The 72089-nt window shown below is 36.4% G+C and overlaps 2 protein-coding genes and 2 pseudogenes across 4 annotated transcripts; 3 read left to right on the top strand and 1 right to left on the bottom strand.

The window, feature by feature from the left end:
- The first annotated feature begins 31075 nt into the window (after positions 1 to 31075).
- On the top strand, positions 31076 to 32945 carry LOC125219878 (transcription factor BHLH3-like). Of its 2 annotated transcripts, none has more exons than XM_048121965.2 (4): positions 31076 to 31244; positions 31325 to 31429; positions 31636 to 31803; positions 32755 to 32945. In XM_048121965.2, exons 1-4 carry the CDS (start codon positions 31167 to 31169, stop codon positions 32845 to 32847), a joined length of 444 nt encoding a protein of 147 aa, XP_047977922.1. In that variant the 5' UTR covers positions 31076 to 31166; the 3' UTR covers positions 32848 to 32945. The 2 variants fall into 2 exon arrangements, with proteins under 2 accessions (XP_047977922.1, XP_047977921.1); XM_048121964.2 differs by having other exon boundaries at positions 31088 to 31244; positions 31633 to 31803.
- Positions 32946 to 36381: 3436 nt separating this feature from the next.
- On the top strand, positions 36382 to 39015 carry LOC148933416 (uncharacterized; annotated as a pseudogene).
- A 3800-nt stretch (positions 39016 to 42815) lies between these two features.
- On the bottom strand, positions 42816 to 43684 carry LOC148933415 (E3 ubiquitin-protein ligase RSL1-like). Its single transcript, XM_089060003.1, has 2 exons — positions 43472 to 43684; positions 42816 to 43274 (listed from the first exon to the last, which is right to left on the bottom strand). The coding sequence occupies exons 1-2, from the start codon at positions 43682 to 43684 to the stop codon at positions 42816 to 42818; spliced, it is 672 nt and encodes a 223-aa protein (XP_088916129.1).
- Positions 43685 to 48005: 4321 nt separating this feature from the next.
- Positions 48006 to 50865, top strand: LOC148933414 (uncharacterized; annotated as a pseudogene). The gene is made up of 2 exons (XR_016130555.1): positions 48006 to 48194; positions 48606 to 50865. The product of XR_016130555.1 is annotated as an uncharacterized LOC148933414 (transcript).
- The last annotated feature ends 21224 nt before the right edge of the window (positions 50866 to 72089 follow it).

Here is a 72089-nt window from a genome sequence, read left to right as displayed (position 1 = left end):
GATGGCTCTGGGTACCCTATACCTATTGAAAATATTGGTCTTCAGAAATTTAGCTACCTCCTTTGATGACTCACAGGTGGGTGTAGCCTTTGCTTCTATCCACTTGGATACATAATCCACTGCAACCAAGATGTACGTGTTCCCATAAGAAGATGGGAAGGGGCCCATAAAGTCCATGCCCCAAACATCGAAAATTTCACAAACTATTATTGGGTTCTGCGGCATTTCATCTCTCCTAGAAATCCCCCCGGTCAGTTGACATCTTTCACAGACTTGACAAAATTCAAAAGAATCCTTGTTCAGAGTTGGCCAATAAAATCCACTATCCAAAACCTTCCTGGCAGTTTTCCTAGGTCCAAAATGACCTCCATAGGCTAAGGCATGGCAGTGGTTTAGGACATCCTTTTGTTCTCACTCTGGAATGCATCGTCGGATTACCTAGTCTGAGCACATCTTCCAGAGGTAGGGATCATCCCAAAAGTAGTATTTGGCTTCGCTCTTCAGCTTCATTCTCTGGGCCCGGGAAATTTCTTGGGAACTTGGCATTTCTCCTGTGACTAAGTAATAAGCCAGGTCAGCGAATCATGGCTCTGCATTTAACGGATGCTTCCCTTTGTCTGTTGTTCCTGGACCTGTTACTGCCAACACTGCTTCCCAGTTAATAGGTCTAGCAGACTTCCATATATAATAAAGATGTTCCTCGAGGAAGGCATCAGGTATAGCTTCGTCTGTATCCCCTTGTAATATTCAGCTTAAATGGTCTGCAACTTTGTTCTCCGTCCCCTTTTTATCCTTTACTTCCCAGTCAAATTCTTGCAATAATAGCACCCACCTAATCAACCTGGGTTTAGACTCTCTCTTGGCCAGGAGATACTTGATGGCTGCGTGATCCGTGTAGACTATCACTCTTGACCCTAGTAAGTACGGTCGAAATTTCTCAAATGAGTACACCACTACCAACATCTCATTTTCTGTGGTATCATAGTTCTTCTGAGCCTGGTTGAGGGTCTTCGAGGCATAGAACATGACATAGCTTTTTCTGTCGATCTTCTGGCCCAGGACCGCTCCTACCGCAAAATCACTTGCATCGCACATTACCTCAAAAGGGTAGTTCCAATCTAGTGCTCTGATTATTGGGGCAGAGACAAGTCTATCCTTCAACAATTGGAAAGCCTTCTTGCAGCCTTCATCAAAATCAAACTCCACATCATTGTGCAAGAGATGCGTAAGTGGCTGGGCAATCTTTGCGAAGTCCTTGATGAATCTTCTATAGAATCCTGCATGACCCAGGAAGCCTCTGACCTCTTTCTGATTTGTGGGGTAAGGCAGTTTCGAGATTACATCCACCTTGGCCCTATCCACTTGAATCCCTCTTTTAGAAACCACATGACCTAGGACTATTCCTTCTGGTACCATGAAATGACATTTCTCGAAGTTTAGGACTATATTCTTCTCCTGACACCTTCTCAACACTAGATCTAAATTGGCCAAGCACGCATCAAAGGAATTTCCATACGCCGTGAAATCATCTATAAAGATTTCAATACACACCTCCAACAAATCTGAGAAGATACTCATCATACAACGTTGGAATGTGTCCGGTGCATTGCATAATCCAAACGAAATTCTTCTATACGTGTAAGTGCCAAACGGATAGGTAAAGGTTGTCTTTTCCTGGTCTTCAGGATCCACACATATCTGGAAGTATCCACTGTATCCGTCTAGGAAGCAAAAGTATTACTTCCCAGCCAATCTCTCCAACATTTGATCAATGAAGGGTAAATGAAAATAGTCCGGTAATCAATGCACATCCTCCATCCAGTCATCAGTCGAGTAGGTACCAACTCATTCTTATCGTTTTCTACCACTTGTATCATTGACTTCTTTGGCACCATGTGAACTGGGCTGACCCATTCGCTGTCTGGAATGGAGTAAATAATACCCAAGGACAACAACTTTAGAACTTCCTTCAAAACTTCTTCCCTCATGTTTGGGTTTAGTTTACACTTTGGATCTCTACGAGCCTTTGCCCCTTCTTCCAGTCGGATGTGATGCATACAAAGGTCGGGGTTGATTCCCACCGGGTCAGAGAGAGTCCATCCTATGGCTTTCTTGTTTCTTCAGATTACTTCCAGTAGATCACTCTCCTGCTCCGCTGTCAAGTGGCTGTTGATTATTACTGGGAATGTTTCATCCTCCCCAAGGTAGGCATACTTTAGGGTTTCGGGCAGTTTCTTCAACTCATTCTTTAGTGTGATGGCTTCGTGGGGCAGGGGATTTTTCTCCAGACCTCTGGTTGCTATTTCACCCAAGTCAGTTCCCTCGTCTAGGCTCCTCACCTGAACAGATCCTGTGGACTCGAATGACAATGGTTGGTGGCAGAATGCCATGATCGCTTCATTGATCTGTTCGTCTGTCAGGTTCCGAGTTAATAGGTTTTCACACCATCCTGCTACCTCCTTGTCAACAGACTGACTCAGCTCCGAATTGTTGAACTGTTCCTACATTAATTCGGTCTCAAGGTACTCCTGGACCAGGGGGTTAATAACATCAACAACATTCAAATTTTCTACATCCAATGGTTTTTTCATGGCTTCATCAATGTTAAAGGTGTATTTCTCCCCATGGTAGTCTAGGCATATAGTACCTTCAAACGCATCAATAATAGTCTTAGCGGTACGTAAGAATGGTCTTCCTAAAAGCACTTCGCTAGACTCAGCAGATTCATTATCACTCATCTTTATTCCATGGAAATCAGCTGGGTACAGGAAATCATGCACTTTTACTATCACATTCTCCAGCACACCCTCGGGTGAAATGCATGTTCTATCGGCTAACTGAATTACTACTTTCGTATCAACCAAACTCACCCATTTCAACTTCTTATATATCGAAAATGGTAACACATTTATCGTGGCTCCTAGATCACACATTGCATGCTCAATTTTTATGTCACCTAAAGAAATGGGCAAAGTGAACATACGTGGGTCTGTGCATTTTGATGGCATCCTCCTTTTCTGTATCACAACCGACACATTCTCTCCAATTACTATCTTTCCGTCGAGCTTGGTTTTTCCCGCTATGAACTCCTTAATGAATTTACTGAATGTAGGCAGTTTCAAAGCTTGTAGGAAGGGTAGGTTGATTTCCAGTTTGCCGAAGATTTCCATGAAGTCCTCAGTGTCATCTTTCTTCTTCTTAGCTTCCACTCGATGAGGAAATGGCTTCATGCGCTTCAACATTCCTGCTGGACCTGGGACGGACGATTCTCCGGCTTCTTTCCTTCCTTCCTCAATAGATCAGCCACACGAGGTAGTGGTTTCTCCAGATCAACCTTTTAAGGCCATCTTCTACCCTGGTGTTCCTTATCTCAACATCCCCTTTATCGGTGGTCAGTTTCCCATCTCCGCGGCTTATCATAGGAGGGGTACTCTCATCTTTTCTCATTACTGGACTCTCATAGCCCCGCCTTGACCTTAGAGTGATCTGACTAATATTTTCCCGGTCAGGTGGTTTTACTGAAGTGGCCAATTGCGAAATTTTCTTGGCTAACATATCCATAGCAGACTTATGGTCTTGTTGTGCATCTTGAATTTTATGTACCACATCATTGTTTGCCTGCTTTGTTTCGATCTACGTTCTAACTCTGTTTCTACTGAAAGTTTTATGCAAATTGTCGGAGAAGATGATGTCGCTGTTAGTTAGTACTTTAGTTCGTTGTTTTTCAGCTTTTCATCCGTACTTTACCTTTTCAGCAAATGGTCCCCACCGTCAGTTTATTTCCCAGGTCTAGGTAATTTAGGGAATAGTTTTCTTATATCTAGTAATTGCCTCGTTTTTTTCTAGTTATATGCATGATTTCTGTTTCTGCCTAGATCTAGCTGTTAGCGTAGCATGATTTGAACTAGACCCCTGATTGTGGCTCGGTCCACTCTCCTGATTTGGGCGATAGTTCCCTTCACCTCCTTGATTGTTGCCGAACTGGATCCCTGACCCTTGATTTCCCTGGTCTGTATGCTGGAAATTCTGATTGTATCCAGCGGCGTTCCTCTGGTGTGGTGGCACATAAGAACTCCCTTGATTACTCTGGTTCATGTTGCTCCAATTGAGCTGATCCCCTTGATTGCGATAACCCCAGTTGTTTGGCCCTTCCTGATTTTTCCCTGACTAGTTCGAATTATGTTGTGGTCCGTCCTGACTGCGGTTAGACAAATTCTGCTGGACCTCTGTTGGACCTGGATACTGTAGTTGGAGCTGTTGGTTTCCATCTGCCCACCTGAAATAGGGGTTGTCTCTCCATGGTGCCTCCTTAATCTTCCACTAATTCCAGCTTGACTCTGATTATTTTGATTCTAATTCCCCACTGCATTCACCTGGGCTTGGAACTCTCCATCGGGCGGTGGAGCATAATAGAGTTGGAGTTGATTTTCCTTTGGACCTGGCGGTTTCTCTTTCTCCTGGGAGGTCGGGGAATTCTTTTTCTCAATTGCACTCAGAAGTGCCTTTTCCAACCGATCTATCCTGTCCCCGACTCCTTCTCCTTTTTGTTCCTTAATTGCATTAGCTGATCCTCTCCTCATGATACGTGGGTGGTCGTATGCCTTCTTTGCATCAATCAGCCTTCCCAAGATCTCACGTGCTTCACTTGCCTTGTTCTTGGTAAAATTCCTCCCGCTCGAGGAATTCATTAAGTCCTTAGACTCAGGATTAACTCCTACATAAAACAAGTAAAAAGTCTCAACCTCCATCATCCTATGATTTGGACAGGCGTCGAGCAGCCCCTTAAACTGAGACCAGTACTGGCTCAAGGACTCATCGTAGTCCTGCTTGCATTCCTGAATCTCCTTCTTTAGGGCATTTGTTTTGTTTGACGGGAAGAAATAGTCCAGTAATTCCAGTTTGAAATACTTCCATGTGTTGATCGAGTCTGGTGGAAGCCTCAACAGCCATGTATTGGCCTCCCCTTTTAAGGCAAATGGGACTGCACGCAGGCGGTAGTCCTCCTCAGTAGCATCGTTGGGCCGCTTTTGGATGCTGCACAGCTTACTAAACTCGTTTAGGAATTCGTAAGTACATTCATTCCTTCCTCCAGAGAATGTAGGTAAAACACCCAGCACATTTGTCTTGATATAAATAGACCTCTGGCGCTGGTTTGAGACTATGGCATGGGTGGGTTCACTATCTAGATGCGCGGTGAGTGAACCGATCTCAAGATCGGGATCCTTCAGGTGTGCCATATCTACGTCTTCCTCCTCCTCTGTTTCGGAGTGCTCTGTTTCTGTAGACGATTTCGGGTCCTCGCCTCCCGATGAATTCCACTCCTTCTCACTTTCTGATTCAAACGGAAATGGATCTACTGTCGTAAACCCTGATCTGGTGGTGACTGTGGATGTTGATTCCTGATGGTGCTGGCAGCGGAAGCGGGCGCATAAATAACAATCACATAATAATCAGATCTATTTAGCAGATTATTTAGACAAAACCTATTCGCGTAATTATCACATGTATCATGCTCATAACTTGAATTAATCATGCTTTAAGAATATTGAAACCTAAAACATGCTTTTCTACGGAGTAGATAAATATCTAATTAATTCTCCAAAGAATTGAAGATGGCTAACTTCTTCTCCACGTGATGCTTTGAGTACTAGACCACAAATCTTCTCTCTGGTTCCCGAACTGTATCCCAATATCAGTGTGGGCTGATCTTACTAGAATACTAGGACTTAAATAAAGAAGACAGAAGAAATCCTTTTTGGAATAGGAGAGGAATTCGAAATTCTCTTCAGCTTAGGGCTGAAAATTTCGAAAATTACAATAATTAAAATTGTGTTATTTCTGTCTCCTTTATTCTCCTATTTATATTAAGTTCTTTTTGGGCCCAGACAGGGATCTATGGAAGGTTTTGGATATGGGCTCATCCAATTTACTTTTTACTAATTAAATTGAACCCACAATTTAATATAAGTTATAATTGGAATATTACGAGCAGTCACTACAGAAGTAATATTAAACTCTCCCCATCCAAATCCGAAATTACAAGTAATCCGGGTTTCCGTTTAACTTTCATTTCCCGTGCTTAAGATTAAAATGTCCATTAATTAATTAATGTCTGCTACTGACGTAATTAATTAACTTCTTATTAATTCCAAGAGTGGACTTAGCATGAAACACTTATTTATTATTCATAGAGTAATCAAACTCCAACTAGCTAGGTTCCGAATAATAAAACCTTGTTTCGCGTTCCTCTTGAGGACATTATCAAACGAGACTCTCCTCGTGCACGATTCAATATAATAGCAATCCTAGCACCGCTAGATATTGATCACCACTACCCAATATATCAGGATAATTGGGTTACGAAAAACCCGCACCATTTGATAAGTCAAAGTAGTGCATAATCAATACCGTATGCTCAATGCTAACCTACATTGATTAAGAAACAAATATTATCAAGACCTCGCCTTTCAGTAGATAGCCCAAGGCAAGTCTTGCTGTTAGATCCGTTCAGTGCTATACCACACCAATGTCATCTTATTTCAGTAAGGCTTAGAAATATGCGGACTGACATTGCAACCTTTCTCGATGGATAGTCAAATTCCATCTAGGTTGTGAAATTCATCTTTTTCTTTGTTTAGAACTGACCGTGTTACCTTAAAGTGGACGACGCCCACAACCGGTCTACTAAAACAAAGACTTAGACTTTGTTAGGTTAACTTATACATTTAAACATACATTAACATCCATTAAATGTAAAACATAACAACATTATGACAAAAAATAATCTGTTTTATTCCTTGGAAAATAAAATAAGAGTTTTACAGTATTCAATCACTCGAAACGTGATTTCTAGTATACAAACTCTAACAATTCCTTGACTTGCCACCTGACTTGAGTGTCCCTCGACCCAGATGGGCTACTCCAGTTTCCAAATCGTGAGCCCTTGCTCATAAACTGTCAGAAAAAGAAACAAATAAAAGAAATTAAAACTATATACACCAAATCTTCAAACACGTAAACAAACTACGCCATTCATCCCCGGTAATGGCGCCATTTGAAGAGTGGTCGAAGAGTAAGCGAGGTGTGTTTGAAATTAAATCTCCTGATCCAGAGAATCCACTAGACACCGGGTCTAAGAACTCAAAGAATCCTTGGGTAACCTGTCGTTGGGCACATAATCACTTCTTTCGCCCTTCATAACCCGCTATAGTGAAAAATATTAGTACAGGGAAGCAGGGATCGAATCTACAGAGACAGATGTGTAAGAAAACATGTTCAAAGACCCTGGAAGCTATTTTTGGCTGCTGCCACGCAATTTTTGGGGTTGAGCTTTAATTTCTAGACTGGGTAAATGAAATATTCTACTCTAACAGCTAGATCTAGGCAGGGACATGCATAATGACTAAAAGTATTTTGAATGACTACTTGACTTGGCAAACGACTTCCTGAGCTAGCCTAGACAGACGAAAAGCAAAACGTGGGGACCATTTCCTAAAACGGCATAGTACGACTGGAAAAGCTGCAAATTAACTAACCTAAGGACTAACTGACAGCGACATCATCTTCTCTAACTTTTATCACGAAACAACCGGTGAAAAACAGAGCAAATAAAAATCGAAACAGGGCAGACGAAATTAAACCGATGGACACAAAGAACGACTAAAACTAACACAGATCCATGACTACTAGACGAGGCAAGCAAGTAAATAGAATTTAAAACATCATAACCATGCAAATGCGAACAGATTTATACGTCGGATGCTTCATCCACTCCGGATCCAAGCCATCCACAACAATCAAACACCATTTCCATCTCCGATCTTCACCAATTCAACTAGATTCAACCGATCAACCACAATCTCCAAGCAATTCAAACTCCAAACTCAAATCAACCAACAATATCCACCAAAGCAAACAAATAAAAAGACAATATCATAACTGGAACCAAAATAGAAATATCCATAGCAAAATGCGAAATATCCAGCGAAACAATAACAAAGCATAGCCGAGCTTCGAACAACAAAGACTCGGGGAAATACGGAATGTAAAGCGAAAAGCAGTAAAGGATTGTATCTTCGCCTCCGCAGAGACGGTGTTACACCACTACCAAATCTGAAACGTGAACTCCCCAGAATGATTCCCCTCAAGTGTGTGTAGAGAAAAATGGAAAAACTAAGCTAAGAGACGAAATGGAAAGAGAGATGATGATCATGTTGATCGCGTGCTCTTATTTATAGTGGATAGAGCTTCTAGACTGTTCCTGTGATTCCCATTTAGCCCTCCAATTGGATGCTCCTCAGTCTAGTTACTCTTCCTTCTTCCGCTCACTTTTCCTGTCAGCTTCTTCTTCTTGGGGCTGGCGATTTCTCTACACACCTGGCTTATAAAACCTTGTTAGACCCAGAAAATCACAAAATTTATCCCTATAACCAATGCATGAAATTAGCCTTATCAAATACTGATAAGGCTAATTTCATGCATCGGTTATGTGGTGAAAAACACTTTATTTTACTGGGTCTAACGCAGTTTTTAAGCCAGGTGTGTGAAGGAAATCGCTAGATCCAGGAAGAGCTGGAGGCAAGGGACAAGCGAAGGAAAGTGAGCAGAGTTGAAGAGAAAAATGGCTGGACGAAGGGAGTCAAAAGCTGAGGGTAACAAAGACTATTCATACCTCGCTGGACCCACTTCCACGCCTATATATAGAGGAGCATGCAGCACACGCCGCAGGGATGATTTTGCTCTCAGCTCACACACTTACACACACTTGGGAAAAATGGGAATTCTGGGGTAGTTAGGGGTTTCATCTTCAGAGAAAGTTAGTGGTAACACCGTCCTCACGGAGGGCGAAGATACAATCAGTTTACATTCAGTTTTTTGCACTTTTATTCCGTCGAACTTCAACATTTTGGAAGTCGATTTGGTTGCTGGCTACTTATCGATTATCTATGCATTTAGTTTATGTCATGATGGTGTTTATCTTGTGTTGATTTATGTTGATTCTGAGTTTTTGTTTGAGGTTTTATTTCGGCAGTTGAATGTTATTCTCTGTTTTGGATGTTTATGTGCTTGATCTGGGAAATAGGTTGTAGATCTGTGTTGTTGTTGTTGATCGGTGGTTGATCAGCGAATCTGTAGCTATTGACATAAATTTGGACGGAGTTTGTTTCGGATGCTTGGATCCGGAGTGGATTTAGGTTCCGAAGTTGGATCTGAACAGGGGAATCAAGTTGTGCATGGATTTCGAACCTTCTGCTCTCTTTTAATTTTACTTCGTCTAGTAGCCTTAGATCTGCTTAGTTTTAATTTTTCTTTGTTTAATTGCTTTAAATTCAGTCTGCTTTGTTTCGATCTACGTTCTAACTCTGTTTCTACTGAAAGTTTTATGCAAATTGTTGGAGAAGTTGATGTCGCTGTTAGTTAGTACTTTAGTTCGTTGTTTTTCAGCTTTTCATCCGTACTTTACCTTTTCAGCAAATGGTCCCCACCGTCAGTTTATTTCCCAGGTCTAGGTAATTTAGGGAATAGTTTTCTTAGATCTAGTAATTGCCTCGTTTTTTTCCATTTATATGCATGATTTCTGTTTCTGCCTAGATCTAGCTGTTAGCGTAGCAGATTTCAACTCCAAGTTTAGTTTAATTTCCTCAACCCAAATTGCGTGGCAGCAGCCAACCCAAAAATAGTCTCGAATCCTTGAACATGTTTAATTGCGCATTCATCTCTGTGGGATCGATCCCTACTTCCCTGTGCTAAATTTAGTATACGTGGTTGAGGGTTTTTGAAGAGGTATTCTGTGTGTCCGACGACCGAGATCTTCCAACGATCCGTGAGTTCCTAGACCCTGTGATCTGGTGGATTCGCTGGACCTAGGAAGCTTGTTATTCCATTCTGTGCACACAGTCTAAACAAAAAAAAAGAGCAGCTTCAAATACACACACCAAAAATGATTTGATGGAATTCTGATTTTTTGAGTGTGTTCCTTGTACATGTGATTCGATTAGTGAGATATTCAAGTTCACATTCCCGTGGAAGAAGATGAAAACCGAACCACATAACCAAGCCTCATTTACAGTTTTGTGCGAGATTAGAGTTTGATTGTTTCGTTTGTGTTCATATCATTTTGATCGGACTGATCGAGCTAAGATTCACATGGAGAATCTACCTAAACAAGATACTCATGCTCACAACAATGCACTCAACAATGCTCTTTTCTGGTTAATCTCTCTAAGTTCAGTTGATTGATTACCTCCAGAAATAGTTGATACACTCACTTATATATGTGCAATCTTCTACTCCTTAAATAACCATATAACAACTCTCACACACAAGTTAGGAACTAGCTGGCTCGATTCCCCAAATAATTGCAGTTAGCATTCTAAAAAGGCATGAGATTAAGGTAATTTATCCTCAATTTAGGGACACTTTTATTTACGTTTGAAATTGTTGTTATTTTAAAAAAAAATTCAATGTAAATAATTGCATTTCTAAATTTTGTGTTCTTTAAAGATATACTTTTTGTAGTGGTATCGGCTTTTTGATTTCGATAATCATGCACCCATTTTTTTTAGTTTCGGCATTTTCATTTCGATCAAACTTTATTTATAATGTCATCGAACTAATTAATATTCGCCCCGTGAACTTGGTGTTAAATCTAATAAGGAAAATTATAATTGAAACCACAACTTTTGATTGACTTAAAAAGTGAATACTTTTAATATTATTCTATATTATAATGGTCGGTTTTGGATGGTTAATAATTAATTGATGAAGATATAATGACGAAAAGTATAAAAATCATAACAAATATAATCAAAATTTTAATTGCTTGAAATAATTAAAAAAATGTTCAAAAGTTATGATTTAACTAAATACTTCTATAAGTTATGGGATTGATCACATAAGTTACGATTTAAATAGCAATTTTCCCAATCTAATACTATGAAACAATTTGTTTTAATGTGAATTTTCTACTGTCCTTAGAGCATCCACAATGGATGCCCTAGTGGAAGCCCTAGTGAGAGCCCTAGTGGTTGCCACGTCAGCATGCCCTATCTTTCTGCAATGGTGGAGCCCTAGTGCATTCCCTATCTCTCTGCAATGGTGGAGCCCTAGTGCATGCCCTATCTCTTATCCCCTTTTCATTTCAATTTTAACCACTAGAGTTGTGTCCGGGTGGAGAGTTTGTATTGATTACCGTGCTTTGAACGCAGCCACTAGGAAAGATCACTTCCCACTCCCTTTTATAGATCAAATGTTAGATAGGTTGGCAGGATATGAGTACTACTGTTTTCTTGATGGGTATTCGGGTTATAATCAGATTTTAATTGCCCCAGAAGATGAACATAAGTATGCATTTGTGTGTCCATACGGAGTTTATGCTTTTAGGAGAATGTCATTTGGTTTATGTAATGCTCCAACTACTTTTCAGAGATGCATGATGGCAATTTTTCATGACATGATTGAGAAAATAATGGAAGTGTTTATGGATTGCGTCGGAAGTGTCAATTGCGTCTGGCGCTGAAACACTGCCATTGGTGGTGGAATTGCGACTGTTGATTTCGGTCGCAGCTGTTTGGGTTTAGGGGAATGGCTGACGAGGGTGGGTCGGAAGTTCAGGTGGCTAATTTGGAGGAGCAGGAGGTTCCAGTTCTGGGTCATGATGGAGATTTGGATTTGAACTCAGTTCAGCGATTGGAACGGATGAAAGCCCCTCACCCCGTTGCGGCACGTGGTCGACCTAGAAAAAAAGCAGTTCCAAAATCGCCATTGATGAGAATGGCGGAGATGAGGAAGGGTGGTCTACGGGGTAGAGCTCTGCGACAGTTGGGGCTCAAAGAGAAGGAGGGTTTCGATTTGAAATCAAGTAAAGGAAAGAAGGGTCGCGCAGGAGGGGGTTTAAATATGGCGATGGAAATTTTGAAATGTAATGATGCTGATGGTAATCCTTTGGAGATTTTGGGCTTGGAGGGGAGTGTGGATGGTATTGAGGGTGGTGATGATGGAGTTGTAGTTGCCTTGGCAGGGGAGGTGGAAGGCAGCCTTGTGAATGTGGAGAGTATTCATGTTGATGAGGTGTTTGATGATTTGTTGCAAAGGGCTGATGGGGAGGAGGATGTTATGATACCAGTGAAGGAGGCTAAGGTGGTTGGTGAGTGTGATGAGGGAACTTTGAGCTTGATTGTAACTGAATCCTTGGTAGATATGTCAGAATTAGATAATGCACTAGATCTTTGTGAGGCACAGCCACTGCAAAACATGGTTTTCTTGCTGCCAAACAAAAGCATGGAAATTAGGGAAAACCCAGAGATGCTGGACACTGGAGAAGGTGGTATTAAATGGGCGAAGTTGCAGGAGGGAAATCTGCAGGATCAGCTGATGGGTGGGATGTTTTCACAGGAGGAATTCCCACCTCTGAACAAAAATACCTCTCAGCAGGCTAAGAGCAAGGAGCTCGGCCCTTCATCTGAACAAAAGGGAAAGGGCAAACAAGGGCAGGGGTGACACAGAATGAGGTGGCCGGTGGAAACAGACAACCTTATTTTATGCAGCATGGCAACGACTCCTCTATGAAACAACAAAACACCAAGGCAAGGGCAGTTAAAAATAAAAATGGGACCGAACAGAAGCAATCTTTTGCAAACATGATTAAGAATGTAGAGAGGGACCCTACATACTTCGAGCCGGAGAAGATCAAGACGATTGGAATAGTAGGAGAAGCTGCAGGACTACCCTCCATCTACTTCTCTAGCTCTAACACATCCTTTCATGCTGAGAAACTGGGTCATGCGGTTGTTGGAAAGTTCTCACACTCCATACCTACGGCTCAACAAATCCAGAAAGCTCTCCAAGGGATGAAACTTGTGGGTGAGTATTCTTGGAGTTATATCAATGCTAAACATATATTGGTACAATGTAAGCTGATTGCAGATTATGCTAAAGTTCTTAATGGACCGAATGGTATGCCAGTTTGGTTCATTGATAGACATCCTATGAGGTTTGATAAGGCTAATTTCATGCATCGGTTATATGGTGAAAAACACTTTATTTTACTGGGTCTAACGCAGTTTTTAAGCCAGGTGTGTGAAGGAAATCGCTAGATCCAGAAAGAGCTGGAGGCAAGGGACTAGCGAAGGAAAGCGAAGGAAAGTGAGCAAAGTTGAAGAGAAAAATGGCTGGACGAAGGGAGTCAATAGCTGAGGGCAACAAAGACTATTCATACCTCGCTGGACCCACTTCCACGCCTATGTATAGAGGAGCATGTAGCACACGCCAGAGAGATGATTTTTTATCTCAGCTCACACATACACACACTTGGGAAAAATGGGAATTCTGGGGTAGTTAGGAGTTCATCTTCGGAGAAAGTTAGTGGTAACACCGTCCTCATGGAGGGCGAAGATACAATCAGTTTTCATTCAGTTTTTGCACTCTTATTCCGTCGAACTTCATCGTTTGGGAAGTCGATTTGGTTGTTTGCTACTACCATTATCTATGCATTTAGTTTATGTCATGATGGTGTTTATCTTATGTTGATTTACGTTGATTCTGTGTTTTTGAGGTTTAATTTCAGAAGTTGAATGTTATTCTCTGTTTTGGATAATTTTGTGCTTGATCTGGGAAATAGGTTGTGGATCTGTGTTGTTGTTGTTGATCGGTGGTTGTTTGGCGATGCTTGGATGGAGTTTGTTTCGGATGCTTGGATCCGGAGTGGATTTAGCATCTGAAGTGTGGATCTGAACAGGGGAAACCGAGTCGTGCATGGATCATGAATTTTCTGCTCTCTTTTCATTTTACTTCGTCTAGTAGTCGCAAATCTGTTTTGTTTTAATTGTTCTTCATTTAATTGCTTTAAATTTAGTCTGTTTCGTTTCGATCTACGTCTTATCTCTGTTTTACTGAAAGTTTTATGCAAATTGTTGGAGAAGATGATGTCGCTGTTAGTTAGTACTTTAGTTTGTTGTTTTTCAGCTTTTCGTCCGTATTTCACCTTTTCAGCAAATGGTCCCCACCGTCAGTTTATTTTCCAGGTCTAGGTAATTTAGGGAATAGTTTCTTAGATCTAGTGATTGTCCTGCTCGTTCCAGTTACACGCATTTTTCCTCTTTTATCTAGATCTAGTTGTTAGCGTAGCAGATTTCAAATCCAAGTTTAGTTTAATTTCCTCAACCCAAAATTGCGTGGCAGCAGCCAACCCGAAAATAGTCCCGAATCCTTGAGCATGTTTAATTACGCATTCATCTCTGTGGGATCGATCCCTACTTCCCTGTGCTAATTTTAGTATACGTGGTTGAGGGTTTTGAAGAGGTATTCTGTGTGTCCGACGACCGAGATCTTCCAACGATCCGTGAGTTCCTAGACCCTGTGATCTAGTAGATTCGCTGGACCTAGGAAGCTTGTTATTCCTTACTGAGTACACAAAAGTTTGAGCTTCAAGGATGTTCAAATGGACTCCGGAATTTGACCCATTCTTTGAATCGCCTATTGCACCTATCTGGTGTAATTTAGTGGGTCTGCCCATACATCTCTTTGAAAAATCGACTTTGTTTGCCATTGGAGGACTTCCAGGTACACCAATACAAGTTGATTATGCTACCTTCTCTAAAAAACGGTTATCCTTTGCTAGGATATGTATTGAAATTGACATCTCTAAAGCTCCTCTAGAGGAAATTGTGATAGATATTCAAGGGAGAGAATTTTATCAAAAAGTCATATGGGATAGAATTCCCCATTATTGTCAAGTTTGTAGACATGTGGGGCATTCGAGGGAGGCTTGTTATGCAAATGGTAATAAGGAGAAGCCGACACGAAGAGATTACAACACCCCTTATGTTAAACGGCAACAAACTGATGTGAAAGCAAGGGAGAACAATGGAAAACAAAAGGAGATGGAGGTCGAGCAGGTAGACATTCAAACTTCAATGGTTATCCCTGTGACTGTCTCTAGTTTGGGAACAGAAGTGATGGCAGGAAAGTTGGAAAATCAGAGGCCTTCACAGGTGACAAAAGGAGGTGTCCCGGGCTCTGATTTGTTTGAGGACGGTTTTAAGACCTTCTAGAGCAAGAGGGGAAGATCTTAGGGGTTCAGGGGAAGGGGACAGGGTAGGGGCTTGGGGAGGTCTTATTCGTTTGACCGGGGCAGAGGAGGGAGAGGTGATCTTCGGGGGGGGGGGGGGGGGGTTTAGCGGGAGCGGGGAGGGAAGAAGTGTGAAAGGTGGTTTCCGGGATGGGTTGGATGATAGGCCGGAGGGCGCCTATAAAGGGATGTTTGATATTCTGGCAACACAGCAGGAGAGGGAGCTGGAGGAGGTTTCTGGGGTTTTAGCGCAGAGCTCCTTCCTTAATCCCATGTTTTTTAATATGCCTAATGGTGATTGTGAGACCGAGGCATATGAAGATGAGAAGGACTGGGAGCCGGATGAGGATCAAGAGGAGTTGGAGAGGCCAGAGCCTGGAAACTTATTAGAAAAGAGGGAGGCTGAAGCAGTTGATAATCGAGCCCAGTTTGATGATAGTATGCACAAGAAGGGGAGGTTTGAGACCTCGGGAGAAATACAACTGCCTTGATGACTTTCAACATGCTAATATGGAATGCTTGTGGTGTAGCTAACAAAAATACACAGAGCACCATTAGATTCTTGATAAAATCTCATAGAATTTCGATCATGGCTTTCATTGAGCCTCTTAAAATACCAAAGCCAGATCTCTTCAGCAGAATGTTTGGTCTTCAGTTCAAAGGAGTAAATGATAATGGGCAAATTTGGCTTTTTGCTGAGAATGGCTTTGAGACGGATGATTGGGACATCTCGGAGCAGGTTCTTCATGCTCGCATATCTTCTGACCTTTTTCCTGTTCCTTTTCACCTTTCAGTTGTGTATGGGAAATGCTGGAGGGAAGAGAGGCTCCCTATGAGGGACAAACTCAGGGATCTTGCTGCTAAGATGGAGGGGCTCCCGTGGCTGGTAGGAGGGGATTTTTATTATCTTCCTCACTGAAGAGGAGAGACAAGGCTCTAACAAAAATAGAACAAGGGAAATGGTGGACTTTGCAAATGCCATAAGTGAATGTCAGCTCCTTGAACTTGATGCAGATGGAGCAAAATTCACTTGGGCCAGAGGAAACATTCTTGAAAGGTTGGATAGAGCGTTGATTGGAGAGGGGTGGCTGAACCTCTTCGCAACAACAAGAGTCACTAATTTGCCTAGGGTGATGTCAGATCATAGACCGTTGTTGATTCAATGTCAGATGCCAGGCCCTCCTATTCGGCCATCTTTTAGATTTCAAAATATGTGGGTGAGACATCCCACATTCTTAAATGAGGTTAAGAGGAGCTGGATGGAGCCCACGGGTGAACAGGGGATGATGAACTTGCAGTTGAAGCTGTGACGTTTGAAAAAATGTCTTAAATGGTAGAACAAAAATGTGTTTGGAGATGTTTTTGAGAAGGTGAAGCAGGCTGATCTTGAAGCCCAGGAAGCGCTCAAAAAGTTTGAACTTGATCAATCCCCTATCTCTAGGATGGAGATGAACAGAACCGCAACAGAACTTGTGCTAAGATTAAGAATGGAGGAAGACTACTGGAAACAAAAAGCAGCTGTTAAATAGACAGTGGAAGGAGAAAGAAACGCTAAATTCTTTCAAGGGTGGGTCAAACAGAAAAGAACAAAATCTAGGATCCATTCTATTGAGGAGGAAGGTCGAATCATAACAGAGGATGAAGAGCTGCGTACCTCGGCTGTAGAGTTCTTCCAAAATTTGCTAACTTCTGACATTGAACAATTACAGGAACCAGACTCGGAGCTCCTGGCTTCCCTGCCTCCAGATGTCAACATGAGTGAGTTAGAAAGTTTACCTATGGAACAGGAAGTTAAAAAGGTAGTTTTTGGAATAAATGCAGATAGCGCGTCGGGGCCGGATGGGTTATCTTCACTCTTCTTTCAAACTTGCTGGGATATTGTTGCTTGGGATGTTACTAATGCGGTGATTGATTTCTTTCAAGGAGCTCAGATGCCAAGAGGCTTGGCGGCAACCATGATCATTTTGATTCCTAAAAAGAAGAATCCTACTATGTGGTAAGATAAGCCGATTAGCTTGTGTAACGTTTCAAATAAAATTATCTCAAAGCTTTTGGCAACAAGAATGGCACCCCTGCTCCCTGCCATCACGGTTCCAAATCAAAGCGGCTTGATTAAAGGCCGGCTCCTAAGTGATAATGTCTTGCTTGCTCAGGAAATGTTCCATGAGCTCTGGAAATGTAACCCTTCACCAAATTTGGCACTTAAGCTAGATATGGCTAAGGCGTACGACCGTGTTCAATGGCCGTTCTTAATAAAAGTGTTGAGAAAGATGGGATTCTCGGAGATGTGAGTGGGGATGATTGAGAGATGTGTAAATCCGTGTTGGTTCTCTATTCTCATTAATGGATCCCCAGCGGGATTCTTCAAATCCTCACGGGGGTTGCGGCAAGGGGATCCTCTATCCCCATCCCTATTTATTCTGGCAGCAGACTATCTCTCCTATCTCTCTAGAACCTTGGATCCTCTCATTTTGGGGAACAAGAAGATGAGGTATTGCACGGCTAGGTATTCAATGGGAGTGTCTCACCTGGCTTATGCAGACGATATTATCATTTTTACCCAAGCTAGGAGGGCTTCCCTCCGGAAACTCAAGAATTGCCTCAAGCATTACATGGAAGTCTCAGGGCAAAAGATTAACGATGGGAAGAGTTTTTTCTACATTGATAAAAAGCATGAGGGGTGGGCAGCGGGAGTCACTTCAGTGGGAGGTTTTTAGCAGGGCAGCCTCCCATATATCTATCTTGGTGTCCCCATTTTCCGCGGAAGGAAGAAAACAAACCTTTTCATGTTTATTCGAGATAAGATCTCGCAAAAGATGTTGTGTTGGAGTCATAGGCACCTCTCTTTTGGGCGTAGGCTCACCCTTGTTAAAAGCATTCTTGAAGCTATTCCGGTTCACATTTTCCAAGTTCTTGAGCCAACAAAGGGAGCTCTTAGAATGTTGGAACAAGTCATGGCTAGGTACTTCTGGGGTTCTTGTAACACAATAAATAAGACTCATTGGATCAAATGGAAGGATGTTTGGAGACCCACCTCAGAAGGTGGCCTTGGCCTTCGATGCATGGCAGATTCAGTTGAAGCCTATAGCTTCAAGCTATGGTGGAGATTCAGGGAGCAAAACTCTTTATGGGCTCAGTATATGTATAAGAAATACTGGTCAATCTCGTCCTCTCTTAAGATCTATAGATCCAATAGATTCAGCCCTATATGGAGGCGAATGTTTAAGGCTGGGATCAAATGTCAAAGCCTCATTAGATGGATGTTAGGAGAGGGGAAGATAAGTTTTTGGGACGATATTTGGCTGAAAGATCAGCCAATTTCTGATTTTTTTCTCCATGACAGGGACTCCTTCTTTTGTAAGAGTGGAAGATTTCTGGACAGATACTAGTTGGAAAGAAGAGGTTATCCTTGATCTGCTGGATGAGTGGGGTGTGTCGAGAGAGGTATGTGGAGAGATCATGGATACACCTGTGAATAGAGGAGCTAAGGATATTGGTAGATGGTCCTTGACCCCACATGGCAATTTTTCTGTTGCCTCGGCTTGGGATTTGATAAGGAACAGAGGAGAGAAAATGGAGGTGTATGAGTTCATCTGGGGTAAGGGCATTAGTCCTACAATATCTGTGTTTCTTTGGAGACTCTTAGCCAATCGTATCCCGGTGGATGCAAAGCTACAATGGAGGGGTGTTTCATTAGCCTCTAAATGCCATTATTGCTCAGAACCGGACATGGAAACTAGACTGCATCTTTTTGTAAATAGCGAGGCAGCAACGGGTGTATGGAATCAGTTTGCAAGATGGTTCCCGCAGGCTCCGAATTTTGATAGGGGAAGATGCAATCTGGAGGGGCGTTTGAGGTGGTGGCAAAGGTACACATAAAGCAATGATAAACATCATCTCTGTATCTTGATCCCTTGCTTGATTTTCTGGTTTTTGTGGACAGAAAGAAATGGGTGTGTTCATTTGGGGAAAAGTTTCAAAGTGGAAAACATTTGTAGAAGAATTGTCATCAATTTGAAGAATCTGGTCATGGCAGGTCACTTAGGACCGGAGCAATGGAGTGAATGTGAACCAAAAGTGGATTTCATGGTAGCACAGTCCGCAAAGAGTAGAAAGAAGAGAGCAGAAAAGGTCCTGTGGAGGCCACCTGACTAGCCTATGATTAAAATTAATACTGATGGATCATTTGAGGGGCGAACAGGGAGAGCCGGGGGGGGGAGGCGTTGTGCGGAATCATCTTGGAGAAACCTTGGAGGCATTCTATACGCCTTTGGTTGTGATTTCTGGATTTGAAGCTGAGATAAAGGCCTTGTTAGAAGGAGTGAAAGTTGCCAAGCGTCACGGACGGCTCAATCTGTGGCTGGAAACAAATGCAAAAGTTGTGAGTTTACTGCTGGAAAAGTGGCAGCTGGGGCCGGCAGAAATAAGACATACCATGGCCAAAATCATTTTGGAGCTTCGAGGGACACAGTGGAGGATATCGTACATTCGAAGGGAAGGAAACAAGGTAGCAGATTACCTAGCTCTTGTAGGGAAAGACAACCAAGCCTTAGAAAGGTTTGAAGGAAACAACATCCCTGCTCGGGCAAGAGCTTTGGCTAGATTGGATCAGCTCGGCATGCCTAGCTTTAGATTTTGAGTGTTTTGTTTGTTTTCCTAGCTTTTCTTGTTGGTTGAGGAAACTGTAATTGGTTGTGTAATACGTCTTCTCCTTGGGCCTACTTTTGGGAATGGTCTTTGTTAAAACTTTGTTTACATGATATATATGGGATGAGGTACCTACTCAACCCTCCACCGTGAAGGTGTTAAATCAAAAAAAAAAAAAAAAAAAAAGGAGATCAATGAAAAAATTATCGGTAAGGATTTCAATTATTCGAGACAATTGATGCAATTTTTATTAGCACTAAAAATACCTGCAAGTATACGGGGTAGATCTAGTATAGCAAAAGGTTCGTCTCATCTTCTTCAACTTAAACGGGAGGCATGGTCATGGTGTCAGTGGTAGGAAACTACGATTTTGGGGACTGACTTTCAAGCAGCGGACCACTGCAAAGTAGTGCAACGACCACTAGTGGCTGCTCTGCATCTGTGTCCGAGGATGTGCTGTGAAGTTCCCGGCGGACCACTGTGAAGATGTGCAGCGGGCCACTGTGGATGATCAACGGTTGGAGAGATATCAGTTGGTTCCTTCTCTTTTTCTTTCATTCCTATTGCAGTGGCCAAAATCCTCATATTGTATTCCAATTCCCCCACTTGTGCGACAAGACTTGCCACTCCTTGCTCTAAAAGGTCGGTGTTTATTTCCAAATGCATCAACCTCTGATTGGTCACCTTCCTATTTTCTAGTATCTCGATGATGCAAATTTCTAACAGTCCCTCCCATTTGGAGCAGGGCTTCCTTCTTTTCTTCTTCAATGATTGATTTTTCTTCGAAACATGGAAGTATCGCCTCATTCATCATCTTGCTAATGTTTTCGAGTCCTTCATTGATCTCTTTGCATTTCTTCTCCATGAACTTCATTGTGTTTTCCATTCTAATTTCTCTCCCTTGTTGTAGACTCTCCTCTCTGTGTCTTTCAAGTTCTTTTAATATGAATTCAAGTCCACGACACTTTTGCTCGGATTTTTCATTGGTAGCGTATTCCCATGTCGGTTGTCTCCAATATTGAAACGCATCCATCGTTGCGCTCCTTGCTCTCCTCAAGTACCTCGAAAAAAAAAATTAAATAATATTACACTGTAAATTAGTATTATTAACCTTTCTACAATATCAGCTTAAAGCAAGAATATTCCCCAGCAACGGCGCCAAAAACTTGATGCACTTTTTATTAGCACTAAAAATACCTGCAAGTATACAAGGTAGATCTAGTATAGCTAAATGGTAGTACCGGGTTGTCGAAACAAGGGGAATAGAATCACAAACTGGCTACCTTCTAGTAAGCTTCTTTTACTATTTGGAGAAAACTTTTTAGAAAACAAGGTCACTAAAAGCTGAAAACAACTAATTGCAACAAATAATAGAGATAAGAATATGAGAGATAAGAGAATTCCAGGGATGCGCGTTCACAGTTATGGTTATACAAGTTCCAACTACAATACCCTAGCACAGTTTATACTTCGATAGAACGAGTCACACTAGTTATGCCCATGCGGTACAAGCGTAGATTACTAACACTAGGGTTGTCAATTCTAGATTCGTAACTCCTAAAAGCTCCTAAGACCCTTGAAGAGTCCTCACTCTCAATTAACAGTTTCGTTTTAAGGGAAGATAATTGTAGTGTCTATTAAGTGAATCTAACTCGCCAAACTCCTCACACGATTATGTAGCAAGTGATATGCTCGGGTTTTTCACTGTTTTAAGGCCATTATTTGGTCTGTTTTTCATGTCAAAATCACTCTACCTGTCCAGTATTTACATATTTTATCTATTTTGGTATTTTGACGTGTTTTGTGAGAAATGTGCATAATTGAGCCAAAAAATGGAGTCAAAACGCAAAGTCTGGAAATCTGGAGTGAGACGGCGACCGGCGACCGCCGCGAAGTTGTACAGCGACTGCTGGCGCCTGGCGGTCAGAGCAATGCAGCGGCCCGCCTCGGAAAATTACACTTGGAAGAGACTCTCGCCCGGCGGTCGAAAGTCATGCGGCGGTCCGCCGCCGAAGGAACAGAGACTCTGGACTCCAACGCGGCGACCGTCGGCCAAGGTGCGGCAGCCCGCCGGAGAAAGGCGACGAATCCGATTAGCCCTAGATCTGCTTCAAGATTTACCATATTTTGAAGATATTTTCCTTTTACAATGAGGATTGGCTTTCCCCAATAAATAAGACATCAAGCTTCATCAAACATAGAGCTTCTTTTTGCAAAATAATTCACAGAGATCAAAAGTTAGAGTACTACAATTGCGCAAGGAGTTGAAGAAGGATTTCAAGAACATCAAGAACGACAAGGATTCAACCTACGGGTTTTATTTGCTTTAGTTTTATGTTCCAATTGTTTTCACTTCAATCTATGTGTTTAGCTTATTCCATTATGTGTAACTAAACTCATAGGATTCTAAGGATGTGTTAGTAACGACTTTGGTTATACAATTCCAGTTTTCTATTTAATATCCATTTTGTTTTTACTTTGTTTCTTCCCTAAGTAATCTTGATGCTGCATGATTGAGTGATACAATCTTGTATGATTTAATATAACTTGCTTCATAACTGTGAGAGAGTTCTAGTGAGTTAGATCCACTTAGTAGACGCTACAGTTAGCTTCCCTTAAAACGGCACTGTTAATTGAGAGTGAGGACTTTTCATGGGTCGTAGGAGCTTTTTGGAGTTACGTGTTAGGATTGACAACCCTAATCTTGTAATCAACGTTTGCATCGCATGAGCATAAGCTAGGTGACTCGTCCTATCAACATAATAACTGTGCTAAGGTATTGTAGTTTGGAATTTGTATAACCATAACTGTGAACACACATCCCTAGAATTTCCTTATCTCTATATTTTATCTCCGTGTTTATTTGCAATCAGTTGTTATTTACTCTTCATTGTTTTTAGTTTTCAAAAAGTTTTCAAAATTCTCTTATTTTTCCAAATAGTAATTGAGTCTCAGTAGAAGATAGACAGTCTGTGTTTGCCTTCCCCGTGTTCGATATCTGGTACTGGCCTTTAGCTATACTATATATACTCTGTATACTTGCAGGTTTATTTAGTGCTAAAAAATAGTGCATCAGCAAGTTATATTAAATCTTCATCGAATGTGTCACTCAAGCATGAAGTATTACGGAAAAACTTAAGGAAGAAACGAAGTAAAAACAAAACGGATATTAAATAGAAAAAGGAATTGTACAACCAAAGTCGTTACTAACACATCCCTAGAATCCTATGAGTTTAGTTACACATGACAGAATAAGCTAAAAACATAGAATGAAGGGAAAACAAAGTGAACATAAGAACTAAAAGCAATAAAACCCAAAGGTAGAATCCTCATAGCCTTAATCTTCGCTTGATTCTGTCTCCAACCTCTTGCACGGTCAAGAACTCTCTCAATTTTATGCTCTAGAATTATGAAGCAAAAGATGATAATAATGATGAGGTTTGAGGGGGTGTATAGGGGAAGAATCGAATCCTATTGGAATAAGGTAAAAGGTGGCTAAATTTGGTAAAATCTAGAGAGAAAATATGTCAAATCGTGCGCCGCATTTTCGCAGCGAGCCGCTACACCTTGGCCAGCAGTTGCTGCTCGTTGTCCGTAGCTTCTGCCCTTTTGGGTAGCGGTCACTGCATGATGATGTAGCGGTCGCTGCAAAATATTCCAATAGCTTCGGGAGCTTCTCGAGCGGTCGCTGCGCACTCCCTAGCGGTCGTTGGGCGTCATCTGATTTGCAACACAACTTTCTCCGGAGTGGACCGCTATATGTGTAGCAGTCGCTAGGCTCCGGCGGTTACTGCGCATGTTGCAGCGGACCGCTGGACGACATGAATGCTCCAAATTTCCAACTTCGACTTTTTCCTCTCTTTTAGGCTCAAATATGCACAATTCTCACAAAACATGTCAAAATACCAAAATCGATAAAATATGCAAAATATGGACATGAATTGCGATTTAGACATTGAAAACAGACCAAATAAAGGCCTTAAAACAGTGCAAAATCCGAGCGTATCAACTCGCCCAAACTTACATTTTTGTTTGTCCTGGAACAAAACAATAAAGACACAAATATAGACGCACAAAATACACAAGGACTAGACGTCGTAATTGCCTCAAAAGATGGAAGAATAGATTAAGCATGTATTAACGCAATCATATCAAGCAAGGCTTATTAGTGCACTTTCATTACTAACTCGTGGAACACCTTGAATTCACACTCACATGTGTCAAACTTCCAAATATGGGAAGTGTTCTTTCTCTCACTCTTAAAGTGTATAGGGTATAAATAATGAGCACTCAAATCGACAGTTTTCGTCAGAAATCGGCGGTTTTCGTCAAACACCGCCAGTTTCCGACGGTTAGGCTCTTTTTCAGGTGGCAGTGATAGGTGGTAGTGTATAAGCCTGAAAACCGGGCAGAAACTGCTGGTTTTCTGCCAGAAACCGACGATTTTCGGTAGACACCGTGGACCCAACCGCCGGTTCAGTCCGAGACCGCCTGTTCAGGCGGTAAATCGGCTGAAATTTGAATTTTGAAAAAAAATTCTTCTTATTTTTTTTTTCCTATAAATACCCCACTTCCCCCATCATTTGTACTCACCACATTCTTGTGTTAAACAAGGATTTCTCTTCTCAATCTCAATTTCTCTATTCTCTATCCTCATTCTCTAATTTGCTCTAGTTGCTTACTATTTTATTGTTGTGATTATGCTCTCTTCTACTTAAGTTGTTATTTAATTACCATTCATACTCTCCAATCTCCATAATCCATATTCTATATTACTTTCACTTTGCAATATGTCTTCTTCTCATGGTGGTGATCGAGGCAAAGGAATTGCCCAAGATCAAAGTACTCGTTCTCAAAGATCCCAACGACCTAGTCATTGAGAAGTTTTGGATGAGGTTTCCCGACAGAGGCTGAACGTTTGCAAGTAAGTTCATATTTTATTTTTAGCATTCATAATTTCACAATATTGAGTTTTATTTTTAGCATTCATAATATTTATAGATTGAAGAAGATCATAAGACTGTCATGCTACTCACTAAAATGCATCAAGGTGGCGGGGGCAGTGGTAGTTACCGCCAACAAGATGATGACGAGAAAGACGTGGCTATATCGTCGGACTCGGACAACAATGATGATGGATCTCGTTCCGTATTCCGTCTAGCACCAGCGAAAATGAGGACATGCCTCCTCCTCCCCCTCCATCCACTAAAAAAACATTGAAATCTGATATTTTTGTTAAACATTACAAGAAGGTCTCGGTGGTAATTCCAAACCCGAACGATCCTCTCTCTCAAGAAGTGACATCGGGGTATCATGCATATTGTAATTATTGTTTGATTGTCTACAAATTTGGGAGTGGTGGGGATATGGCACCTTTCTCGTCATTTGGTGACAAAGCATCCGGTAGAATGTGGCACTGCCACTTCCCAAACCCAACTAAACATCCCTCCCAGTGGCTCAGGTTCGTCTCAATCAGGTACGCCTCTTTTTATATATGATCCTAAAAATATTACTGAAGCTTTAACTAGATGGGTTGCAATGAAGCATTTTCCTTTTAATGTTTATGTTGACAAAAAATATGAGGTTAGTATGCAAAGTGCTTTTAACGTAGTGGTCAAAAAATAAGTCGAATGACCGTTCAACGATCTACCGTTCAATAATGTTTGGAGAAAAAAGTTGAGTTATCATGTTATCTACTCAACTTGGGACACAAAGTGAACATCAGATGTATGGACTAATTGTTTTAATAGACATTCATATATGGGCATTATGATTCATTTTGTGGACAATAATTGGTCTTTGAACAAGAGTTTGATTGGTTAGATAATTTCCCTTACCACACACTGCAGCCGAATTTGCTTCTGTAATTATTCACGTTTTGTATGAATTTCAATTATGCAACAAGATATTTTCTGTTGCTTTTGTTATGCAACTGCTAACACTGCAAGTATTAGTGACTTGATTGCGGCCTATGGTCCGGTTATCAATGGTAAGTATTTTCATCAAAGATGCATATGTCATATTTTGAATTTATGTGTACAAGATGCGCTTGAATTATGGAAAAAACATATTTCTCCTATTAGAACTACAGTTAGATTGATCCATCAAAAGCCGCCTATTGGAAAAGCTTGAAAAAAGTATTGCCATCAGAAGAAGGTAAAGTATACGAATTTTATCATGGGTGTGTCTCATAGATGGAATTCGACATATGATTGTTTGAATTCTATTTGGGGCATAGTATGAGTTTATTTAAATTGTTCAAATGTTTCAAATATGCGATTGTTGAATCATCGGGTGTTTATTATTACACAGTTGATCGTGTTTAGAGCATTGCATGTATATATCACTTGGTTTTAAAACAGCGATGAAAAATGCGGCTTCTTCTTATGAATTGATATGTATTTTATATTATATGATTGACAAATGGCTCAAGTATTTCAGTGAGATTCAAATGGTGTTTCTGAGTGCAAAGGTCTTGGATCCGAAATGGAAATTAGCCGGTACAACCAGGATTTTAGAATTTTATTATAACAATTTGAGTTCTATTGATCTTGGTCCACTTCAAGCATTGCAATCGGATACCAGTGACGAATTCGGAGTAGACCTCTTAGAAACATTTCAAATAAACCTCCCAAACCGGTCAATTGTCCAACAAACCTTCAAGTATAACTTGCGTTTTCTCTACACCGAATATGAAACCAAGTATAACAGTACCCACCAAGTCAGAAGACCTCCTCCCCCTCGAAAACATAGTTTCGCATTTCAAAATGTTTATGATGATCCTGATGCGCAATCCCAATTAGCCAAACTGTACAGCTACAGTACCGACGGGAGGTCGACCTCAGGTATGGTAAGTGAGTTGGATTTATATTTTGATTCACTCTTTTCCTTTAGTGATGAAGGTCCTACTCCCACCTAAAATGACGTCCTCAATTGGTAGGGAACACACGAGAAATATTTTCCCATACTTTCAATGGCCAAGGAGATGTTTTCGGTTCCGACTTCCACTGTCGCCGTCGAGTCCGCTTTCAGTTGTTGATCACGTTTGTTGGATGAATCAAGAAGTAAACTCTCCGCGAGAATATGGAAGTCGTGATGTTACTTGATGATTGGGTCAAAGCTGACGTCAAAGAACAAGAACCTAATTGGGATACTCGTGCGGAGTAAACAGGTGAAGAATTCACCGGGGATAAAGCGTAGGCTAACCGTCAACCGCCGGTCAGGCCAAATAGGTAAGTAAGGTAAGAGAACTACGTGAGCTTTTTCCTTTATTTTTTTTTTTTTCATTTGTTTCAACTTTAAAAATATGCAAATACAATTAAATAATTGTATTTGTATATACTCTAGCCAGTGAAGGAGACGTCTCTATAAAACTAAACCCGAGAAACTTTTGACAATTCTACCATAATTATTGATTGTTAGACTAAACTCAACATTTAAGGTTGAATTGCTAAGGGTGTGTCCTCAATTTAGTTATGTAGAAACATCTCCTTCGCCGACTATGAGTATATACTTATAAATTTATTGTTCAAAACTTTAAGCCTTTTTTTTAAATTTGTAAATAACTTCATTGTAGTCTCGTTGTATTTAAATTTATTGTTTAAGACTTAAGTCTTTAGTGAATTGTAAATTTGTAATTGTTGTAAGTTGTAACTTGTAGAGTTGTAGTCTCATTTAAATACTCCCTCCGTCCCACTTAAAATGAAACATTTAGGAATCGGCACAGGATTTTATGTAGTGTTGTTTTGTGAGTTGATGAGGAGAAAGTAAAGTAAGAGAGATGAAAAAGTAGAGATAGAGTTGTTCCATTTTAGGAAACGTTTCATTTTTAATGGGACAAACAAAAAAGGAAAACGTTTCATTTTTAATGGGACAGAGGGAGTATATATCAATAAAATTGCAATTTTCATCGTGATTGTTTGAATTTTTTACGAAATTTCATAGATAAATAAAGAAGAAAAAGAAAAAAAAAATCAAACCACCGAACCGGCCCGGAACCGTCGATTTTTGCCGAAAACCGGCGGTTTGAACCGGTGCCCGAACCGCCGATTTTTTGAATCGGAACCGCCTAAACCCTTGGTGGACCGGTTCAGGTTCAACATTTTTTTGAACCGTGAACCGCCGGTTCCGAACCGGAACCGTTGTTTTTTTAACCGTGTGCATGCCTAGACATCACAGTTTTGCTGCAAAAAACAGTGTTATGCTTTCAACTGTGCATGGAAAGACATAATAACACCTGTCCCAGTTATTTATGGGGTATTCATATCTCATCTGGGGTGAGGAATGAACAAACTAGGGTTTGTCACGAGATACCTTTCTAATTTAGAATATATTTTTCTCTATCATAATAGATTTAGTAATTAATATTTAGACCGTAACAACATGTGTGCAATATCAGCTAAATATACGCAACATACCACTCGGTATGTATTGTTTCACATGATATTCATTAGTATTTAATGTTTTGCTATATTAAATGGACAATTATAAATTTAAAATCTTATTAAATATTCTAGGTCGTGATAACATTTTTGATGTGGTTAAATTTAAACAAGTGAATCAATAGTGCAAGCATGTTCGACCTTTTGCAACCATTAGCAATACATACCAACTAGAATTGACCATACATAGATATGGTTTTGATGTCCTGAATCCTGATTAATTAATCACAAGATTAATTATAATAGATTGAAAAAGTAGAAAAGAATAAAATAAAATAATTGGAGAAGCTAGAACCCCTATATGAAAATTGGAATTAGGGGAAGAGACAAGTATGGAGCTGGATATGTATTTGTGTGGTGCATTGTTTTGTTGTGATGATTAATGCACACATGTGAGTAGGTGGGTACTTGGTGCTTTGTCTTTGTGGAAAGGTGACAATTTTATTCTCAATTATATTCGAAAATTTATGATACCATAATTAAAATTAAATATATCCATTCACAAGTCTTTTTAGCTCCTTATCACGAAAGAGAGATTAAAAACAAGTTTGCATCGCCGATTTCTGTTTTTGTAACCTTCTTTATGTGCTGTAGTTTACATCAAATATATATAGCTTTTATGATTAGGTTACTCACATACACATGTGAGTTTGTATAACATCGGATCATGTGATCAAATAAAAGGGTACGTATCAGATGTAAGTACTTCCTCCGTCTCAACCAAGTTAACTCAAAATTTTTAGCTACGGAGATTAAGAAATTATGTTGAAAAATATATGAGATGAATAAAGTAGAAAAGATAAAGAGAGGGTAATGTCAATGATGGAATAAAATAAAAGTGATTGGATGTTTTGATTTTTGTCAAAAGAAATAAATGACTCAACTTAGTTGGGACATTTTAAAAAAAAATACGACTCAACTTAGTTGAGAAAGATATAATATATGTTTCTAAGTCCTCCAGATTTAATTAAGTGTGATTTTTTTAATCTGTCGTGTATATTATGAAATTAAAGAATGGAATGTTCTAATCAATTGCGTTCCCCACAACAAAAATCTCGATCACATATTTTACTTTATTGATTTAATTTAATTTTTAGTTGTGGAATTAATTTATTGTGTAGGACTGTTACTCGAGTAGGAATCTCTATGGTTTTTGTATTATTCTTACACATTATTATTCTATTAGAACTGCAATACAGTTGTCAGTGATAATTACATTATTGTCTCTTATAGAAAGTAATCGAATATTAATCTCCGCTTCTTTTCTCCGATATTGTATAAATATAAATGATTGTATTTAACATTATTATTTTAACGCATGTGTTTAAGTTAATTACTATGTCGTGATTTTGAATTAAAAACACATAAAATCAGGGTTGAATTTAATGATATTATTTTAAAATAAGTTTTGGTGGGGTGCAAAATCTGCCCATAATTTAGGAGCATCAGTGGATGTACGATGAGAGACAAAATTTGACTAACTGTTGATGGTAAAATTCAGAAGAAGCACGTGATAAGTTTGAGGAAATTAAGAAACAAACAAATTTATATTTTACCTTAATTAATGTTTGGCCGATTGAACTAATCGGATTTTAAAACATACGTATGTAAGATCGATTACAAAATTAATGTACAAATTAAATACGTGTATAAAAAATATACTCCCTTCCTCCCATAGATATAGGCCCTTTAGGATTGGCACGGGTTTTAACGGGTTTTAACGTGTAATTGATAAAGTAAGAGTGATGGTCAAAAGGTTGTTGAAATTGTGTAATTGTGGTAGGACCATAAATGATAAAGTAAAGAGAAGAAGAAAAAAGGTTACCATAAATGGATATGGACTATTTCTGTGGGATGGACGAAAAAGGAAATATGGTCTATTTCTATGGGATCGGAGGGAGTATATATATAGAGGTATATTTATATTTATGAGAGAGAGTGGTGAAGAAAAGTGAGATTTGGGAGTTTTGAAGATGTAAGTGGAGATTTAGGAAAGAATATATGTTTGAAGTAAAAATATTAGCTGTCACAAATCCAAACGCTTCTCACGGGGGATCTCTCTTTGTCTGCTACCCCTCATCTTCTTGTCACCTCTTTCTCAATCTATTCTCTCTAAATAAAAACTTATTTATATTGTAAAAAATAGAGAACAATTGCAAATTATTTGATCGCGATAGGACCTGCATGCTAAAAATAGTAAAAATGGAATGGTACATTTATTCGCGGGTGGATCAAGACGGTAGAATGGGACATTTAATGAACGATGGATACAAAATTATTTTTAGTTATGTGTTTGGTGACTATGAGATGGTGCAAATTATGTCAATAATTGGAGTATTTAAAGGTAAGTAATATCAGTAATGTAAGCTGATTAATGGAATAGAAAATTTGAGCTTGGCTAGTTGGCAGTCATTATGATTTCTTCAATTGATTCATGCATGTATACTATTAACAATGTGGATGTTTGGCTAACCAATCAATCAGAGTAGTAATTGTTTCCAACTCTATTAGAAATTATAGGGATCAGACACCTTAACTAACTAAGGATTTTTTTTTAATTACGGGATGAGAAATGGTCAATTTCTCAAGTAACAGACCAAGATATAAAGAAATACTACTACACAAGATATAGAAAGATTCGAATCAACACTTATCAGTAAATATACCAAAATAGCAATATATGTTAGTAAAACTTACTTATAGCTTTGATACAAGTAATTATAAATGGAGTGCAAACTTTGTCATAAATAAAGGCTTCCATTTGAATCTAAGTGAAGTTAAAGATGATCTATAGCAAGTGGATGGGCATAAATGAGAATAATATAAATGTACACACAAAATTACATCATAATCTCATGTGGTACTCATATAGGAAAAAAACAAGAAAATCATACATCAATATTGCTTGACTGATCATCTCTCTCTACCCACTTATAATTATTTTCCTCTCTCTTTAAAACTAAACCCCTCTTCATATCCATATCCAGGTATCTTCTTCTCAAGTTTCCTCCATGAGCTCTCGAAACAAAAACAAAGCAGCTCTTTATCACAAATTAGAGAAGCTTCGCTCTGCTTCTAATTCTTCTTCTGTAGGTATCACAAATAAGTACTACTAGTCATTTATTTTATTGCAATTTTTTTTATTAATCACTTTAATAAATGGAAATAGGTAAATCAAGCATCTATAGTGGTGGATGCATCCAGATATATCCAAGAGTTAAAGGAGAGGGTGGAAACACTAAATCAAGATGTCGCGTCTCTACCAAATTCCACGGTAATAAATTTCGAGATATTTCAGAATATGAGTCACAATTCGTTGACCTTTTGTGATTTGAGATTAAATTCGTTGTCTCAATCCCATATTTCGAAAGGTCAACGAATTGAGACCTATATTCTCAATAAATATCAAACTAAATTATTGAACTCTCACGTTTATACACATAATATAACCTTAATAATTTTATTTAAATTTTGCAGCAGGTGAAAGTGGAAACCCTAGAAAAGGGATTCCTAATTAACGTGTTGTCTGATAAAAACTGCCCCGGTTTGCTTGTTTCGATTCTAGAAGCCTTTGAGGAGTTAGGTCTTGAAGTCCTTGATGCTAGGGTTTCTTGTTCCCATCAATTTCGTCTTGAAGCCGTTAGTGAGGTATAACACTGGCACGCACGTCACATGCTAGTATCGTTTCTTGGAGTTATCTAATCTAAAATGACCTAAATTGTATGCGCGCTTTTCATGTTTTGGTTTATCTATCTTCCCTCTATCAAATGACCCCTAAATATATGCAAATAATACTTTATATATCACATCCTCATTTTAGGAAGATTGTTATTGATTTGAATCTCATGTACAAATGTATATGAAGATTGTTAAAACGTACATGATCAAATAATAAAATCACGTGTGCAACCCGCATAAAATTAAATCGGCCTCTTAATTTGCACCACACACTTTTATATAAGTCTGGTTATTGCCCGCTGACAAAAACTGATTTGTCTTAGTCTATATATACTCCTTCCGTCCGTCACTTATACTCTCATTTTTAATCAGCGCGAGTTTTAAGAAATTGTTGACTTTGTGAAGAAAAATGGGAAAATATATTATTGGAATGTGGATTCTACTTTTATATACAAGTTTAATAATAAAATGTGAGTTTAATGATTTAGTTGAATGGTGAGCATACTTACTAAAAATGGAATAAAGTAAATGAGACTTTAAATCACGGACAACCCAAAACGGCAAAAGGGGACTATAAATCACAGACGAATGGAGTATCTTCTTACTAACCGCACTCACACACAGATTCACATCATTCTTAATAAATATGCTGCATGCATATTATACATTTCAATTGGACGAGGAAGCAAAACAGTCATTAATACCCCCTCTGTCCCTTGTTAAGTGATTCATATTCCTTTTTCGGACATCCTAAGCTAAGTGAATCATTACTTTTTTGTTGTTCCCTCTCTTACTTTTTCATCTATCTTACTTATTTTCTTATATTCCGTTGTGAAAAAGAAATGTCTCACTTAATGAGATGTACTTATGATAATGCAATGTACGTATATTTCTTCTAATATTTCATAACTAAATCTGCAGAACGAAGGGCCGTCCGATAGCATAGATGCTCAGGTAGTTAAACGGGCAGTGTTGCAAGCGATTAGGAATTCGAATGATGAACAGCAGGATTAATTAGTTATAAGTTTAATGTAATTTTACTTTTTACTATTAATTGTGTTTCATTTGACTATATGAAAAAAAGAAAGATTCCCATGTTAGTACTTAACAAATGTTCTTGCTGTAAACGAGAAATAAAAATATATATGGAAGAAAATAGAAGTATTGGGCCTGAACTAGAATTGGGCTAATTAGATTAACTAGCTTAGGTTGATACGGAAGCCCAACACTCATTTATATTCTAAATAGCCCATTAAAAAATAGGAAGGCAGTGGGCCACAGTTCTTGCTTGTATGAATTTTGTCTTTGGTTTGTGTTGTTTTGAAGATGTATTGTGCCTCAATTCATGTTTGTCTGCAAATGACGACGATGATATTATATCGACCCTTTTACTCAATTGATTTTTATCAATCTTTTTGAGGTTTGCTTTTTCCTTTTAGTTCCTTACAATATATACTTAGGGATATCATGAGTGCAGTCCATAATCCACGGCCTGATTCGAATAGCCCGTTAAATATAGAAATTTAGGATTGAAAATTTCTAATCTGATAAAATGACAACCCGATTAGCTCACACACATTTAATTAGCCCAGTGGGTTGGGCCTAGATCAAGTATTGTCAATTGTTCAATCTGTTTGACACCTAATTCAATACTCAAACGATTATTTTTATAGTATAAATAACAAAATTAATAATTTTCTTTTTTATTAATAATATTTATTGGGTTTTTATTAATATAATAATAAATAAAATAGAAAAAAATTATTATTCACTATAAGAAATTTTATTTTCTAAAAAATTCTTTAAATTTTCTCAAAATATATTTATGTTTTATTTTTTATTCATACAAAACTTAAATTAGTATTTAACCATATTTGATTTTAACCATATTTCTCAAAATTATCAAAGTTAAATGTTTTATATTCAATAAATATGATTAATTGTCATCATTATGTATTAGATTCATTGCATGTTAATTTTATCGGTAGCAGCCCGATTAGTCAATCTAGCTCGGAACCCAAACCTTTACGGTTAGGATTTAATATTAATAACTCGATAAAAAATTACAATCCGAATGGTAGTATTTTTTATTTGAATTACTCATGGTAGCATTTTGAGCTTTCCATCTTGGCGATCTAATCTGAAATGGATTTGTAAAATGATTCTCTTTCTATGCATGGCTACATATTTTTTGTTTTTTCATTATCTCACACAATGACAATGGATTTGTAAAAATTCTTTTTCTATATATATGAAGTATTAATTATATTTATTAAATATGTCAAGTACCTTCCATTTTTTAAATATTTACATATATTTTGTAATCCTTTGCACTTTGTATTTGCAATATCACTCCAAATTTGGTGATGTAGTATACAAACACACTTACTAGATTTTTTCGAGATATTAAAACATATATCGTCCTCCAAAACTGGATTTTTATGAGTCTCTAAATTAAGCTAAGTGAGTAACTATATAGTACTATTTCTTTCCTCATCACTTGTTATTAATAGATGTACAAAGCTAGTTCTTGAAGATAATTGATACGGCACGAGATTTGATATGGATATTGCAATATTGCCGGATCTGCCAACCTATCTTAATTCTTGATTAGTTAGGATTTGATTAGATTTTAATTATTGATTTACTTTCATAATTAGTTAGGATTTGATTTGATTTGTTTCCAAGTTTATGAATATAAGATTATTTTTTATTATAAATAGTAAACACTTCAGATTGAGAGCAGTTTTTCTTAATCTGGACGGTTATTATAAATGGTGGACCAAAAGGTGTAGTTGCTTATAAATATGCAAACTACACTCAAATTTGCATTTTTAATCAAATCTAATTAAATTTAAATAATTCCCAGAAATTGAAGTTGCAAGGTTTGCTTATATTTTAATTTCAATGAAATATAGTACTGCATTCATGGCAACAATAATCATTTTGTAAAGTTGTCATACTTGGATTTTGCTTGGTTTTAGAGAGTAATCTTGCATGGTTTTGATCGCATTTCGTCTATTATCGGATGTGATTATGATTACTTCTCTATTATTTTGGTATTTGACCATTTTGTTAAGAATGTGTAGAAAAAGGTACAAAATATGTGGATGTGCAGCACCCTTGGTTTGAGACAATATTAACTGGAGATTTTGAAGTCCAATCAGCCCCTAATGCATATCAATCTCTTCGTCTTCGAAAGAGCTTCACGTGGGTATCTTGCACGCCTCAATCAGAGTTCGATAGAAGAAGTTATGGCCGTTATAAGAACACTGCGCGTTCCAGAAAATTTCACGCGGCATGGTGAATTAACCACCCGGCCGGGTACGGTGTTCTGCGCGGAAACAGTCAGAAAGTGGTCAAAAATGACCACCCGACCGGGTGAATTTTGCTCTTTTTAATTCCACCCGGCCGGGTACGCTATTTTGGCGTATTTTTATGCCAAAAACGTGATTTTTTTATGGGGGATTAAAAGGAAGAACGCCTAGGTTTCATAATTCAACATTCCACCGCCTACCACACACTCTACACTTCCCCAATAACACTTTGAAGAGAGATTGGAAGATTGAAGACTACAAATCGAGAGATTGGAGTCTCTAATCCATAGAATCATTCCACAGGAGTATCTATTTGCTTTCTTTTTTTATGTATTTGATTGAACCCATTGTTTTTGGTTTTCATGAAGAACATGAGTAGCTAATTTTATTGTGGAGTTTTGGTGAAGACTACAATGGATGTTTGTGATTAATTCAAGGACTTCTTTCGATTGCTTAGCTCTTGTGATTTCTTTGTTCATTCTTGTGCCTTTTCACTTCAATTGCTTAGCTACCAATTGGGTTTGTGTACCTTTATAGTTGTAATCGAGAGATACCTATCCAGGGTTGATAAAAGAGTGAGCATCACTTTGATAATCTGCACTCGAGAGAGGGGAACCTTAGTGAGGGCTTGGGTCTTTTGTTCTATGGAGTTAATCTAAACATATTAGAAGGAGACTTCAATATTAAGGGTTAATCAACGGGGTGAGTACACTCGCGATGGGGCTCAACCTAGACTAGCGACTTTCCTAGTAATCCTAGAGACATAAAATGGGTAATCGAAGTTGTTGAATCAATCACAATACAATTCCATTGTAGTTCGATCCAAAACTCTCCTCTCCTCTTTGTGGTATCTTTTCACTTGTGTTTAATTCTTCTTGTTACTATTAATTCCTTGTTCGTTGTTATATGCTTATAGTAGTGTTAGAACAAAACCATTGCTCTTTGGATTGTCTAGATAGTAGTCGAAAATTGTTCATGATACTTGAGTTGATACAATCTTGTCTCTGTGGGATACGATACTCTTGCTTACTAATTGCTACACTAGCCTCGTACACTTGCGGGTATTATTTGTGTTAAAATAAGTCGAGTCAAGTTTTTGGTGCCGTTGCCGGGGAAAATTTTGTGTCATTATAGCTTAATATAGTGATAATAATAGAGATTACTAATCTAGATTTTATTTTTATTTTTATTTTTGAGTTCTCTAATCTTTATGTTTGCTTGGGCAGGTTGTATGCACACGCGTTCTAAAGGTCCACCTTTAGAGCCAATCGATCTTGAGATCGAAGCATCCAACAGGAAGAGGAACGCACAGAGGATGTTAAACCAAAGGATTCGGATATCTTCACCCATTCATAGGCGTCTTTCTTCTCCTATTCAGAGAACTCCTTCATCTAGTCCATCTCTATTGCCATCTCCCATACAGTACGGGCAGCAGTCTCCAATTCTGATGGAGAAAAACGAGGAGAATAATCACAATGAGAACAATAATGAGAACAACGAGGAGAATAACAATGAGAACAATAATGTGGAAAATCCCGATCTCGTTGTCCATCAACTTCTTCAGCAAATGGCCAATATGCAAAGGCGTTTGGATGCGCAAAATGTGAGACCAAACCCCGTGCAGAATTTGTTTGCATACAGACGAGTGGCTAACCCACCGATCAACAATAGGGGGATTGCCGCTAACAGCTTTGAATTGAAGCCGGGGTTGATAAACAGGGCAGAAGCACATGCATTTGGTGGAACAGGTTCAGAAGATGCCAACAAGCACTTGACCAAGTTCATACAAATCAGCAACACGGTTAAGGCTAATGGGGTCCCAGATGATCAGATTTGCCTCAGACTATTCCCATTCTCTTTGAAGGACGATGCTAGAGATTGGTACGATAACATGGATCCTAACTCGGTCGCTACTTGGGATGCGATGGTTGAGCTTTTCCTGGATAAATACTACCCACCTAGCGAGGCACTAAAGCGACAAGCAGAAGTCATCTCCTACGCGATGCAGCCTCAGGAGAATATTCAAGAGGCATGGAAGAGATTTAAATATCTGATGAAGAGATGCCCCAACCACGGTTTAAGCCCGGGACAACAAGTCATAAATTTCTACAGAGGAGCCACTCCAGAGGCAGTGCGCGAATTGAATATGAGCGCAGGGGGGTCACTCCTTAGGTTGGGAGAAGAAGAGTCCCTAGAGGTGATTGAAAGGGTAGCTTCCAACGATGATTGATGGAAGAATGAGAGAAGCAAGACCTACAGGGTAGCATCCACGTCGGACATTGACAGGATGGACATGATGTCCAAGCAGCTAAACTTCTTGACAAACAAGCTAGGCTTCATGGGAACAGAGCCAACTGGGCTCGAAATTGAAGATGTGAATTATGTGCATCACGACGGCAACAACATGAATTACAACAACCACCGCCAGAATCAAGGAGGTGGTAACTTCAACAACTTTGGGAACAGGGCACATCCCAACTTGTCCTATTGGAATCCTAACAATTCCCTGCAGCCACCACCGGGATTCCAAGTGTCGAATGGTCAAGTCATTGGGACGAAAAAGAATGAGCTTGGAGATGTCTTGATGGCGTTTATGAAGCAAACAGGAGAGTGTATGGCCAACTCCGATAAGAGGCTGAAACAGGTAGAGATAGAGGTGCAAGACTTAAGCACCCACATGAAGAGTCTTGACAATCAAATGAGTCAGATAACTCAATCTGTGAGTAAATTACATACTCCCGGCCAATTTCCAGGGCAACCAATTGTGAACCCCAAAGATTGTAAGGCGATTCATCTTAGGAGTGGCAGAAACTATGAGGGTCCTTCTATGCCAGAGACCGCAGTTGAAAAGGAAGTCGAAGCTAAGGAAGTGCCAAAAGAAGAGAAAGAAGAAGAGGAGATAGAGGCGGAGTCACCTAATATGTCATCTGAGGTTCAACCCGAGGCAATTGTTCTACCCAAGCCAAAGGAAGTTAAAATTCATTTCCCTCAAGTGGTGCAAAAGAGGAAGTTAGATGAAAAGTTTGCGAAATTTCTTGAGATCTTCAAGAGGGTGCACCTCAACATACCTCTCATTGAGGCTCTCCAACAAATGCCCGACTACCTCAAGTTCTTGAAAGAGATTATGTCCTAGAAGAAGAAGTTGGTTGATTATGAAATCGTGAGCTTGACCGAGAATTGTAGTGCAATCATCCAACAAAAGATGCCGGCAAAGATGAAGGATCCGGGGATCTTCAACATCTCTTGTGTGATCGGGAATGATATGCAAACTAAGGCCTTGTGTGATTTGGGGGCAAGCATAAATCTTATGCCCCTAAGCTTCTTCCGGAAGTTGAAGTTCGGTGTCTTGAAGCCAACTACTATCACTCTTCAAATGGCGGATAAATCCAACAAGTTCCCCAATGGAATCCTAGAGAATGTATTGGTGAGAGTGAATGATTTTATCTTCCTGGTAAACTTTGTAGTTTTGGACATGAAGGAGGATCCAAATGTCCCCCTTATCCTTGGAAGGCCAGTCCTTGCTACGGGGAAGGCTCTAATTGATGTCACTAAGGGAGAACTTACCCTTCGACATGGAAATAAGACGGCCATCCTTTGTATGTTAGATAAGATGAAACGCCAAGAAATGGAAAAATTAATGAGGGTGGAAGCTAAGGCATTGGAGGTTAAAGAATGCAAGGTGGTACAAGAGGCATATGTGAAAGCCAAGGATGATACTAAATTGGCACAAGGTGTATTTATAGAAATTGTTGTTGGGAAAAATGTGAAACATATTTGGTGGAAGAAGCGGTTGAACAAGCTTTATGTGGTTGCACGAGCTAAGACGGTCCCCGATAAAATTGTTAGAGTAAGGTTGGATCGTTGAAACAAAGCTTGCAATGCGTCGAGCCGACGACGATAACCAAAGGCACTATAGGGGAGGTAACCCCTAGTAGGTAACTTTTGATTTGTTTTCGTTTTAGTTTGTCTATTATATAAGTCTCCCTTCTCCACCAACTTTTCAAACTTATTCTTTGCATAGTCTTGAATAAATTTGGGGGGGTGATATGGTGGATAGTGAGCCTTATGAGATAATTTGTTGTTTTTATTTGATTAGTTGTCTTTTGTTGCCTTTTATTTACGTTTTAGGATATTTTTTTTTCTTTGCTTTAGACCTCCGTGAGTTGTTTTGGTTTTGGTTGTTATGGAATTGAATTTGAACTTGTTTGAATTCTAGTTTCTTGGGGTAAAGACTAGTTGTTAATGATAAAAACTTCATCCATCTTTTAAGCTATCATGGTCTTTGACTTAAGAGTTTGAGTAATAGGTGCATAAGTAACGAATTGCGGGTTTGCCTTGATTCATGCTATTACCCGAGTGAGATTTGAGCCAAACATTCATTTCAGTGTAATTTTATCATTTACTTGTTGTTGTTTCTAGAACTTGCTCCCGATCATATTAAGTCTATATACTAAATGTGAGTTTAGGAGATGACGTTAGGCTCTCTTTGTTCCTCCCTTCACAAGTGCTATATTTCTATCCCTAGTTAACCCTCTTAGCCTAAAAAGTTCTCCAATGTTATTGATTTGTTAAGTTCACTCTCAAAAGTGTCAATCTACAAATTTGGAAGCATATATAGGGGGTTGGCGTTGCTTAAAAAAATGGGAGGTATAAGCTAGACGAAGTCTAGAGAAAAAAAATGCATATATAAAAAGAGAGAAAAAGAAAAATAAAAATTTGAGGTATAAGCTAGACGAAGTCTAGAGGAGTTTTTGCTTGGGAATTTCAATAAGAGAGGACCGGATGGGAGGAAGAAGTTCGACAAAGTCTTACTTTTCTGATATTTGTTATGAGAAATGGTCTTTTGTTGGGATTTGTAATATGCGAGTACTTGTGCTTCTCTTACTTTTCAGCCACTTTAGCCAAAATGTTCCCTACCGTCCAAAGAGCCATATTACAACCTTAATAAAGTCCTTTCTGATTTTAGATTCACATTCACATTCTAGTAGAGAGATGTTTGATTTGGAGCAAGCCTATGGTAAACACTACTTGTATTTTGATTTGAGAGTATTATTTCTATACATACACTTTTGAGAGTGAGATACACACACATATCTTGAGAGAAGCATGAATCCAAGGTGATATACAAGTTAGTAGTAACAGTGCACTCGACGGCTTGACTTGATATAATTTGTATTTTGATATGCCCTTGTATTCCATACTCTTTGAAACAGCGATGATGTCGAAATCTCTTTAAATCCAAGTCTTCTTTTAGTTCTTTTTGTTCATTGCTCGAGGACTAGCAATTATATAAGTTTGAGGGAGTTGACATACTTGGATTTTTCTTGGTTTTAGAGAGTAATCTAGCATGGTTTTGATCGCATTTCGTCTATTATCAGATGTGATTATGATTACTTCTCTATTATTTTGGTATTTGACCATTTTGTTAAGAATGTGTAGAAAAAGGTACAAAATATGTGGATGTGCAGCAGCCTTGGTTTGAGACAATATTAACTGGAGATTTTGAAGTCCAATCATTCTCTAATTCATATCAATCTCTTCTTCTTCAAACGAGCTTCGCGTGGGTATCTTGCACGCCTCAATCGGAGTTCGGTAGAAGAAGTTATGGCCGTTATAAGAACACTGCGCGTTCCAGAAAATTTCACGCGGCTGGGTGAATTAACCACCCGTCCGGGTACGGTGTTCTGCGCGGAAACAGTCAGAAAGTGGTCAAAAATGACCACCCGGCCGGGTGAATTTTGCTCTTTTTAATTCCACCCGGCCGGGTACGCTATTTTGGCGTATTTTTATGCCAAAAACGCGATTTTTTATGGAGGATTAAAAGGAAGAACGCCTAGGTTTCATAATTCAACATTCCACCGCCTACCACACACTCTACACTTCCCCAATAACACTTTGAAGAGAGATTGGAAGATTGAAGACTACAAATCGAGAGATTGGAGTCTCTAATCCATAGAATCATTCCACAGGAGTATCTATTTGCTTTCTTTTTTTATGTATTTGATTGAACCCATTGTTTTGGTTTTCATGAAGAACATGAGTAGCTAATTTTATTGTGGAGTTTTGGTGAAGACTACAATGGATGTTTGTGATTAATTCAAGGACTTCTTTCGATTGCTTAGCTCTTGTGATTTCTTTGTTCATTCTTGTGCATTTTCACTTCAATTGCTTAGCTACCAATTGGGTTTGTGTACCTTTATAGTTGTATCGAGAGATACCTATCCAGGGTTGATAAAAGAGTGAGCATCACTTTGATAATCTACACTCGAGAGAGGGGAACCTTAGTGAGGGCTTGGGTCTTTTGTTCTATGGAGTTAATCTAAACATATTAGAAGGAGACTTCAATATTAAGGGTTAATCAACGGGGTGAGTACACTCGCGAGGGGGCTCAACCTAGACTAGCGACTTTCCTAGTAATCCTAGAGACATAAAATGGGTAATCGAAGTTGTTGAATCAATCACAATACAATTCCATTGTAGTTCGATCCAAAACTCTCATCTCCTCTTTGTGGTATCTTTTCACTTGTGTTTAATTCTTCTTGTTACTATTAATTCCTTGTTCGTTGTTATATGCTTATAGTAGTGTTAGAACAAAACCATTGCTCTTTGGATTGTCTAGATAGTAGTCGAAATTTGTTCATGGTACTTGAGTTGATACAATCTTGTCTCTGTGGGATACGATACCCTTGCTTACTAATTGCTACACTAGCCCCGTACACTTGCGGGTATTATTTGTGTTAAAATAAGTTGAGTCAAAAGTAGAATGTGAATATTTTAAAAAATTCAAAATTTCATTTCATCTTGATCACCTAACTCTAGATTGTATTTGGTGGTTTACTTGGAGAAATGAGTTGTTTCGATGCTGAATAAATGTGTGTTCAGTCTTATTTGTATTTTAGGTTGAACTAACTTTTGGTTCATTATTAAAAAAATAACAATAAAATTTAAAAATAGTTAATTTACCAATGTCAATGCTGTCTCACAAATTCAATATATCTCTGTCTCAATCTCTTTCTTCACACTTTGAATATTCGATATTTTGTAAATATACAATATTCTTAATAAATAAATATTTTATTGTAAAAATTAAAATAATATTATCGTAGACGCATGTCGCATTATAATTGCTTTAGATTTATCGCATTGTATTAGGATTTTGTTGTATATCGCTTCAATGTATAATTACGATAGTTATCATTTGTGTAATAAAATTACTCTACATATGAAAAGTTACTTCGAAACAGTCAATTAGTAAAAGCTAACTATATACTTCAATTTTTTGTATAGTGAACTTATTATCCATGAGACAATTTACTTAAAACTGAAAAAATATGAAACAAATCAATAGGGAGTATACATTAATAACAAAGAATCTTCTAAAAACAAAAATAATCGATGGAATTTTAGTTTAGATCTATTCCGACCCACACAATATTAAAGATTGATATAACAGTCATCAATATTATAAATATAATTGTAAATACGATATCCTGATGGATATGTTGACAATCTCGTGAACCACATATATAGCAAAAGTTTGTCCGACATCTGCATATATGAAACATGAAAGAAACACAAAAAAGAAAAATTGCGAGACAAATCAAAAGTCAATTAAAGGCTATAATTAAAGTGGTAATAGTAAGAGTGTAGACAAAAACATAGTAGTTAAAAATACCTGCACGTAATAGATCGACAACCTTGAATGCGTTCTATTGCATGACCACACTTAGGGCATCTTTTCCACTTCATCTCCTCAAGAAAAAGACCAAATTGAACGTCGTTTTCATCCATTACTTGGGATGCCTCACTGCACCTAAACCCAGCGTGCCATGGAGCCCTACACGCGTAGCATACGAGCCTCTTGCAAGCGGGGCAAGCACATTTTGTGGTTGCCATGTCGCAATCATTAATAATCAGCTCAGAGCAGTCCCGATAAGGGCAATAACAGCTTGTGTAAGTTGAAACAATAGATAGGCACAAACAATCAGACCACTTTACAAAGAGCGAAGATGGGATCATCTGCCGACATTCCATGGGAATTAAGATTTTTCCGCAATCCAATTTTGGGCACTTGATGGTACATATGTTGTCATCAATCTTTGATTGGATGTGGCTACCTATGCACTATTCAATCACAAAGTTTGATAGTATTAATTATTAAATCGAAATTGGTCGCTAATATCACCAACTATGTACTAATCAATTTTCAAGAAACGTAGAATATAACAATGAAACAAACCCTAATTATCTAATTTTAGTGTAGGGTATTATAGATTCAAAACTAATAAATAAAAAAAGAAAAAAAAAATCATGCGACCTACCATAAAACAAATATTATGAACACAATTGGCACCGTGGCTGAATTTTTGGCTCAACATTGCTGGTTCTATGCAGATTTCACACGTGAAAGTTTGTTGTATTTCGTCGCTCATGAAGCTTGTATCTTGCCATATTTCTCCGCTCGTATCTTGCCATATTTCGTAGATCATGACGCTTGTATCTTCGCTTGTATCTTGTTGTATTTCGTAGATCATGACGCTTGTATCTTCGCTTGTATCTTGTTGTATTTCGTTGCTCGTGACGCTTCTATCTTCCTTGTATCTTGTTGTATTTCGTCGCAAATTTACAAACTTTAATTAAGACCTAATAACGACTATGTATCTATATCTATAATATATAGTATTATACGTTTTAAAAGAGAATCTCTCCAATTCCAATAAGAATTCGGTTTGTTACCAAACCTGCATTACAAAGTATTATATGTATTAAAATAATTAATTTAGCAAAACCTTTACTAAGGCGTCGAGATATCGATGTATATATCTGGATAAAAGAGTCACATATTTGGAAAAAGAGAAGCATATAACGTAGGATATAGTAAGATAGTTCACAAAATTGTTTTGTGTGTAAGATGTGAAATTACAAAAATATCCTTATTAATAATATACTATGAAAAAACTTTACTTATTATTTTTGGAGTATTAATTAAATCAATAACTAATTTGTTGATTGTTTAAGAATATATTAATTTTATCAAGTAATTAACATAATTATCATTAATTAAATATTACAATGTATTTTTGAATTATTAACTAAATCAGTAATGATATGTGGATTATATATGAATAATTTTATCAATTATTTGGCATAGTTATCATTAATTAAAGATTACATATGTATTTTTTTATTATTAATTACTTTAGTAATTAATTTGTTGATTATTTAAGAATATATAAAAAAATATTTATCAAATTTTAGCATAGTTATCATTGATTAAGGAAATGTATTATGTTAATAATCAAACTGTTCATAGTTCAAGTGAAAATCAATGAAATTTCTAAGATGAAATAAGCAGATGACATACTCATTGAATCCCTACACCAAACTTTTTGAGAAAAAAAAGGAACAGATTATTGTGAACTCCAAATGTTTTGAGCAAGAAAAAGAGTCGCGTTGGTTGGAAAAAGTCCTAATCAAAGATTTCGATTTATTGACTACAATCTAGATATTTATCAAATTAATATTTACACAATTTATTCGCTTTTAAACTTAAAGAATACTCCTGTTATAAAAAAAAACACTGTTCATAAAAATAGACTATTTTTTTAATTTTAGCCCGTCACATTAAAATAAATAATGCTACTTTTGGTAACTTTTCTCTCATTAATGGGACTTGTTACCTTGTTTTATTATTATCCAATTACAATATTCCAATCCCTTTTACATTCCACCTCTCTCGTACTTGTGAATTAAAACTCGTATCATCCCAAAATAAGGGCCAACATCCTATTTTATATACGTGGGCCAAACGGTGCCAAATCACATCTTGTTTTAAAACTCACCCCCAAGTCAATGAATCTAAACAGGTCCTTAAGGTTCAGGGGAAAATTTAGATCTACCTCGTTGGTTTCAATTTGTCAAGAAAAGTCGGGTCAAGTTGGGAAATTCGCACAACCCGTAAAGCTGATGATTTTGTACCGCTTTTAGTAAGGGGGAAATACCAAATATTAACCAAAGTTTGTGGAATATCTGACCAATATATAGGGATGTGATTAATTGCTAACTTTCTTAAGTTGCTAACTCTGCTAACTCATCAACGCAATGTATTAAATATGTCAACACGATGACTGTAATATGTCAACTCATAATTTTGTTGACATTTCAATATATTGTGTTGACATTTTAATGTCATCGTATTGACATTTTCAATACACTGGCAACTTAAAAAGTTAGCAATATAACGTGCCCTAACCATACATACAACCTTCTTTCCTGTGTGACGTCTGCATCCCATATTGAATACACAAGAAATTAAGATGGCGAAACAACTTATAAAACCATATTGAATACACAAGAAATTGAGTTGGCGAAACAACTTATAAAACCTCTCTAGATCTATTGGATCCCTCAAGTATATTTCACATCAAATACAGAAGCAAACATGGAGGGAAAACATTTTAATAAAAACTTCCTAGTGAATTGGGTTTACTAATTATATCGCTCAAAGTATAATCTTTTAGATATATGAGTCATAGTGAATTTTTAGTAATTTTTTTATATGATTTTCATGCATAAAATTTTATTTTATAAAAAAATTATAAATAAAAATTGACTTTCGAGTTTTTTATAAATAACCAAAAACACTTGTCACTCGCATTCCAGTTAGTGTCGTCCCGCTAGCCCACGTTGGTTGTCTCGTCCCACCAGCCTCGACAGTACATGCGTCTCCTGGCTGTCTCGTTTCTATGAGATGGGTCACCAAGCTGGTGTTGTTGATCCACTAATTGGGGCATTAATTTTTTTTTTTTTTTTTTTTGATGATATTACAAAATTTAGATTGCCATTTTATTGCACCACAACATTGGTATAGTCACTGTCAACACAGAGGTAGATTTATTAGCATTTGATAAGGTATAATTGTGTGATTTTTTTTTATGTTTTTATTTTGTTCCAAAAATGGAGTATATAAAAATTTATTTGTTGATTCACTGCTGTCGCCTTGTTCTGGTTTGGTTCGAGTCAAATCAAGACAAGATCGAACTATTTGCTAGTACTTTTTGTTATGATTTTATCCAATAATTATCATAAATTGAAAACAAGACCGAAACTCATTCGTGAAATATAAAAAAAAAAAAAAAAAAAAAATTGCAACATGATAGCATTTACAAAAATTTCATCATATTTCTTAATTATGGGGGTCTTGTTATGTTGAGATTATTTAGCTAAATTGAGAGATGAGATGCAATATGGGCCGCTAATCCACAAGATTAACGAAATGTCAACAAATACCACATTATGTCAACAAAGGGGTATAATTATCTTTTTATTAAATTGTGTTTGAAATCATTTTCTAAAATTCTCTTTAAAACTCTAGCTGCAAAGTCTTCAAATCTTCAACATTCAAATCTTCAAATCTTCAACATTCAAATCTTCAAATCTTCAAATCTTCAACATTCATATCTTCAAATTTTCAAATCTTCAACATTCAAATCTTCAAATCTTCAACATTCTTCAAATCTCTTCAACATTCAAATCTTCAAATCTTTAAATCTTCAACATTCAAATCTTCAAATCTTCAAATCTTCAACATTCAAATCTTCAAATATTCAAATCTTCTACATTCAAATCTTCAAATATTCAACATTCAATAAAATAACACTTATAATTCACATATCATCAATACCGAGAATATCGAATGTCAACAACTCGTATTAAAATGTCAACAACGGACAAATAACACTTATAATTTACATATCAACACCGAGAATATCGAATGTCAACAACTCGTATTAAAATGTCAACAACTAAAAAATAACACTTATAATTCACATATCAATATCGAGAATATCGAATGTCAACAACTCGTATTAAAATGTCAACAACGAACAAATAACACTTATAATTTACATATCAATACCGAGAATATTGAATGTCAACAACTCGTATTAAAATGTCAACAACTAAAAAATAACACTTACATACACTACTAGAAAATTAGCCTAAGACTACACCAAGTTTGTGGCACTTTTTAAAAACCGCCACTACAGATAGTCACTCAATACACCAACCTTTTGCCACACTTATATCCTAAACTAATATCGCATCTCCAAATAAATGCCACGAAGAGATTCATGTAGTGGCACTTGTGCCTATTGTCAATTCCAAATATATTTTCCCTAAAAAATTTCGCCCAACATTTTCTTCAAAAATTTAACCCAACGTTTCCCCCAAATTTTCAATTTTCAAACTTTACAGCTTTTCAATTCATTTTGAACTAAAATTTCCCAAAAAGAATATGCACTTTAGGTTTCACACAGATTTTAATGTAAAATTGGTAAAGTAAGAAAAAAGGTGGAGAGAAAAAATAATTAAAGTATTGTTAGTGGGGAATGAATCTCATCATATTAGAGATAAAAGAGTTTCTAAAATTGAAAAGTGCATATTTTTGTGGAACGGATTAAAAAGTAAAAAGTGCATATTCTTATGAGTCGGAGAGACTATAAGTTTGGCTCTATTCTTATTTATATTTATTACAAAATTCATTTAATATCCACAAATAAAATAGATAAAATGAAAATAAATATACTAGTATATACAATAATAAATAGCCTTTAAATTTTAAATTTAACGCATCTATTTATTTTACTATAACGTGTCAATAAAAGAGATTTGATTTGAAAGATTTATAATAAATCTAAAAATCAATGAAAAAGTCAAATTGAAAAAGTACTGCATTAGAAAATAGTCAAATTGTCAATGCTTACGGCTTTTGTCATTTTAATTAAATATTTGGGCTTCATAGCAAATTGTCAAAATTACATTAAGCCAAAACAGAATCCCTAAACAGACGATAAATTAACAGAATCAGCTCTCTTCATCACTTCCACCGTTCTTATCTTTCTCTCCCCTACTGCTCTAACGTTCTCTTCATCTGCCAATTCTATTTGAGTCGAAAGAATTCAATCTCTCTCTTCTTGTTTCTCTATCTCGGCCGGAGGGCTGTCGTGCCACCACACTACTGTCGTGCTTTGTCTTCCCTCTCAGGTAAACTCATCATCATCTCTCATTCTTAATTAATTTTTGGTTTTATAGCTTTTTTTTGTAAGAATTTCCATAATAATTAATTTTTGTTTCTACCACTTTTTATTGCATACGAGTTTCTCAGTTACAATTAGCTATTGTATAATCAAATAAAGATAATGTGGTTGAATGGTAGATCAAGGCACAATAAAGTTTGGTTTTAGTTTGACATTTTTGTTTAGTTTGATATCGATCAGGAAACTCAATACAGATAACTACTGACAATTTTTTTTCTATTGCATATGACTTGTTTGTGAATTTAGCACAATTAATATTACAAATGTTTATCTCATGTTATTTGACATTTTATATGACTATCCATTCTCTTATTGATTAAGTGACTAAGTTGTCTACATTAATTTATGATTTATATAGGTTTGGTAGAAATTTATTAACATGGATAAAAGTTGGATGACAAAGTCAAGAGTAACGGATGAATATCAAAATGGACTTCAGTACTTCTTAGATTTTGCTTTTCGCAATGCAAGCATAAATGATAAGATAATGTGTCCATGCAAACGCTGCCAAATGGTAATATTTGTGAGTAGAGACAAGGCGTATGAACATTTGACAGTCGATGGATTTATTCCTGGATACACGGATTGGATAGCTCATGGAGAACTTCCTAGTATTCTTGCTTCTAGGCGTGAAAACCAACATGATAATGTAGAGGCTTTAGGCGATGATGATATGCAGGGTTTAGTTCATGACGTCTTTGGAGTTCCAAATGAAGATGGATATACGGACGGTACTAATTCCCAAATGGATTCTGAAATTGCTAATGGACAAGCAAGAGAGTTCTATAGATTGATTGATGATTCACAACAGCCGCTATATGAAGGATGTGCTAAATTCTCAAAACTATCATTCATAATTCGTTTGTTGCATTTAAAGTGTCTTGGGAGATTGAATAATAAGGTATTTGATATGCTATTGGACTTACTAAGAGGTGCTTTTCCTGATGCCATGGTTGGTCTACCGAAGTCCTATTATGAAGCTGATTGATGAAAAAGCTAGGACTAGGTTATGAGAAAATAGATGCTTGTCCAAATGATTGCACTCTATATTGGGGGGTGAATGAAAACAAAACTTCATGTGACACATGCCATAAGCCTAGATGGTGTATTACTGATAAAGATCCCACGGGTGAGAAAAGAAAGGTTGCCCAAAAGGTGTTGTGGTATTTTCCACTCAAACCAAGGTTGCAAAGGTTGTTCATGTCTTCAAAAACGGTATCCCATATGAGATGGCATGCTGAATGGCGTACGAAGGACGGGTATATGAGACATCCCGCCGATTCCCCAGCATGGAGCACATTTGATAGTTTGCATCCTGATTTTTCCGAGGAATCTCGCAATGTTCGATTGGGATTGGCGTCAGATGGAATTAATCCCTTCAAAAATATGAGTGTGTCACACAGCACGTGGCCTGTCATATTGTTTCCATATAACCTTCCTCCATGGATGTGCATGAAAGAGTCTTCTTTTATGTTATCACTATTGATACCCGGTCCATCAGCTCCTGGACAAAATATTGATATTTATTTGCAACCACTTATTGCTGATCTAAAGGATTTGTGGGAAGTAGGAGTTGAAACGTATGACGCATCCAAAAAGCAAAATTTTCAGCTACGCGCTTCATTGTTATGGACAATAAGTGATTTTCCAGGATATGCCTATTTATCTGGATGGAGTACCCAAGGTGAATATGCATGTCCGGTATGTAACAAAGAAACACATTCTATTAGACTGAAACATGGTGGAAAGTATTGTTACATGGGGCATCGAAGATTCCTACCCAAAGAACACGAATTTCGAAAGAATAGACGACTCTTCGATGGCACAGTTGAGTATGGAGAGGCACCGCAACAACTATCTGGCGATATGGTGATGGATGACCTGAAAGACTTTACTATGAAATATGGTAAGCTGGTTAAAGATAATCCAAAGCTTTTCAGTTGGAAAAAAAAGAGTATATTTTTTGAGTTGCCATACTGGAAAGATAATATGGTTCGTCATAATCTTGATGTCATGCATTCTGAAAAAAATGTTTGCGAGAGTATCTGTGGCACATTGTTGGACTTGGATGGTAAATCAAAAGACAATTATAAATCACGCCAAGACTTGGAACAAATGAGAATCAGACCTGAACTTCATCCAATTACTAAGGAGCATGGAAAAGTTTATTTACCCGCTGCAACTTTTACAATGAGCAAGAAGGAGAGAACAATATTTTGTCAGGTTTTGAAAAATCTTAAAGTTCCCGATGGTTACTCCTCAAACATCTCTAGGTGTGTTTGATTAAAACCACCCAAATTGCTAGGATTGAAAAGTCATGACTATCATATTATGATGCAACAACTATTGCCTATAGCATTGCGAAAGACACTCTCTAGGGCAGTACGTTCACCTTTGATTCAGCTTAGTAAATACTTTCGAGAACTCTATTCTAAAGTAATTTGTCCAGCTGATATCATTCGTTTAGAGAAAGATATTGTTGTGGTACTTTGCCAATTGGAGAAGATATTTCCATCATCATTCTTCGATGTAATGGTGCACTTGACTGTACATTTGGCTACAGAAGTGAAGCTATGTGGGCCGTTCACTACCGTTGGATGTATCCAATAGAGAGGTAATTTATATACATTTGCAAGTTATATTTATGAAATTTAAATAGTGTATATAATGAATGATGTTTTTTCAATAATGAACCATTTAAAATATTTGAAAATCTAATACTTGATTTTTTTTGCAAACAGATATTTGGGCACATTGAAATCTTATGTGCGTAATCGAAGCAAACCTGAAGGTTCAATTGCTGAAGGATATCTAGCCGAAGAATGTTTGAGATTTTGCTCTTTGTATTTAGCTGACTATGTGGAGTCAAAGTTTAATCGAGAATCAAGGAACGAAACTGTTACAGATAATGCAATAATTGGATTAGATGTATTTACGATCCACGGTCGTTCTCTTGGAAAAGGAACTGCTATGAGATTAGATGATGTAACATTGACGAAAGCACACCAATATGTATTGTTCAACTGTGAGGCTGTTAGACCATGCACCGAGTAAGTTATTTTGTGGATTCCTATTTATCATAATTTTTGAACTTTTTTGAAACTATGAAGGTTTGTTCTTTTTCAGGCAATATTGGGCAGTAGTTGAACAATCTAATCCTCGCGTTGCACGTCATCAGTTGGAACGTATCCATAGTGAAAGGTTTGCTGGTTGGTTTGCTCAACATGTAAGTTATATGCTTCACAATGATAGTGATGGTGAATATACAATGTTGTTGCTATTTATATTATTGTGATTTTAATTTCTTTCAATAGCTTGAAGGGTTAACAGTCCATGAGGAAAATCCAACATTAAGAGATCTGAAGTTACTTGCTCGTGGGCCTAATATAATTGGAGTGAAATATAAAAAGTTTATTGTGAATGGTTTCCGGTTCCACACAAAAGATTTGGAGTGTACAAAGAAAACACAAAATAGTGGGGTGCGTGTTAAAGCTACAACGTCAAGTTTTTCAAGTACTATGGATCAAATCCAATCTTAAGCGAGTTGGACTATTATGGAATTCTAACCGATGTTGTTGAGCTTGATTACAGTTATGGACATAGAGTTGTGTTATTTGATTGTCAATGGGTGTCAAAAGGAAATCGATTGAAGATAGATGCTGATGGATTTACATGAGCTAATTTTTCAAATGTGATATGCCATAATGAACCATTTATTCTTGCATCTCAAGCTGAGCAAGTCTTCTATGTAGAGGATCCAACTGAATCACAATGGAGCGTAGTTGTCTCTGCTACAGCACGAGCTTATTATGACATGGAACCTATTATCAATGTGGAGACTTACATACAAAGTAATATTTGTGTTCCTGCTGATAGTATAGAGTCAGATGACTTTGGTTGGGTTCGTGAAGACATCGATGGAATAGAGATTGACTTAAATGAATGATTTTGATGACTTATATGTTATCAGATGGTAGTTATAGAACAATATTCAGTATGGAAACTACGATGGTGAGTAAAAAAATATCTTCTTACTTTGACAATACGATACATGATTAATTGATATGCGTTGTTTTTGTGATTCTTGAATGTCTATAGATTTTGTTCATAAACATAAACACATTTATTAAAATCAAACTAATTTTCAAGTTTTTATTTTGTTTTGCAGCATGTAAATTTTTCCTCTTAGAAATCTGAGTGAAGAGGTGTAGTGTTGGTTATTGAGTAGAGATAGATTACATCCTATTACTCAGAATTGTTCTACCAGGATTTAGGTCCCTCCGTCTATAGCTATTTTCTCTGCATCTTAGTTTGTGTCTGAATTAAGATATTTTGTGATTCTATAGCAAAGTTTGATCCTTTTGGGTATTAGATCACATTCTTAAATTTTTTTATTAATGTAAATTATGATTTTACAGCTAAGCTTGTCCATGTTGGATGTGAAAATTATGAGGCTGTCAACACCATTGCAGCATCCAAGAAGGGTATAAAGTGAAGTAAGTGTGTTCACTCCACATTTCAGCTCTCCCTTTATTTCTTACAAGAACTCTTAGATTTTATTGGTCTTGAAACTTTTGGGCTTTCAAATCTGGTATTTTTCGTGCAACTTTGGCTCCCATAATTGGATTCTGGATCATGGACGGCGTCAGTTACTATATGTTTGTTGCTATGAATCTTAGTTTCTCTTGATTGAGACAGGTGTGAAGATTTTGTGCAATTGCATTCTCATTTGAAATTTTTATACTATGAATGAGTTTCATTGTTAACTTGAGGTCTTACAGGATTCAGTTGAGCTACATTGTCTAGTTAGTTTGATCACAATATGATTCATAAGATTGATTTTCACAAGTGTACTTAGACCGCAAAGCTTTGTCATTTTATTTGTATTAACATAATCTAGTTGACTGAATATTAATGGTTGGACTTCATGTTCTTATGCACATACATATTTCCTCTATCCCTGGATTTAGTTTGTATGCATTCATGAAAGAAGTTAAATGGTTTTCATTATGGAGCATATATTGACAGATTTGGAACATATAGTTCGTACGCATTCATAAGGCCTCTGATATGTCTTGCTCTGTGGAGCCTCTGAAATGTTTTGCTCCCCAAAGCCTTTGTTAGGCCTCTGATTAATAGAAAAAGTATTATGTTTCAAGACCGAGCACATTACCAAGCTATTGGGGTTATTTCATTGTTGTTGGAGCTGTTGCTATTGTTTTAGGAGATGTTTATGATCATGCAATGACATGTGCTTTTAGGAGACTGCTATAATTATATATGCTGTGTGATTTATTGTGGTATTACTAAAATAGAAAATAACGATGTTCCAACATGGATTAAATAAATACTAATCTTGCCCATTTAGTACTTTGATTTGTGAATTAGTGATAACATTGAAATGTGTCACAGGTTGTCATATTTTTGGAGTCTTGCCTTAGTCATTGCCTCTACGTCAGCATTATGCCCTTACTAGTCACTGATCAAGTCTCGTTTTGGGTACATATCTCGTTATGATGGACCGTGGCATGTCTAAGAAAAAATCTTATATTCTGGATTATGTTGCGTTGTAAATCTACTACAGAACATGTTTCTTTTGCTGACATTGCAATGCATATGTCTATATATATAAATTACTTTTGTATAATCTAATTGGTTGTCGGTTGGTTCGCGAAAATGATTGATTTTATCTAGCATATTTGTGATACCAGGATTGTAACACCTTTGATTCGGTTGCTCGACGACCGGGCTAGGGGTGTTACATATAGCTTTGTTGCCACAAGAACTGCTCACCCAGAAGGCAATGGTTGTCATCTGTGGCCACCTTCCAGCCTACTGTCGAGAGCTGCTGCTTTGTCGTCTCCGCAGCCGCTGCAGCCCAGTGCACCAGCGAACTCTTTGCCCAGTCTGTCAGGCTGCCTCCTCGCACAATGATAATCTTGTTTTTCATCTTTGTATACCAATTCTAGATTTGACATTAAATATAATACTCCAGTTAATGTATTTAAAAGTTTTACTCAGAGTGTAGTTTCTCATAAATGTTCTTAAACTATTTTTAATTTCTATATTTCTAGTGATCAAATTTTATCATCAACTTTCAAAACTCGTGTTTGAAATTGACTTGAATTTCATTGGTTGTTTAATGTATAAAGTAAATGGTGTCAACTATTACTTCGTACTGTGATAATCTTTTTTTTCGTCCCGGTATACCAATTCTAGATTCGCCATTTAATACATAATATATTAAAGTTGAAAAATTCAAAAGGTTTATTCGGAGTGTAGTTTCTAATAAATGTTCTTAATCTATTTTTAATTTCTATATTCTAGTGGTCGAATTTTATTGTCTAACTTTCGAAACTCATGTTTGAAGTTGACTTGAATTTCACTGGTGTTATTTAAAGTATAAAGTAAATGGGGTCAACTATTACTTCATATAGTGATAATCTTATTTCTCGTCCATGTATTACCAATTCTAGATTCGCCACTTCATCTTGAAGTTAAGAATTCTATTTAGAAAAAAGAGAACATTTTAACCACATAGCTTTACAATAGTACTCCCTCCGTCTTTAAAAAGTATGTACAATTTTTTTTTAGTCTGTCCTGAAAAGTGTAAACATAATAATTTTTGGAAAGACTTTTCTCTCGGAAAAGTTAGGACCCATTATCCACTAAGAGTACTTTAATTTTTTTTCTCGCTATCGTTCTCTTACTTTATTAATTATGAATTAAAACTCGTACCGAACCAAATGTTCATACTTTTCAAGGACGGATGGAGTATTAAATATTCCCTCCTTCCCAGGATATTTGATTGACTTCTTTTTTGCACTCGTTTTGAAAAAATCGCAATAAATAGTTAGAGTAGATAAATAGTGACGTAACATTATTCTCGCTTTTACGTTACTATTTATCCACTCTAACTATTTATTGCAGTTTTTTCAAAACGAGTGTAAAAAAGAAGTCAATCAAGACGGAGGGAGTACTAGATTAGTAAGAAACATGTGAATTTTTTTATCGATTGTAACATTTAAAAATTTACTAATTTAAAGAAATTAATATTTTGGAAAGTTCCAAAAATTAATGGTCTAACTTTCAGAATTTGACTTAAATTACATTAAATATTTTTTACTTATAGCTCTAGTTTAAGCAATTACTTATAATTTTTATTAATATCCTTACGAAAAATTAATTAAGAAAGTCATTAAAACAACTATTTTAAAAACTTGATAATCGTCAATGTTTTAAAATAATATGCAAATAAATGATACTCATTGTTAACAATTTAGATAGATGTTGATTATTTTATTCTACTACAAATACGCAAGTCGTCAATTTTAAAAATAATATGCAAATAAATGATACTCATTGTTAACAATTTAGATGGATGTTGATTATTTTATTCTACTACATTTACGCAAGTTTCAACAATTTAGATAGATGTTGATATTAGTATTATTTTATTGTACTACATATACATATTTTATTGATATATATACTAATATACGTGTATTTATCTTATTTCACTCTCTATCATATTTCACTCCGTGAAAATCAAGCGCCAAGCGAAGAAAAATAATAGCGCTAAATCTCAAATATCACAACCGTCCACTCTTTCCACAACTCCCAATTTACGATTCCTTTCTTCAATTCCCAAGCGAAAAGAATAACTCACACTGGTGACCAAAGCTAATTCGAAAAAACAGCCGAAGGTTAATTTGCTAACATCGAGAATTTCTAATTCGATTATAAGGTAAGTGTTCTTTACTGAATCTTGATGGAGACATTCTTACAAGAGTAATAATCTGTTTTCATTGTTGGATTGTTGGGTTTCTGTTTTCATTGTTGGATTGTAAGGTTTCTCGTTTGAAATTACTTTGAGAAGGTGCAATAATGCTTGAAATTAGTTGCGTAGATGGTTTTGTGACCTGAATATCGTATTGTGGTTTTTTTGTATAACCATACCTGCTTGAAAATTGTAGGAGTACTCATTATTTAATTTGGACTTCAAAATGCTTATTCATGCTTAGGTTTTCTCTAAATTAATCTCTGAAATTTGTGACTAAATTAATTGAAATTAGTTAATATATACAGTCTCTGTTCAGGGAAGAATAATGGTGAATGTTATCCACTTATAATGATCAAAAATCATGTTGTCTATGCTTACTTTATTACTCTAATGCAGTAATTATGACTTCTAAATGATGGGGGCAGTGTAGCAACAATGTTCGTTTGCAAGACGAACCAAATGTTTCACAACAAAGGTTGAAAACCGGTGAAGGTAATAATAAACAGTGAACTGATTATTCTAACATGAGCTCAGATTTGTTGTTGGAAATGATTTACTATACTTCAATATATTCTTTTATAATGATGTACAGGTTTCACTACTAAGACAGCATTAGGCAGAAGAGTTTATAGTAGAAATCTACATCAAAAAACTTTGGACATGGTCACACCTTCGCACCACAGCCATGAAAGTGTGCCACCATTGGAGAATGAGAGCTTGAGTGTTGACGTCGAACAACAAGAAGATGAAGGTAATGGGAAATCAAACATTGTGACAAGTTGTGTAACCTTTTAAATAATAGACTAATCATATTATACTCGTCGTTCTTCAAGTCATTGCATCTGGTGCTGAAAGTGTTGAAAAGCAAAGTAGAGGCCCTACGTACATGAAAAATATTTGGGGTCGCCCTCTAAATTTGCCTCCCATTCATGTTGAATATAATGAGTTCGGTCAAGCTATAGGTGGTGAGGATAGCACGCTCTGCCATTTCCTAGGTTCGATAGCAAGAAGCGGTAATTATTGTCCTCTAGATATGAAAAGTTGGCATGCCATTTCAAAGGAGAAAAAAACCGAGATGCTTGACATTGTAAAGGTAGTTAATGTTATTTAACTTTGTCAGATCTTTTCATTCTCTTCTATGCTTTTTTACTATCTTTTAACTTTCTCATTTACTACATGATTGATGATTATATGTATACATATATATAACATTATCTGACTATGTTTAACGTAGTTACGATTCCATGTCCCTATCACTGCTGAGAAGTGGATTCTGGAATCTATCAACCTTAAATGGAGAAACTGGAAGCATTACTTGAAAACACGATACTGGGCTGATGTACCTATCGAGCATTTAATAGATGATAGGGACGAAAGAGTTTTGGAAGTTCAATGGATCAATCTCCTTGCCTATTGGAGAACAGAACATGCCAAGGTTTAATCTACAATTCTAATGTTCATTTCATTTGAACTATGCATTCACTTCCCCTTTTTTCCTTGCAATTAGAATGCAAGCAAGAGAAACAAAATAGCGCGAGAGAAAAAGATAATGAATCAAAGAACAGGAAAGAAGTCGTTGGCCCAAGTTAAAGCCAAAATGGTAATGTTTTCTGTCTTTCTTTTTTCCTATATTTTACTCATTCTTTTTACAATATATTAGTAGTTTGACAATGTACATATTCCTAGACCAAAGAACTTGGACAATGCCCATCTCGTGTCCAACTTTTCAAAACTTGTTTTGTTTCTTCAAATGGAAGCACAAGTGATGCGGTCTCTAGCAAAATTGTATGTGACGGTATATTTTTCCATTGTATGAAATGTATTATGCAATCTAATTCGTGAATTAGCTTTTTAAAATGTATGCATTAACTCTTTAAAATTGTGTAAACAGTCAGCAATGGAAGATCGTAGTGATCAATCTCTTGAGAGTTCTGATGATGCAATTGCTCCAGATGATGCCCAAATCATGGGGAAGGATAGACCCGGCCATGTAAGAATGATGGGTAAGGGAGTGCGTCCTTCAGATTTGTGGAATGAAACTTCTAAAAGCACATCAAACCGTTTGCTAGTGGAGTATCGAGAAAAGATTGAACGGCTAGAGGCAAGGCTTGCAACACAAGAAAGAGCTTGTGCTTCACAAGCAGACACTAGGCCAAATGTGATAGTCTCTAAGCCTCCCTCAGTAAATGCTACAACAGCTCATATTGATCAGGTAGCTTTGCTTTTATTTTCATACTATTTTAAAATATATTTGCATATAAAAAATGGTGATTAATCTGTTTTTATTTTTTTGGAGGTTGGTACATATGTGTCTCTAAGAAGCGTTTTCACAAATAAAATCGTTGCGAAAGGATGTATTCATCGCATAGATCCAAGTACAAAAGTTGGCGGACAAATGTTGGGATTGAATTGGTGTGAAATAAATGTTAAAGTTGTGGTTGAACCTAAGGAGCAATTGATCAGACCCTACGACAACTTGCAAGAGCTTTCCCAGACAGTTGGTCACATGATTGCTTGGCCATGTTTTTTGGTATATTTTATAAATTAATTATTTACATATAATTACCAAATGCACTTTAGTTTGATCCATAGTGCATATCCACCTTTGTGTATGCAGGTGGCATCCATTAAGTGACAACCATTGAATATTGATAAATTCTCTTGGACTACAGGTACTTAGAAAGTTTAAATAAATTATGGTATTTGTATGATTAATTTGGTATATGCTTTATTAGTGATTATTTTGACCTTTGCTTCTCTTCCCATGCTCTACATGTGGCTTTGTGGTTGTCTCTAATATGCATTGTTATACATCTTACAGTTTAGAAAGAGATGTTGAATGTACTAAGTTTTATTATAGCAAATCACCTTATATTCACACATATTATATCAGATTTATATGTAGCTAACCACATTCTTGAATGAGAATCGAAGTAAGGATAATATGTATGATGAGAAATGTTATGCTGCATGCCTAATTTAGGCGCCTTGTGGGCGGCTGTATTCCACGTTGGAATATAGCCTGATTTTTAGGTGTTTCTGTTTGAGGATATTATCTCCAACCTATTTAATATAGTATCTCTTTATTCGGAGTATATTATAGGCATAGTTTAATTTTCCTTTTTTAATCTTTCCTTCTTACTTTTCTATCTTTTTCCTTAGATTTCAGAACTTGAAGTATCGTCTATTTTGTTTCTTTTGTTTCAGAACTTGAAGTATCATCTTCTCTCCATAATGAAAGAGTTAAGTATAATATTAAAATAGGTAAAATTGTATTCTTTTGTTTCTTTCAGTCATTTCGGAGAGAAGATGAAAATAGATGATCTTGACTGATGAACCTCAAACTAAGGTCATGTTTTGTTATTTTTACACCAGTCGGTCAACCATTTTCCATTAGCTTATGTAATGTAGTTGAGTAATATAATTCATTCTTATACCAAGTTCTGTGATGCTATAGCTTGTAGCCTTGTACTGGCATCACTCTCTTTTGCTTTGGTTATCTGTGGTGTAAGCATTGAGGGTCTAAGCACTATTTTTCTTAAGAAAGTTAAATAAATCAGAGTAAGGATAATCTTATTTTCAAGGTCTCGAGATTTAATTGATTTTTCATATAACATTGTTGTATCTTGCTCATAGCCATTTATAATTTAACAGTATCTAACAATTAGGATATTCTAGAATCAGTACCATAAATCTATCGTCATGTGTATTTCATTATGCCATTGTAACCTTTTATATGTATTTCATATATGACTTGAAATATCTACAATTTTGAGTGCTAATATTATGTTTTGTTTTGTTCTTTTGACAGGAAGAAGAGGCTCACATAGTTAGAGAAACAAACAATCTACCTACAGATTTTATGCTCTTTTGGATGTATTAGGATTTGAATTTATGTACCTTACTAGTTTTTTTTTTTTTTTTTTGTGTGTGTAGTTTAAGTAGAAGATGACTAACACTTCATATTGTTTGGGATGCTTGTTCAAAGCACTTAACATTATAGTGTGAGAACCTTGGATTTATTATATCCTTTGTCATTTTATTTACGTGTTATTGGTAAATGACTAGTAATAGTTTAATTTTAATTTTGTGTGAAGAGAATATATATATTTAAAAGAAAGAATGCAAATATTAATTATTTAAAGGATGAAAATCTAATTTATAAATTATGAAGGGTAAAACTATAAATTGTAAAAATTTGTAGGTGGAAAATATTAATTATATATAATTGTAGGGGGTATTGAAATTATAAATATTTATAGGGTGCATTTTGTAAATTTTTATTTGCAGTAATTCAGCGTGTACTTAGATTATATATTGCTACCCTTTCCATTGCCATTACACAAACTTTTTCGTGGCATTTTTAGGTGAAGTAATGGAGGTTTTTTCCTTACATTGAGTCTATCATTACATCAACTGCGAGTGGCATTGTTATTAAATGCCGTTAAAGTTAAAGTGCCATATGAATAGGATTTTGCTCGCACTTTAAAGTGCCATGAAATATTATTTTTTTAGTAGTGATATCAATACCGAGATTATCGAATGTCAACAACTCATATTAAAATGTCAACAACTAAAAAATAACACTTATAATTAATGTCAACGACAAATGTCAATAACAAACGTTATTTATGTCAACTACGATGTCAACAACAAACTTTATTTATGTCAACTACGATGTCAACAACAAACTTTATTTATGTCAACTATTATGTCAACAATAACATTTCACAAATAATTAATGTCAACGACAAATATTTTCATGTCAATGACGTATATTATTTATGTCAACAATAACGTTTTACATATAATTCATGTCAACAACAATGTTTTACATATAATTTATGTCAACAAAAATTTTCATAAAATTTATGCCAACGACTTATATAATTCATGTCAATAACAAAAGTTATTATGTCAACGAGCTATATAATTCATGTCAAAAATAAACATTTTCATGTCAACAACTTATATAATTTATGTCAACAATAATATTTTAGGCAATATCACAAACACCTTATGTACACAACTCAAAAATTCCAGCAACACAATCGAATTAAAAACTACATCCATATATTTCACATACCAATACCGAGAATATCGAATGTCAACAACTAAATAATAACACTTATAATTTACATATCATCAATACCGAGAATATTGAATGTCAACAACTCATATTAAAATGTCAACAACTACAAAATAACACTTATAATTCACATATCAATACCGAGAATATAAAATGTCAACAACTCGTATTAAAATGTCAACAACTTAAAAGTAACACTTATAATTCACACATCAATAGTCAGAATATCAAAATGTCAACAACAAACTTTATTTATGTCAACAACAAACTTTATTTATGTCAACTATTATGTCAACAATAACATTTTACAAATAATTAATGTCAACAACAAATATTTTCATGTCAACGACGTATATTATTTATGTCAATAACAACGTTTTACATATAATTCATGTCAACAACAATGTTTTACATATAATTTATGTCAACAACATTTTTCATAAAATTTATGCCAACGTCCTATAAAATTCATGTCAACAACAAACGTTATTATGTCAACGAGCTATATAATTCATGCAAAAAATAAACATTTTCATCAATTTAGTCAGTTGCAACTTCAAAACTGCTGCATATACAGATATAGGTGTCTTACAAGATCCCAGACTTTCCATCGTTTGTGGAAGCAACAAAATCTATTCTAGCATCAACAACAAAATCATATCAATAGCGAGATTATCGAATGTCAACAACTCGTATTAAAATGTCAACAACTAACAAGTAACACTTATAATTCACATATCAATAGCGAGAATATCGAATGTCAACAATTCGTATTAAAATGTCAACAACCAAAAAATAACACTTATAATTCACATATCAATAGCGAGATTATCTAATGTCAACAACTCGTATTAAAATGTCAACAACGAACAAATAACATTGCCTAAACCTTGCACAAAAGCAACAATGATCCAAGAAACTCAAACAGATAACCAAAATTGCCAATTTAGCCATTAAAGAACCGCCCAAATGCACAATGCCTAACCTCAAAACAATACTTCAAACATTTGTATATGAACAAAACTTAAACTAACACACTAATTTCAAACTTGACTAAATCGACACTGAGCTTTATGACAAGTATTTGAATTGTTTAACAAATTCTCCAAACCAATCACATAAGCTATGATCAAGCTTGTTTAATGATGTATCTTCCCGAACAACTATACGGCATACTGTAAACCTAATCAAAAATATCTAAATACTCTAAAAACCCAACAACAAACACACGGCGTGCAGAACCTGAGGTTGAGAAACTGGCCGAATTAGAGGAGCGGCCAGAAAGGCAGCGGCCAATGAAGATCAGAGATGGAGAAGAGCGACACGAACTGAACGATCTTAATGAAATGCGACACCAAGGCCATGATTTTGCACAACCCGTACCCGCACTCCTGCGCCGATTTATTCAGCAGCATCACGAAGATCGGGTGATTCAACTGCACCTTCGACGGCGTCTGGAGTGGCGGCGGCGGAGACGGATTGAACAACCTCTACATCGCCTCCTACTTCTACGACACTGCCGCCGAGGTAGGTGATTCAATTGATGAAAAAATCGATCAATTTCAGAATTGAATCAACGCGATTAACGTCGTGCTAACGATGCCAGACGTCGCTGTCGACGGTTTCTGCAGGAACCGGTGCGGCAGCCACGGATCTAAATCGAGCGCCATGAAGGGAAAAAATCAGAAATCGATGATCTGAGGAGTTTTACTTCGAGGATATCTTGGCAAATCGACGATCTGAGGAGTTCGCAAATTCTGATTTTGTGAAGAATAGCGTTGAGGAAGGAGATTCTGATTATGCAAAAATCGAAGGAGAAAATCAAAATCGCGTCTGAGGATGACGAATTCCTATTATGCCCTTTCATAATTAATTAATCCTAAATAAATTTCATGTGGCAAATTCTGGACCACTCATTTAATAAAAATGAGTGACTGATATTGCATCTCATTTCTCAATTATCCTAAAAAATCTCAATTGATCACAATCCTGTTTATAATATTTTACGATTTCAAATTTTTGAAATAAATCTTAATAATGAGGATATTTTTATTCTTTTTTTCGATAAAGTAAAGGCTCAAACCACATGTAAAATGAGTAAGCAAATAAAAAACAATCCCAATAGAAAGCAAAAAAACACCTAGACCAACAAGAACGGGCTAAAAGAGCCAACAAATGCAACACCCAAGACTCCACCACCTAATGCTCAAGCAGCAAAACAGAAGGGAGAAGTAGAATGAGAGGTCACCTTAGCAACGTCCATTTGGTCTGTCAATTTTTCATGTCCATCGTCTAACTTTGGGCAGCTCCTCACTCATTTGACTTGGTAGAAATAGAAATTCTGGACACCAAGTTTTTGTTAGGTTTGGTATACTGAAAAGCATGTTTCGAGCAAGTTTCGCGCGAATAGAATCTTGCTTGTATACGTAAAACTCTACAATCAACTTCTAACCCGATTCAGTATTATTCGAGCAGTCTCGCGCGAATAGAATCACTATTATTATTACATTGTGTTTGCTTGTGCATTTATAAGATGTTTTATAAACATTTAAATGTATAAGAAGCAAACAAAGTCTAAGTCTTTTGCTTAGTAGACCAGTTGTGGGCGTCGTCCACTTTAAGGTAACACGGTCAGATCTATGCAATGCTTTGCAAAAGAAAAAGAAGAATTTCACAACCTAGATAGGCTTTGGCTACCTATCGTGAAAGGTTGCAATGTCAGTCCACATATTTCTAACCCTTACTGAAATAAGATGACATTGGTGTGGTATAGCACTGAACGGATCTAACAGCAAGACGTGTCTTTATGCTATCTACTGAAAGACTAGGTCCTGATAAAATATTATTTCTTAATCTACATATGTTAGTATTGAGCATACGGTATTGATTATGCACTACTTTGACTTATCAAATGGTGCGGGTTTTTCGCAACCCAATAATCTGATATATTGGGTAGTGGTGATTAATATCTAGCGGTGCTAGGATTGCTATTATGTTGAATCGTGCGCGAGGTGGGTCTCGTTTGATAATGTCCTCAAGAGGAGCTCGAACAAGGTTTTATTATTCGGAAAACTGGCCAGTTGGAGTTTTATTACTCTATGAATAATAAATAAATGTTTCTTGCTAAGTCCACTCTTGGAATTAATGAGATGCTAATTAATTAAGTCCATAGCAGACATTAATTAATTAATGGACATTTATATCTTAAGCGCGGGAAATAAATAATATAAATATCGGAAACCCGGATTACTTGTAATTTCGGATTTGGTTGGGGAGTGTTCAATATTACTTCTGTAGTGGCTGCTCGTAAAATTCCAATATAAGCTTGTACTCCCTCCGTCCCACAAAAGTTGAGTCGTATTTTTTGTCCGTCTCAACAAAATTGAGTCATTTCCTTTTTTAACTAAAGACAAAACATCTAATCACTCTTACTTTATTCCATCATTCACTTTACTCTCTCTTATTTTTCCTACTTTTTTCATCTCTCCTATTTATTTAATATAAATTCTTAATCTCCGTGTCCAAAAGTTTTGTCTCAACTTTTATGGGACGGAGGGAGTATTAAATTGTGGGTTCAATTTAATTAGTAAAAAGCTAATTGGGGGAGCCCATATCCAAAACCTTTCATAGATCCCTGTCTGGGTCCAAAAGGAACTTAATATAAATAGGAGAATAAATGAGACAAAATTATCATTATTTCATTCACATGAAATTTTCGTCCCTTCTCTCTAGGAAGGAGAACGAAATTTCAGCTCCTCCTCCGTGAGGAATTTTCTATCTTCTTTATTCCAGTCCTAGTATTTTGATAAGATCAGCCCACCCTGATATCGAGATACAGTTCGGGAACCAGAAAGAAGATCCGTGGTCTAGTATTGAAGATCATCACGTGGAGAAGGCGCGAGCAATCGACGATTCTTTGGAGAATCAAAATCGGTAACTCTAAACCGTAGAAATCATGTTAGGATTTATATTTTCTAAGCATGAATTATTTGCGTTCTAGAATGCAATTATCTGTTTAACATGTGAATTGATTAATCGCATAATCGGTCAAATAGATCCGTGTCTGATTTATTTGTTTTGTACAAGTCTTCCACTGTGCAAGGACACCAAACCCCAACAATTGGTATCAGAGCCAGGTTTTTAGCTTTAATTATGTGGATTAATTTCATGTGATGTGAATTGATTGATCGCATGAGTTTCGTGGCATATTTGTAGTTTTATTTGTTTAATAACATGAGGTAGAACGAATATGATTGTTTCAATCTCGAATTGCGTGGATCTTTTCCGAGTTTGATTATGTGGACTTAGATATTTGAGTCTTCCATGTTATTGTTCAATACATGACTACATGAGTGCCACAAAGATTGAAATCTTGTTACGTGGATTTTGACTCCAAAATTCTTATTCTTTCTGTAATGATTGATTACATATTATATTATGTGGTTTCAATTGCGGTGTGACACAGAAGAATTCATTCGGTTTATTTCAATTCTATTGATTGAATTGTGTTAAGTTTGAATTGTGTTATGTTTTGCCTTACGTGAATATAAATTCCGAGTCGGCAATTCGGGACTGCGCAAGACAAGAGTTTTTCCGGCGGCGACAGCTTTTCAAGTGGGAGCCCTTCACGGGCAGTTTCCGGGTTAGGAGGAAGCTGTTGTCACAGCCGCTGAGAACAGCAGCAGCGCCGGAGAAGATGCAGCTGCAGAAGCACCGGCGGTGCTTGGCGGCTGGGTGTCTCTCTGCAGCAGCGCCAGCGGGGGCAAGGGCTGCCGGAAACGAGGCAGCGGCTGCGAGCTCAGTGGGAGTCCAACCGAGCCATGCAAGGTTCGTTCTAGCTTCTTTCCACATTTAGATTAAATTTTGGAAATAATTTGAGATTAATTTAGAATTAAGATTTGAATATATATCGTGGATTTTATATATTATATGAGATTTAACTATGAATTAAATCATGTATTTATTAGATTCTTTCCTTATTTAATGGATTTATATGGATTTTAGTCCTAGATGAATCCTAGTTATATTTGGAAATAATAATCTAATTTTTTTTATCTATATCCTATGGATTTATTCCTAAACAAATCCTAGTTGGTTAAGATAATGATAATATTATTTTATTCTTATCCTATGAGTTTATATGAATTTATTCATAGATAAATTCTAGATGGATTTGGATAATGATAATATAATATTTTATTCTTATCTTATAGATTTATATGGATTTGTTCCTAGATAAATCTTGGATAGATTTGAATAATTATAATATAATATTATCATATTCTATGGATTTATATGGATTTATTCCAAGATAAATCCTAGATGAATTAGGATAAACATTTATATTAATTTATTTTATCTTATGGATTTGAATAGATTTAATTCTATTAAGACAAATCCTAGATGGATTAAAATAAGTATTAATCTAAGTTATCCTTATCTTTTGGATTTATGTCCTAGATAGATTAGGATGTTAATGATATATAAGAAAATTCATATTTAATTGGATTTAGATAAATTTATTTATCTAAGAAATCCTAAGTAATGTTTGATATATTCTGGATGTCTATTCTAAATAGAATTAAGATTTGTATAAATCTTGGTTGATTGGATTTTATTTTTATCTTGTGGATTGTGATGGAACTGATTCTATCTAGTAATATTCTAGTACTATTTAAATAATGATAATCCTAGATCAACGTTATCTTGAATTGTAGGATTTGGTTTTATCGAAATAAAATCTTGAATAATCCTAAATGGATTTAGATAGTTAACTCTATCTTGATAAATCCTAAATAAATTTGGATAATTATTATCCAATATAAAAATTAATTATTTAATTGATTCTCCCTTGACTATATTAAATAATTGTCGATAATTATCCTGTGTGTTTAAATGTCATGCATTAAATGGATTTATCTGTTTATTTGGTGTTTATCTATTTTAAGTGGATTATCTGCTTTATCTGCTTATGTGATAATTATGCAGAAACCATACAAAATATCTAAGTGGTGATTACAACAAGTGCGTTGTATACGGTCTCCATCGGTTGGTCTGCCAAATTCTGTGAAGCTAGTTTCTATTATTATTGCCACCCACTTTGTGGGGACAATAATCCTACGAAACAGTAAGTTCATAAGGGAGGACTTCTCACACAATAAATAGAATGAACTAGAAAGTGGTTCCCAATATTATCGCTACTTGCTTTGTAGGGACAATAATCCTAAGGAACTGCGAGTTTCAGGGTTCAATCAGAATTTATGAGATAACTTGGTTTTGTTATCAGCACATGAACATTGTCATGGGAGTGTGTTGTAAAAATAAAATTCGGTAATGCTAAATCTGATGGTCGTGCTTAGGCAACATTAGGTGGCCATGCCATGTTTTGTGGTCTCTGGACTATTCGTCGGTGTTGTGACCAGTAAAATTATCAAAATTTTAATGCGTATTAACCTCCTTTGGAGGATACAATTTTTTAATTTTGTTGTTGTAAGATACATAATTGTTTTGTTGTTATTTGTGATTATGTATGAGCATGAGTATGTGATAATAAGTTTATTTGCCAAATCTTCATTATGTCATTTAATATTTGTCCGCGATCCTTAAAGAAAGAAAACTCGAATGCCTAAATTATGTAGACCGGAAACGAAAATGGATAAGTTTCTCATCGCTGAAAACCTTGAGTTTATACTCAATGATTCATGTCCTCCATTTCCTCGACATAATTCCACGAAGAATGTTCGAGAATGCATTATGCATGTACTTGACAAGCTCTTTGAGGAATAAGGTCAAGTTACTTTCCTTTAAATAGCTTGACAAGTCTTGGTTAATGACGATGAAAGATGGATATCAATAGAATCTGTCAAGATGATTCGATTGGAATATCCTAGAGTGACAGAATGTTTTGAGGATCTTTTGATCACTCAAATAGTTTCTGACACAAGTCATCGCCTAAAGTAATAAGAAATGACTACAAGAAGGTTTAACTGAAAAGTTGAAAATCTTCAGAATAATAGTCGTTATGTTACTGTTAGAGGAAAGTAACATGATAGATGACGAATTCTTAAAGGGTGCATTTTTCTTAAGTCCTAGTTCATTTGAACAAAAGACTAGATATGGAAATGGGAGAGCCTGGATTGTCATCGAAGTTTGTTTAAAGCGAGAAAATATGCTTTGTGAGTTGGATTGACCTATTTTATAGAAGGACAATGACTTACATGGCAATGCAACTTCTAAGTAAGAGATCTTGATCTAGTTAGGTTTTTGTTGCAGTGGGAGCTATTAATGCTCAACTATTGTTTTATGGTTAATGCTTAAGGCATCATAGTATTAAAATAATATAAGTGCGACAAGGTTGAGTATTCAACAACACATCAACTTCTTAATCATTGAATGATAAAGTATTTATGGCTCTTAGCCTTAAGGCCAAGAAAATACTTAGAAATTGTTCGAACTGATCTAGACTATCAAGATTTTAACATTTCGTTAAATAGCTTGAGAGTTGAGAAAGTCTATTTGATGCTCTATGAGTTAGAATCATTTGATTTTTCAAGAGATTCAGAATACTTATAGAAGTGCAACATAGAAAGACTAGCAAGTCTCAATGGTTTACACCATAAGGAGACGAGCAAAGAGTTATGATCAGTAGTGGGAGTCTAATCTCCATTAACGAATCCAAGCATTCATCTAATGAATGTGATAGTTATGTAAGAAGGAATCGAAGTCTTTCTAAGACAAGTTTGATTATGTGATGAGTTGTACTCATTAAAATCTTATCATTGGTGGAATAAACATTAAAGAAACTACCAACATCAGTACCTTCTACAAAACACGAGTTGTGGACTAGAGCGTCTCTAGTCTAGCACATCTCAAGGTGTAATGTTGTTCCAACACGTGTTGGAAAAGTGTCCAAGAAATTGGAGTTGAGTACTGAGGCATGTTTTAAGGTTTGTCCCAAATGATATAAGGTTATAAGTTCTGTAATCTTCAAAGATATAACTCTTGTATGAAGATCAAGAGATGAACTACAAGCCTAACAGTGTGATAACTCTCAAAATAAAGAGAGAGATATCGGATTTTCCACATTACCAAGAAGTCATACCATTAGAAACTTTTGCACTAATAAAATCAACTTCAGTACCTAAAATTGTAAGAACCATATCGTATTGGGAGCGTTCCACTGGAACACAACAAGTTCTTGGGTCTAAGAGTGTCGTAAGACTCAGTCTTAGATTAACTTGAACATAATCCTTTAACTACAATGTAGTATTGGTTAATTTGGATAATCATCTTTGAGAAGTTGATAGATTCCATATTACAATCTAAGATAGACAACATGTTTTACAAGACTTGCAATACTACCTACAGGCTGTGTCAGTCAGTGGGAGCAAGTATCTTTGTAAGTATAAATGTGGATCTCAAATGGCTAGACAATGACAATGGGTTATGCTCAAAGAGAATTATCTTCTCGCTATCGTTGTGCCAGGATTTATTCCATCATATTGTCTATTAGAACTTACATAAATTAGAATGTATGTATTATGATTGTCAAGACAGCCTTCTATAAATAGAAGTCTTGAGAAAATCATCTACTAGAACATTCTAATGGGATATGTAATTAAGGGCAAGAAACGCATGATTGGAAGCTTATATAGACCTTCGTGGTCTTAGGCAAGCATCTAAATCAGAGTATATGTGTTTTATCAAAATTGTCAAATATTTGGAATTTGACTTATGTCCTTAACAGTGCTGTAAGCACAAAGAAGTTGAAAGTGCATTACATATGGTATTATTGGTACTCTACGATGATGAAATCTACAAAAGTTGCAAACAACTAAGATTGGCATCTGGCATAGGAAACTTGTTGTCTACCCAGTTCAAGATAAATGATTTAAGAGAAACTAATTACATTCTTAGCATCTAAGTCCTTTTACGATTGCTAGAAAGAATGTTGAGATTCTCTTAGGAATCCTATATCTACACATTGTTTGGAACATTTAAGCATTAGAATTTTCATGCAAAGGTTTTACCTTTCAAGATGGAATTATCTTGTCTCTAGTCGAGTGTCGCTTGACACTTAGTGAGATTAAGAATAATGAGACTAGTTTTGGAGATAGATGTCTCATGTATGCTACAATGTGTACTAAGTTTGATATCTGTTGTACTTTTGCATAGCAAGTATATATCATATTAACCATGGCAAAGGATTTTGATTGAGGAAAATGAATATACCCTAGTGCTTGAGAAAGACTAGTAACTATATTCTAGTTTACCAGTCATTCATGTAATGTCCTTGGGGTTACACTGTCTTAGTTTTATGACTAATCAGTGATCGAGTAAGTCATCCTCTGAATATGTGTTTACCTTAGGAGTATCTTCCTAATAGCTTTAATCGTAAGTTTGAGTATGCCTATGAGTATTACATTTGGTTTTGATTACTCTAGTGAAGGCCAACTCAAGGGACACACGAGTTTATTAAGCTAAGCAATCACATATGGGGATGAAATTAATTAAAGATTAAGTACGCAGCAAAGACATTATGGTGAAAAAGATATAATCAGAGAACAACCAAGCAGATTTTTCTTTCACCTTGTGAAATGAATGGTAGTTCGATATATCAAGTACAAAGACCTACTTTGAGTATAAGTGGGAGATTTTTTGGCAGTGGGTATACTCGAAAGCATGTTTTGAGTATAAGTGGGAGATTGTTAGGTTTGGTATACTGAAAAGCATGTTTCGAGCAAGTTTCGTGCAAATAGAATCTTGCTTGTATACGTAAAACTCTACAATCCACTTCTAACTCGATTTAGTATTATTCGAGCAGTCTCGCACGAAGAGAATCACTATTATTATTACATTGTGTTTGCTTGTGCATTTATAAGATGTTTTATAAACATTTAAATGTATAAGAAGCAAACAAAGTCTAAGTCTTTTGCTTAGTAGACCGGTTGTGGGCGTCGTCCACTTTAAGGTAACACGGTCAAATCTATGCAATGCTTTGCAAAAGAAAAAGAAGAATTTCACAACCTAGATAGGCTTTGGCTACCTATCGTGAAAGGTTGCAATGTCAGTCCACATATTTCTAAGCCTTACTGAAATAAGATGAAATTGGTGTGGTATAGCACTGAACGGATCTAACAGCAAGACGTGTCTTTATACTATCTACTGAAAGACTAGGTCTTGATAAAATATTATTTCTTAATCTACATATGTTAGTATTGAGTATACGGTATTGATTATGCACTACTTTGACTTATCAAATGGTGCGAGTTTTTCGCAACCCAATAATCCTGATATATTGGGTAGTGGTGATTAATATCTAGCGGTGCTAGGATTGCTATTATGTTGAATCGTGCGCGAGGTGAGTCTCGTTTGATAATGTCCTCAAGAGGAGCTCGAACAAGGTTTTATTATTCGGAAAACTGGTCAGTTGGAGTTTTATTACTCTATGAATAATAAATAAATGTTTCTTGCTAAGTCCACTCTTGGAATTAATGAGATGCTAATTAATTAAGTCCATAGCAGACATTAATTAATTAATGGACATTTATATCTTAAGCGCGGGAAATAAATAATATAAATAACGGAAACCCGGATTACTTGTATTTTCGGATTTGGTTGGGGAGAGTTCAATATTACTTTTATAGTGGTTGCTCGTAATATTCCAATATAAGCTTGTATTAAATTGTGGCTTCAATTTAATTAGTAAAAAGCTAATTGGGGGAGCTCATATCCAAAACCTTTCATAGATCCATATCTGGGTCCAAAAGGAACTTAATATAAATATGAGAATAAATGAGACAGAATTATCATTATTTCATTCACATGAAATTTTCGTCCCTTCTCTCTAGGAAGGAAAACGAAATTTTCAGCTCCTCCTCCGTTAGGAATTTTCTGTCTTCTTTATTCCAGTCCTAGTATTTTGATAAGATCAGCTCACCCTGATATCGAGATACAATTCGGGAACCAGA

This window comes from Salvia hispanica, chromosome 1 (genome assembly GCF_029641045.1).
Source record: "Salvia hispanica isolate PSC_SH4W2 chromosome 1, Shi_PSC_v1, whole genome shotgun sequence".
NCBI classification, from domain to species: Eukaryota; Viridiplantae; Streptophyta; class Magnoliopsida; order Lamiales; family Lamiaceae; genus Salvia; species Salvia hispanica.
This window is presented reverse-complemented; position numbering and strand designations above follow the sequence as displayed.

Excerpts from the sequence above, each read along its gene's own strand:
- LOC125219878 (XM_048121964.2), top strand. The coding sequence starts at position 31,167 with ATGAGCTCTCGAAACAAAAACAAAGCAGCTCTTTATCACAAATTAGAG. Across the intron at positions 31,245-31,324 it reads CTGCTTCTAATTCTTCTTCT|GTAAATCAAGCATCTATAGT; the intron begins GTAGGTATCACA and ends AAATGGAAATAG. Across the intron at positions 31,804-32,754 it reads GTCTTGAAGCCGTTAGTGAG|AACGAAGGGCCGTCCGATAG; the intron begins GTATAACACTGG and ends CTAAATCTGCAG.
- LOC148933415 (XM_089060003.1), bottom strand. The coding sequence starts at position 43,684 with ATGATCTACGAAATACAACAAGATACAAGCGAAGATACAAGCGTCATG. Across the intron at positions 43,275-43,471 it reads TTCATAATATTTGTTTTATG|TGCATAGGTAGCCACATCCA; the intron begins GTAGGTCGCATG and ends GTGATTGAATAG.